Source organism: Cavia porcellus, unplaced genomic scaffold (genome assembly GCF_034190915.1).
Source record: "Cavia porcellus strain 051 isolate PalLab524CR breed Dunkin Hartley unplaced genomic scaffold, mCavPor4.1 scaffold_31, whole genome shotgun sequence".
Lineage (NCBI taxonomy): Eukaryota > Metazoa > Chordata > Mammalia > Rodentia > Caviidae > Cavia > Cavia porcellus.
In genome coordinates, this window is record NW_026947514.1 from 3893954 (window position 1) to 3965693 (window position 71740).

At 47.5% G+C, this 71740-nt stretch overlaps 1 long non-coding RNA gene across 2 annotated transcripts; it reads right to left on the reverse strand.

The window, feature by feature from the left end:
• Positions 1-5768: 5768 nt before the first annotated feature.
• LOC106026046 (uncharacterized) lies at positions 5769-47037 on the reverse strand. Of its 2 annotated transcripts, none has more exons than XR_001199666.2 (3): positions 46172-47037; positions 23683-23836; positions 5769-7494 (listed from the first exon to the last, which is right to left on the reverse strand). It is a non-coding gene; the product is annotated as an uncharacterized LOC106026046 (long non-coding RNA). The 2 variants fall into 2 exon arrangements; XR_010044791.1 differs by having other exon boundaries at positions 23683-23841.
• Positions 47038-71740: the final 24703 nt, after the last annotated feature.

A 71740-nucleotide genomic window follows, 5' to 3' on the forward strand; every position in this document is an offset into this window, starting at 1 on the left:
GGTAGGTGACCACTTCCAGCTCATGCGTGAGTTTCTACCTCAGGCTCTGCCCCGCACGCCCTCTGCAGCTCCACGGCTCTCCTCCTGTATGTTACCTCTGAAATCTCAGTTCATGTTTGCAGCTCAGCATGGAGACACTCCCGTGGGGCTGGCACCTGCGCAGTACATACCTCATGACTTTTCAGGTGCCCTCCCCTCTTCCATCTCTTCCCACTGGCCAAAGATCTATCTCCCTATTTCCTCCTTTTTAATTTTGCTCTTCAATTTGTTTATGCTTTGGGTTTTTTATGTAGCAGAAACCATATGATTTTTAAGCTTGTGTGTCTGAATTATTTCTCTTAACATTATGGTCTCAAGGTGCATCCATTTCCTATGATACGATTCAAATGTATCCTTCTTTATGGCAGAGTGTTATTCCAGTGTGTATAAATACATTTTCTTTCTCCATCAACCTTGGTGGAGAGATAGGCTGCTCCCAAGACTTGGCTACATTTTACAGATTGTGCTGCTATAAACTCGGTAGTGCGGGGATCATTGCAATACGGTGCCTCTAACTCTTTGGGGCGGATACCTAGGAGGGGAACAGCTAGGTTGGATGGAATTTTTATTTTAAATACTTCGGGGACTCTCCACACATTTCTACAGCGGTTGCACCAGGCTACAGTCCCATCAACAGTGCGGAAGGGTCCCTTCTCCCCACAGCCTCACCAGCTTTTGTTATTCTCTGACTGACTTCTTGATGACAGCCGTTCTTTCCGGAGTGAGATGGAATCTCAGTGCTGTTTTATCTGTATTTCTCTGATGACCAGTGATGCTGAATGTTTTTTGTTATTAACTGATCATCTGTACTACTTCTCCTGAGAAGTGTCTGTTCATTTCCATTGCCCATGTTTTGATTAGGTTTTTTATTTAGGGAATCTAATTTGTTTTATTTCTTTATATATTTCTAGATATTTGTCCTCTGTCCAAGCTATTGGTGGCCAATTTCTTTTCCCATTCTGCAGGTTTTCTCTTTACCCATGGTTTCTTCCTTTGCTGTACAGGAGCCTTTTAATTTTTTTTCCTTTTTTTTTTTTTTCTTCTCTTTTTTGCAAGGAGCCTTTTAATTTGATATGGCCCTATTTGTTGATTCTCAGTGTTATTTCTTCTGCCAGTGGGGTTCTGTTCAGAAAGTCCTTTCCTAGGCCTATGTCTTCGTTTTATATATATTTTTTTCTTCCAGCAGATTGTTTCTGTTTTAATATTTCACTCTCTGGTCTATTTTTATTTCAGCTTTGATTTTAGTATCTCATGAGAGATATGGGTGTAGACTCAGTCTCCCACATGTGAATGGCTAACTTTCCCTTTGTGCAATTTGTGAAGAGCTCATCTTTCATACAGTGCTTTATTTTGGCCCCTCTGTCAAAGACCAGGTGACTGAATATGTCTGGGATTTTTTCTGTGTCCTCTGTTCTATTCCTTTGGTCCACAGGTCTTTTTTTGTGTCAGTACCTTGCTGTTTTTATCACTGTAGCTTTGTAGTATACCTTAAATGCACTGGTAGGGATTGTGTTGAATCTGTGTATCAGCTTTAGAAGTATGAACACTTCGATGGTGTGTGCTCCGGCTCTCTCATTTTCTAATATTTTCTTCAGTCTCCTTCTTCAGAGCACTGTGGGTTTCAATGAAGGTATTTTTTACTTCCTTGGTGAGGTTAACTCCTAAGTATTTACTTATCTTGTTGTTTTAGTGAATGGTGTTGTTTGCTTAATTTCTTCCTTGGCGGGTTCTCATTGGTGTCCAGGAACACCACTGATTTTTGTGTGTTGATTCTGTGCCCTCTTACATTGCTGAATTTGGTTATGAAGCTTTCAATGGAATTTTTGGGGTCATCTACGTGTCTACGTAGAGGGTAGTGTCACCTGTGAGCAGTGATAATCTGACTTCTTCCTCTCCTATGCATATTGTTTTTATTTCTATCTCTTGCCTGATTGCTCTCGCAAATGTTTTGAGGACTATGTTGCACGGGAATGGTAGGAGTGTGCATCTTGGTCTTTTTGCTGATTTTACAGAGAAAGCTTTCAGTTTCTTTCCATTTCATGTGATATAGGCATAGATTTGTCAAAAATAACTTTTATCAGATTGAAAGAGTGTCCTATACTTTTTTTTGGAGTCATTTCTTATCATGAATTGACCTTGGATTCCGTCAGTGACTTTTTCTCCATCTGTTAATATAATCATGTGATTTTGCCCGTACTTTTGTTTATGTATGATATTCACCCACGGGTATATATCGAACCATCCTCCTATCCCTGGGATGACGCCTACTTGGTCAGGGTATACAATCTTTTTGATGATTTGCTGCATCTGCTTGCCTGTGTTTGTTAAGGATTTTTGCATCTGTGTTCATTAAAGAGATTGACCTGCGGTTATTTTTTTTTTTTTCCCCCTGTGGGGTCCTTGTCTGGCTTTAGAATCAGGATATAATGGCAGCTTCCATGAATGAGTTTAGAAGTACTCCTTCCCTTTCAATTTCATTGAAGAGTTTGAGAAGTATCGGCATCATAACCTCCCCGAAGGTCTGTAGAATTCAGCAGTGAATCCATCAGGTCTTGGGCTTTTCTTAGTTGGGAGGATTTTTATTACTCCTTCAATTTAATTTCCTGTTATTGGATTGTTCAGCATTTTATGTCTTTTTGATTCAAGTTCGGTAATTCATATGAGTCTAGGAATTTGCCCATTTCTTCGAGATTGTTCAATTTATTGGAGAACACTTTTTCATAGTAGTTTCTAATAATCTTCTGAACTTGGCAGTGTCTGTCGTGATTTTGCCTTTTTCATTTCTAATTGCATGGATGATGATATGTTATTCCTTGGGTAAATTTAATTTAGGATTTGTCTATTTTGTTTGTTCATTCAAAGAACTCTTCGATTCATTGATTCTTCTTCTAGTTGTTTTTGTTTAGTTTCAATTTCATTAATTTCTGCTCTTATCTTTTTGGACCAGGTTTGGGTTTGGACTGTTCTTGTTCCAGTTTCTCCAATTACATCATCCGTTTGTTTGTTTGGTCTCCTGTTTCCGTAATGTGAGATTCCACGGCAATCTGTCTCTGTCAGGACTGCCTCCACCGCGTCCCATAGGTTCTGGTGGGTTGACATTATCACCTGATTGTAGGAATTTTTTAATTTCTTCTTTGATTTCTCCCATGACCTGCTGCATGTTCAGGAGTCGGTTATTTAATGTTCACTTGTTAGTGGAATTTCTGTGGTTTCTTTTGTCGTTGATTTCTAGTTTCAGTGTGCTACATCTAATAGGATACATAAGATGATTTAGACGCTTTTCTATTCATTTAAGCAGGCTTTGTGGACCAATACTGTGCTTATCTTGGAGACAGCTCCACGCCACGTGCTGCTGAGAAGAGTGCATATTCTCTTGCAGCACAGCAGAATACTCTGTAGATCTCTGTTTATCCGTTTGTCGTAAGGTCTGGCTCCACTCTAGTATCTGTTAACTTTTTATGCAGTTGGTTTTTGGGGTATTGAGGCCTCCACTATGACTGCATTGGTGTTTATTTGATTTTGCACGCCCAGCAGTCTTTGTGCTAGGGAGGCAGGTGTGCTGATATTCTGTGCATATAGGTTTACAATTGTCAGTCATATGTAGTGACCTTTTATGCCTCTTCTGATCAGTTTTGATTTGAAATTTATCGTTTCTTAGAATGTCTAACCCTGCCTCTTTTAACAGTCCTGGTGCATGGGATATTGTTTTCGTTCTTTGACTTTTAGTCTATATACATCATTTAGGACTTTTTTTCTTTTTGGAATAGGGTTTCACTGGTAGTTCAATCTAGCCTGGAACTCACTTTGTAACCCAGGCTGGCCTCAGAATCATAGTGATCCTCCGGCTTTAGGCTTCTGAGTGCTGGGATTATAGATGTGTGCTACTATGCCCAACTTCCTTTAGGATTAGGTCAATTTCTTGAATGCCGCAGAATGCTGGATTCTGTATTTGTTTGTATTTTTGAGACAGGGTCTTGCTATGTAAATCAGGTTGTTCTTGAACTCACTATGTAGCTCAGGCTGGCATCAAACTCAAGACAACCTCCTGCCTCAGCCTCCTGAGTGCTGAAACTGCACGTATGTGTCGGCACACCAAATTCTGTTCTTATTATATAGTCTGCTAATCTGTGTCCTTTAATTTGGGGTTTGAGGCCAATTATGTTGTGAGTTCCTCCTGAAGGGCATCGACCTATTCCTGTCCTTGTATGATTTTTCTGTTGTTTGCATCTTAATTCTCCGCTTTTTGTTGAATTACTCTCCTTGTTTGATGTATGCCTTCCATGTGATTTTTGGTAAGAAGCGGCAGATCTGTTGTGGCATCTTTGTTGTCTAAAGATTTGCTCATATTTCAGAGTCATTCTTTGATACAGTTTCTCGAAGGCAAAATCTCCACATCCAAGATGAGAGTAATCATGTTTGTGTGCATGTGTGTGGGGGTACTTGTGTCGAGGGTGTGTTTTGCTGGGTAAGGGGCCCAGAGCCTCTTGCATGCTAGGTAAAACCCTTACCACCATTCCCAGGAATCTTTTTAAAGAAAAACAAAAGGCTGGGGAGGGGTTAATAAACTCCCATGTACTTATTTTAGAAAGCATAGAGACAGGCATACAGAGAACTACAAGGTCCAGTGAGTTAGAGGAGGCCATGCATTTGTGATCTGGTTGTGGGCAGGTGCGTGTGTACCTGTGCACACACTCCTGGAGAGGGGAGGCCGGCCCAGCCATGGCCAGTGATTTTCACCCACAGCCCTCAGTGGCCAGGGGACACCCAGGTGCCCTTGCAGGGACTTTCCCTACCCCAGCCTGATGCTGCTTCCTGATGTGGTGACAAGGAGGCTTGCTGACCACGGCCACGAGAGTTTCCATCACTCAGGCAGCCCAGGTCCCCACCTGCCACCGCTGTCACCTCCACAGGGCCTTGAGCCAAAAACCGGGCCCTGTGACCCCAGCCAAGGCACAGACCGGCCCTGCTCCTCACCCTGAGCTCACCCTGCCAACTCTCCTCCCCAGGAGCCATCGGCATCTGAGCCCCTGACACCTGAGGAATCGGGAGAAGACCAGACGCCACGAAAACCCGTTTGTGGCCTTGACTGTATTCCTGCCCTCACGTGGCTCCAAATGACCTTGAAGAAGCCCTCAAGGTGACACTGCCCTGCCGAGCCAAGACAGCCTCCTCTACCCCGGGAGATGGGTCCGTGGGAGAGGATGTCGGACAGAAACCTGCGCAGGCCTTGCAGGCCGAGGCCATGGCTAAGGGTTTGGACCTGGGCACTGGATTGCCGAGCTCCCCACGGTGGAGCCTGGCCTCAGTCTTTTTAGCCTGGAAATATTCGAGCGTGGAGTGCCGTACACCTGCATGAGCCCTGGGCTGGTCCTCTCGGATGGCCGCAGAGCCCCTTGTGGGAACACTGTGTCCCTGTTGGCCCTCTAAGAGCAGCACAGCCAGGCCATCGAGGCTGAAGGACGGCCACTGTGGGAACCAGGCAGGTGCCCAGGGCGCTTGCCGTATACCGGGGACAGCACCATGGTGACTTTAGCTGACCATCAGCCTTCTCCTCTGGGGATGGGCAGCTCCTGGGGTCTGGGAGGAGCTGATAAAGGCGTCTGTCCATCTGTCTGTCTGTCTGCTTGGCTCTCCCAACCTGCCTGGTTCCCTGCTCCCCCCGCTCAGTTTCTGAGCATCCCATCTCCACACTCCTGGTATGATCTCTTGCCTTTTTTTCAAATCTGTTTTATTCAAGGATAAAAATAAAAGAAGAAAAACTACAAGAAAATTTCAAAACACGTCAATTGGGGGGCAACGATGATACATATGCTGTGCACCGCCATCCCCAAATCATTCACCCAGAGCACAGGACACCTGCATTCAGCTGTCTGAACAATATTGGCACAAATCTTTCTCTTCAGTGAACTCAAAGAAATCATATATCTTAACTATTTTTATATACATATCTACACATATATGTATGTTTTTCTTTCAGCTTGTCACACTAATGAAAATCTCATGTTTCCACATGTGTCTTATTTATTTCACTAATAAGTATGTTCTCAATTTCCCCCATTTACCTATAAAAGTGTCTAGTTTAACCCTCTTTATGGCTGAGTAGTACTCCATTATATAAAAATACCACATCTTTTTTATTCATTTCTAAGTCAATGGGCATTTAGGTTGTTTCCAAGATCTGGCTATTATAAATTATGATGCTATAAACATAATTGCACATATATCACTGTGGGGTGTTTTTAATTCTTTTGGAATAGCTGGGTTTAATGGGACCTCTAGTCCTGGCTATTTGAAGAATCTCCACACTGATTTACACAGTGGCTGTACCAGTCTGCATTCTTACCAACAGTGGAGAAGGGCTCCTTTTTCTCCACAGCCCCTCCAGCATTTGTTATCTGTTGATTCTTGATGACAGCCATTCTTTCCTGGTGAGGTGGAATCTCAGTGTTGTTTTAATTTGCATCTCTCGAATGGCCAGCAATGCTGCACATTTCTAATGTATTTATTTGCTGTTTGTATTTCTTCATCTGAGAAGCTCTGATCTCTGCCACCATCGCTTGGCATGAAGAGGCCCATAACAACCAAGCAGGAGCCAAGGCTGAGAAGGGTGGGCAGCAGCCTCTGCAGACCCCAGGTGAGCCACTGACATCTCAGGCCAGTGTCCAGGGAGAGCCTGAGTCGCCTCCTGGCAGGTGACTTTGATGGAGCATGGTGAAGCAGGACCCACCCTGTCCATTGCTGCGGGTTCCCGCTGGGTGTCCTTGAGTCGGGCCCCTGGACGCTGAGCCTTTCGTGTGGGACTGCAGGGCCCAGACCTCTGCTCCAGGAAGGTCAGGCAGTTGCAGAGGGAACCAGGTGAGATAAACCAAGCACCACCACCCCCCGGACAGTGTTTTCATGGGAACATGGCAGCCGCTGCCATGAACCCAGGTTGGGGGACGGGGCAGGTGACAGGAGGCTGAGTGGCTGGGGAGCAGCACGAGGCACCAGGGTGTGCGAGCTCCGCTCAGAGAGCTCTGACATGGCCACCCCATCACCCTGGGCCTCTTGGTGGCCCCTTCTGATGTACCTGGGGACTCAGGCAGTGGCTACTCAGGGAACACCCCCACCCCCGTGTAGGCAGGAAGAGGAGGGTCAGGATGGGGCTCGGGGGTCCCGGCCAACACCCACTGTGGGGTGTCCCCGACGGAACCAGACTGGTAAGGAGGGCTGGACCTGGTTACTACAGCCAGGCTGGACGCTGGGTACTTCCTGTACTGTCCTGGCACCTCCCTAGTGGACGTATGGATGGGAGGAGGCTTCCAGATGATGCTTGCAGATGGCTGGGGCTGGAGTGTCCCAAAGTATGGGATTCAGCAACAAGATCTCTTTCCTTGAATGCAGAGTGGGGTGGAGTTGGAGTCAGATTCTCACCACACCCACTAATGGGTGAAAGCCCAGGCTCACGGTAAAGTGCTGCAAAAGCAAGTAAACAGTTTGATAAACTATAAGAAAAATGCAGTGTCGGGGGGGAGACAAAGACAGGAACAGAGAGGCTGGAGGAGCAGGCGGCTCAGTAGCAATCAGGGCAAAGGACACCAGGCTGTGCAAAGGCCCTGGGGCAGGAAGCTCCCTGGCATCTGAGCAGCAAGGACTTCCGACTCGGGACCAGCCTGCCCACCATGGTGTGTCCAGCTTTTGGTCTGTCTCCAGTGCCCCACTGCAGCCTGCATTGGGGATCACAGGACCTTCATGACTGTGGCTCTCTGTGAAGTCCACAAGGCCAAGCAAGCTCAGAGCCTGCAACCTCACCTCTTGAATTTGGGGAGGTTTATGTGTATTTCCATGCTGTCCCTTTGGGCTTGGGGCCACTCAGATAATCCATGCTGACCCCATCCTGAGGTTCCCTCCCCTCGAGTCATCTTAAGACTCTCTCCCTTCAGCAGCAGACACAGCCCTGCAGCCCGGGCTTCCTGGAATTCATATCACAGAGGACCAAGACGCCCTCCACCCCCAAACAGGGACCCCAACAGGGACAGGTGAGTGGCGAGGGTCCTCGGAAGCCTTGAAGCCAGGACTGGCGGGGCCAAAGCCCTCACGTAGAGTCTCAGAGTCCACAAAAGCTCAGAGTGAGGAGAGGCAATCCTGGCAGTGAGGACAGAAAGAGACAGAACAAAACCAGATTAGAAGGGCGCTGGGGTTCCTTTTGTCGATGGAAATGCTCTAAAATTAGATTCCGGCAATGGTCGCACCGTTGTGTAAATTTACTAAACACTATTGAATTACGCATTTAGAACGGATGATCTTTATGATCTACAAACTCCTCGTCAATAAAACTGTTGGAAAAACAAACCTGGCCTCCCAGGGCAGCCAGGGCTTCCCCGAGTCCCGAGTGCCCTGAGCTCCTGCCGCCTGGAGGAGGGTGAGAATGTAGCCCAGGGTCCTGGGCCGGGGTGGGAAGAGGCTGTGAGGAGCCCGGCGGGACTGGGGGGTCTGCACCCCATCTCTGCTGGGCTCCGTCTGCTCTCCAGCGCTGCCCAAGTGCTCTCGAGCAAACCTGGCTCGGTTCCATGGTTCTTTCTGTCCCATCCTGACTGGGGGGCCGAGAGGTGGAGAGAGCTCAGGGATGGGGCATGGTCATGGCTGCTTTGGGCAGGGCTGGGCTCGCCCAATTCGTCCTCCACCCTCAGGCTCAGAGGCCAAGTGGCTTGCACAGTTTGTGAAAAACAAGTTGGTCATCTTGCCAGCCGGTCTCTCTCAAGCTTGAGGTTCTGTCTGCATCCCAGAGTCCCACCACACCCTCCATTCCAGCCTCAGTTACCCCTCCTGGCCCAGGCCCTCCCTTCTGTGTGAGCAGCAAAACTTGTGCCTCAGTTTCCCCAAATGGGAATGGGGCCTCATGGGGCCCCTCCACCCCTCCTTGCCCTGCAGCACCTTCTTAGAAGCCTCTGAGTTGTCTCAGGGCTTCTGTCCACCCAGGAAGGGGAGAAGTCCTGGGAAGTCAGGTCCTTGACCTCCAACTCGCAGCTACACCTATATGGCTGTACCTGCACCCCAGGTGAATCTGGGGGACCCTTGTATCCACCTCACTCATGATTGGGGCCTGCTGTGGGAATTCAATGGGTTGCCTGCATTTAAACCGCTGTTTCAGGCCTGGACCTGTCACCTGCTGTGTGTGTCACCCTGAGCAGAGACACACAGGGGAGTGATGGCCAGGATGAGCTGCATGAACCCCTGCTTTACCTGTTAGGTGGTGAAGCATCTCCTGACGTCTTGCCTAGGAGCAGAGATCACAGGTTCCAAAGGAGTGTTGACCTGGAAATCCTGGGAATAGTCACGCCCAATGGCCCTGAGAGCTGACAGCAGAGACCCGAGCTCTCCAAAGGCCCTCTCAGGAGCTTTGTTTTCTCACGCAAGGAATAGAGTGATGAAGAGGAGCCCAACCTGGGGCCATCCACACAGCCTCACAGCCCATTGCCTCCGGAGCTGCCGGGCGGAGGAGGGGGAGCGCTGCGGCCCAGGAACACAGCGATGGCACCCAGACAGAGACAGGATGAGCCTCTGCTGGGCCTGTTGTCCTGGCACCCTGGGAGGCTGAGGCAAGAGGGTCACACGTTAGAGCCCAGGCTGGGCGACTCGGTGACTTAGTGAGACAGACCCTGTTTCAAAGTGAAAATGAGAAAAGTGCAGGGAATGCAGCTCGGTGACCCCAACTTCCGTCCTCAGTACCAGAGGGGAAAGAGTGGACTCTGATGAAGGGGCCCCCAGGGGCAAGTCGGACCTGATGTGAGCGACAGAAGCCAGGCTCCAAGGCCACTCGGGGTCCCTGCTTAGGGAAATGCGTGGGACCGGCGATGCTGGGGCCCAATGAGCCGGGCAGGGCTGCTCAGTGGGCTCAGGGTTCCTCTGCAGTGGGTGAGGGTATCCTGGAACCAGATGGAGCGTGAGATGCACGGCCTGCTGGGTGTAGTCCCCGCCTCCAAATTGTCCCTCTCAACGGGCTAGCTTGTGCCCTTTTTCTTTTTCTTTTTTTTTTTTTTTTTTTTTTTTGTTATTTTGAGACAAGGTCTCACTATGTGGTCTGGGCTGGCCTTGAACTCACTCAGCAGTGACGCAGGCTGGTCTGGAGCTCACAAAGATCCTCCTGTTTCTGTCTTCCAAGGGCTGGGACCTCACAGGAGTGGGCCCAGTTAAGCTGGTTCCTTTATATCCTGTGAATTTCACTGCCCCATGAAAGCAGTCTCTGCTGGGGCCCTCATGAGACTGAGTAACCAGCTTAGGCAGGAGCGCTGGCTCCCAGGTGCCCATGGTGGACATCGCTGCCCAGATGCCCCTATGCCCCGGACTCCGTGAAGCCTGCTTACCTAGTTGCTCAGGTAGGACTCTGAGCAGACACCGTGTGCTGCAGGCCTGTGGCAGCCACATCTGCACACCAGTCATGCCCGACCGGGAGCAGCGGTACCTGAGGGTTTTGCTTCTGAAGACAGTGCGTTAGCCCTGATCAGCCACCCAGAAGCATGGTCCCGGGTCATCATGCCCGGGCAGGATCAAAGACAGCCACCTGCAAGGCTGCCCGTGAGTCTCCAGGGGAGACTCTCGATATGGACTTGCCTGGAGCTGTGTACCACGCTGGTGTCCGGGACAGTGGCCTCAGTGACCTTGCCCCCTCCCCACTCAGCCCAGCAGTGACATCAGCTGCCCCTAAGCTGGATTAGAAGGGAGGTCAGTGACCGACCAGGGCCTGGGTGCGCTCCGTACCCGGGACACCATGTTTCTGAACATGTGCCGATTTGAGAGCGCCTGGTGGTGAGAGGCGAGGGCTTTCTTCAGAACAGAGCTTTTGAAGGAGGTGTGGAAGAGATGGACCATGAATTGCAGGACCCTCTGTCTGGACTGGTTCCCCTAAATCTACCCACAGTGCATGTAGCCCCCACGACTTCTCCATCCGTGGTGCTTGCCCCGTAGAGAGGGGTGAGAGGGTGATCTATGGGACTGAGAGTTGTGTTTGGGAAACCTGCCTTTAGAGCGACCCAGAAGGAACCCCGGGGAGTGAGGAGACACCAGGTGGGGAAGACCCCTGGCTTTCCAAGTCAAGGCCAAGAGACAGAAAAATGGCTGCCCAATACAGGACAAAAATATAGACAAGATGAGCGAATCCACTTTGCACCCGGATGGTGAGCGGTGACCTATGCAGCCGGCAGACTCAAAGGCTGGGGTTTCACAGCCAGATCTTGGGGTTCAGGGCTAGCTGCATGTGTGCTTTTCTGTTCTGGGTTAGAGGAGGGGCCCTGGGTGTGTAGACAAGGGGTCAGCCCTGGAAACCCCTGGCTATGATTAAAAATTCAACAATGCAGTCCCTGAGTTTTCCTGGCCACCCTTGCGTAGATGCACCTGGGCCGGGTGGCCCATCCGCCACCCTGGCGCGCCGAGGCTTACGGTATTTATTTATTTATCCCCACTCCATTCTGCAGAGGCTTTGCGGGGCTTAGGAAGCGACAAGGGAACCTTTAGATGAATAGAAGAGGGCGACAAAGACGAGAGGAGAGGACAGAAAGTACCAGGCCGGTGCCAGCTGCCCGAGGGTGGGGGTGAAAGGGTGTCTGGCCCGCCAAGCCTAGGGCCCAAGGAAGGAGCAGGGTCCTGATTACTGCCTGCAGGCCTGCCCCCCATCAGTGTCCTCTCCATGCCCAGCCACTGTCACGCCATGCCGCTGGCTTTCTGTAAAGCTGCTGGACATCTCCTGGCTTCTGGGTGACCACAGCCACGACGTGCACCAGAGCCGTGTCTAAGTTATCCCCGCGTGCCCAGGGTGGGGTGCCCAGTTAGTGCTGCACGGGTCAGTGGGTGAATGAGCAGTGAACACATGAATGGACACATTAGCTAGGAGAACTCATCCCTCTGAGCGTTGGGCTGAGGGTCCGCTGGGAAGAAGCTCCCCAGCGTCACCAACGTGGGTGGGCGCTTCTGCTCTGGCCTAGGGTCTCAGCCGGGCAGCTGAACAGAAGTTCACGCCTTCAGGAAGCTGACATGGTGCCGGCTGCAGGTTGCCTAGAGAGCAGGCAGATGGCAGACACAGGGGAAGCATCGCAGCGGGGCGCAGGTTCAAGAGTGAGGTTCCCCTGCACAAGTCAGTTCAAGCCTCGCCAGCCCCTGAGTATGATTTAGAGCCTCGAGTAGGGTGAGACCCCGAGAGGGACCCTGGAGCTCTCCTGGCACCTCCTCTACTCGCCACGCCTGACTGGGGTGCAGGACCCCTTCTGGGGTCACCCAGCAGGCATGGCACATTTCCCCTAGTCCTGCCTGTGTGGCGGATGACTCAATGCAGGCCATCAGGGCAACACTGCGCCCCGCGACCCCCGAAGCCCCTTTCCAGGCTGGGCTCAGTTCCCGCCGGACCCAGAGAGCCTTGCTGAGAGCGGCTAAGAGTCAGGAGACCTGTGTGCAGAGGGAGATCATCGCGCTCCGGACATTGACTGCTTCTTTCTGGCGGAACTGCCTGAGTTCATGAATTCTAAGCAGATCTCTTTTTGAAAGGGTGCCTCTAACTCCATCCCTATGGCGACCATATTTCCCAAACCCTGGACCAGAGACGCGGCCTGACACCCAAGGCTGACGGATGGCCCCGGGCCGCGGCGGCGGCACATTTGCAGCCTGGCTGTCTCGCTTTCCTCCCTCATTTATTCCTGGCGCACGCCGAGCAGGATATTAAGAACTCACAGGCTCCGTTACCTCCGCGCGTGTCCGCACTTGTAATGGGTTGACTTCGGTAAACCTATTTGGGAGGTTGTTATCTGTGGCACACGCTCTGCGGAGCGGGGAGGGCGCCTCTGGGAACTCGGTGCTATTTGCACTAAATTTTCCCATTTTCTGCCCCCATCAGCCGCTGGTGGAACCAGCTTTCCCGGGAAGGTGAGGCTGTTACAGATGAGGCCTGTGCTGAGCGGTGAGCGAGCCCACCGGGCCGGGTGCCAGCCCCCACATTACTTCATAATCATCGCCACGAGCGCTCATGTGGCACTGTAGAGGTGCCAGGCCCGCTGCCAAGTGCCTTCTATGAGCTGCCTCAGCACAGCTTCCCGAGGCCCCCAGGAGACTCGGATCGCAGTTATCACTGCCCTGCAGACGCCGCCGCAGGGTCTCAGAGAGGCTGAGCCAGTTTCACAGGGACACACAGCCAGCTGGGAGGGGGGACTGTCACCGAGCCCCTTCCCAGTGCCCCTCCCCAGTGCCCAGCTTGTGTTAGTCCATCCTGTATCGCATCCTGTCTGCCCTGGAAGAGCAGGCATATGCAAGGAAGGAAACTGAGGCACGACACATAGGCTGGCTTTCATGAAGGATCCGAAAGCTGCAGCCCTGCCCACCTCTGCACCTCCCCTCTCTGCAATCAGGGGAGCAAATCAAAGGCCACCACATCCAGCTGGACTCCCCCGCTCCACCTACGTCTCCAGCCCAGGGACACTGAGCCGGGCCGTGTGGCCTCCCAGGATCTCCTCACCCTTTCTGTGCCTCTGGCTGCCCATCTCGGAAGGAGGGGCCCCCGCCTGGTCAGCCCATGCCGTCCCTCTTTGCAGCCCACCTCCCCGGGCACAGTTGTGTAGGGCACAGTGGCAGCACCAGGCTCCCACCCTGGCCTTTCAGATGTGGGGCCTGGGCCTCTGCACGTGCCCACTGCGTGTGTGTTTTGCACGGCAGACAATTCTGGAGACCCCGTGCCATTAGGACGGTGACCTCACTGTGCCCAGGTCCCCGGCGATCAACTGCAGGTGAGCAGAGTACGTTGCCCATCACAAGCAAAGGCAGAGCCGCCTCCCTGCAGAGGAAAAGTCTAGAACGCAGTATAAAATCTCCCTCGCTTGGTTTTTAAGATTCACTGAACCTTCCTCCTCGCAGCACAAGCAGCTTACTTTCAAATTAGTCAGCCCAGAGTGAGTCACTGCCTGCCGGCCCCGTGCGGAGAATGCTGATGTGGCCCGCCCCGCTGAGCAGGCCCTGCTGGGTGTGCTGGAGGCTGTGCCCGCCGCAATTACGCCCCCCTCCCGGGGCACAGCCCGCAGCCGGCACCCACGCGGGGCGCGGGCCTCACGTCGTCGCCCCTGCCCGTGCCGCCTACCAGCCTCGGCCTCCCCCAAGTGGGCTAGAGTGACAGATCCCCCTGTGCAGAGAGAGGTCACATAAGTCACAGCTGACAGCAGGAAAGGGAGGGGCGGGAGCAGGTCAGCCTTCTGCTGGGCACGGCGGGGGCCCAGGAGGGTACTGTGCTGCATGGGGCTGGGGGCTGCACGATTCCGAGAGGGGACAGAGGCCCCCACTCGGGCTGTGCCCTCTTGTTCACTTGTCATTCATTCACAGCCCGTCGACCTCTGAGCTGGGGGCCAGGAGGTGGCCCTGGCATGCGTGAGCCATTCCGTGAGGGGCCCGGAGAGGCTTCCCGGAGGAGAGGGCAGGTCAGCCGAGCTGGGGTGGTGGTGGGAGGTGGCAGAGGCCGGGATCTGACTTGCTCTCATTTGTTGCAGATGCTGAGACAGAGACGGAGGACCTGAGCTGGGCAGCAGAGGGGCCAGGAGGCTGTGGGGGCCAAGTGGGAAGCAGGCTGTGGCCTCTCCCGGGACCATGGCCCCTGGGCAGTGAGAGGGGGACACACAGAGGCCAAAGAGGCTCTGGGCCTGGAGGGCCCCTCCAAGGGAATGGGAGGCCACCAGAAAATCTGTTCCCCATCTGGAGCTCAAGAAGGAGGGCAAGAGAGGAACCGGGGTGCCCTTCCCGCCCAAAGCCACGGGTGCTTGTCCAGCACTGCTGACCCTCGCCTGGAAGCCCCATCGTCCTCCCAGCCACATCTGGATCCTCCTTCTTCCCTCTCCAGCCCGGGTGAGGGATACATCACCGAGGCCATGCACAGTGAGCCCAGGCCAGACCCCGAACAGTCCCCAGAGGAGGCCGAGGCCGAGGGCGCCACTGGCAGGCGGGAAATGTGAGCCCAGCCACAAGACTGAGCGCAGGCCGGGCAGCTTTTCACCCTTAGAAAGGGCCGGGGATGGGACAGCCCGGAGCACCAAAGCCCACCCTGACGCCAGCTTAGGCCCAGCACAGCCTTAGCCTCCATCAGCCAGCTCTGGCCTTTGCTTACGCTCACACTCACACCCACACTCACACTCAGGCAGCTCTCACCCCCAAGCTCTCCACTGCCCACCAGTGACACCAACCTGAGTGTGATTCCCACGGGAAGAGCTCCCTGTGCTGGGGGTGTGGGTGCTGGACGGCCCCAGGCCCTCATTCCCCTCTTCGGTGGAAAGTTCAGGGCCAACCCCACCCCAGGGGGCTCCTCACTCGTGGGTGCAGGGAACCTGATGCTACAGGTGGGGGGAGCGTGGAGGGTCGCACTCACATCACCCTGGGGGCCTCACCCCGCTGTTAGCAGTGCCTGGCCCGGCAGCGGTGCCCAGTGAGCCTGCAGACCAGAAGGACTTCGGCCCTGGATGAAAAAGCAGGGTGTTCACATTGTCCCCAGTCAGCAGTGGTTCCCTGTAGCCATCAAACCAAACAGGAAACCTACTTCCCAGTTCCCTGATGTGCTAGTGACCATTGCATTGCAGCACAGGGGTATCACAATGATGTATTTTAAAGTGAATTGTGTTGGCCCACGCCTGTACTCCCAGCTCTTCAGGAGGCTGAGGCAGGAGGCTCGCAAGCTGGAGCCCAACCTAGGCAACTTAGTGCGTTAGGGAGACCCTGTCTCAGGATATCAACTCAAAAGGGGCTGGGGACTTGGGTCAGTGCGGAGGCGCTGAGCTCAATCCCTAGAACAAAAAAAAAAAAAAAAAAAAGAAAGAAAGAAAAAAAAGGGAAGAAAGAGCAGGAAAAGAAAGGAAGGGACAAAATTTGCTACTGCCTGGGATGCAAAGTGCCCCACGTGAGCCTCAGTGACGCCTTCCCCGTCCTTTCTCTGGTTTGCTGTCTTCATGCTTGTGTCTCTAGAGGGAACCCGATGCCAGATGCCAGTGGCCCTGGCTCCCGTTTCTGCCCCAGGAAAGTGGCGACCTCCAGTGGCCAGGCCCGGCGGGCAGCAGCAGGACATCAGGGACAGAGGCCAAGAGGCTGTTTCTCCTTCTCCTCCTGGCCAGAAAGCCAGAGACGACGCACCACACGATGTTCAGTACTAGAAAATTACTTCTTAGATATGTCTCATTAGTGCATTCTGATTTGACCAAGTTTGGGCTTCTGAGAGGTGTTTTCATACAGGGTAAAATATATTTTGAAATAATTGTGTCTTCCAACACTCGAGAGTGTCAGCTCACGGCAGGGCGCAGCGTCGGGAGGCCGTGCCTGGCTTCCAGCTGGGGCTGTGTCCCCCAGACCCTGTCTTCCCTTCTCCCCCACGCCTGGGGCTCGACCCCCGAGACGGCTCGTGAGACAGCGTTACAGCGGCCCCAGGAGTGAGTGACCACAATATCTTGACCACTAAGCACATTTTTGGATCCACACTGGCTTAATGAACACTTAATGAAATGCAAATCTTGATTTTTTTACGAGCCGTATTAAATTACTTGTACTATTTACCAGCTCAACTGTGTTTCTGGGCACAGCAGGGAAATAGGATGAGCATGTGCACAGAACAACACCCTCGCCACCCCACCTCCGAGACCGTGCATCCTCCCTGTGAGCTGGGCCCACAGCCGGCACCCAGCTCCTGTCTCAAAGAAGCTGACTCTGTAGGGACCTCAGATAAGTAGAATCCTACAGTTTCTGTCCTTTTGTGACAGCTTATTTCACTCAGCAGAATGTCCTTGCAGCATAGCTAGGTGGCTTGTGCTGGAATTCCCTTTTGAAGACTAAATACTATTCCACACCAAGCGCAGAGTGACCACATTTTGCCTCTCTGTCCGTTTATCACCTGGCCAGACTGCTTCAGTCTCTCGGCCGCTGTGAATGAGCCTGCCACTTGCATGAGAGTAAATACAAAACCTAGTTTTACAGTGCATGTGAGGTGGGAGCAGATGCATTTTCTCTTATCTACTACACCGTCTTCCAGCCCTGAGAGAAGTTTCCAGGGGAGGCACAAAGAGCTGGAGCGTGCCGAGGAGGGAGCAGGTGAGCTCCAGCACTTTGTGTCCCCTCTCAGGTCCTGGAAGAGGAGGCTGGCTGGGTGAGAGTCTTGCTACAAAGTCTGGGCAGCATCAACATGAAATAGATCCGTTCTTCACAGGCCCCGGCCTTCCAAGGCCCATCTAGAGGCTGAGGCAGGAGGATTGCAAGTTCAAGGCCAGCATGAGCCACCTAAAGAGAGCCCATCTCAAAAAGAAGGTTGGAGACACAGCATGGTACTCCCCCACACTCAATCCCCGGAACCACAAAAACAGAAGCCCTCTAACCAGGACAGGAAGCATGGCCTCTGGAGCCACCCCCGCTGACATATGGGGACACTGAGGCAGTGGTGGGGCTGCTCCATGGGTTAGAGAGGCAGGCTGGGAAGAAATGAGGAGAGGCAGGAAGCAGCCTCTGACCCAGGCCACCCCAGCCCGGCCTCAGGGCCTCCGCTTCCCACCAGGCTCCTGGCCAAGTTGCAAGGCCCCTGTGCAATCTTTGGAAGGCTGGAGGTTTGTAAAAATTACATGGTGGGGGTTTTGGGGCGGTGGGCCAACCCTCCGTGGTGGTGGTGAGTGGCTGCCTGCCCAAAGGACAGTACAGGGCTGCTGGCAACAGTAGGCCAGAGGGGACCTGCACGTAGCAGCAATCAGCTTTGGCTCGCACACGAGGGTCAGGGCCGCGTGCCCACTGAGGCCTTGGGGTGCTCGTGCTGAGCTTGACCTGTGACTTGGGGTCCAGGGGGAAACCAGCACAGGCAGAGCTGTACCCCATCAGCCACGTGGCAAGGGAATCCATGCTGGGGGAGTTGCTGGCTGCTGGCTCTGGGCAGAGCCCCGACGGGGACTGCGCCCCTGTCCACAGGCGAGGGCGGGTGTGGGCTGAGAGCCGGGGCCTGGGGCCTGGGGGCCTGGGGAAGGCGCAGGACGTGCAAGGCTGTTCAGTTCCCACCCCAAGCCCTCAGAGCTGCTCCTCCGCCCGCCCGCCCTCAGTTCCCTCAGCAGAATGGAATGTGCAGCCCTAGCCGCTTGATAGCAAGGTTGTGCGGGACCTCGGCCCCTGGAACAGGGAGAGGACATGGGGCCCAGGGCCCCTCGGCTTCAGCGTCCGCCCTCTCAGTAATCAAGACCATCTGCGGCCTGGCCCAGCACCTTCTGGGGCTTGGCGGGGAGAGGGCGTCAGGAAGTGCGGAGGGCGGAGGGGGTCTGTCTCCACGTCCAGCTGTCCCTGCAGGGGCCTCGTGGCAGAGGTCAGGAGGCCTGCTTCTTCCCCGGCTCCATTGCTGATGCATGGCGCAACTCCTAGCAGGGCCCCGCCCCTGAGCCTCAGTTTCCCCGAGTTGGGTGTGTCCTCTTCCTGCCTCATCCGTTATTACCAAGAGAAGGGCCAAGGCTGTGACTCCGTCCTGGCCCCATCAGAAAGTAAAAACCGCCTGGCTAGCACTCAGCTCACAAGAGTGCGGCGCCCACGGGAGGGAGGGGTTCTGCATAGAGCTGATGCTGGTGTCTGCTTAGAGCAGGGCACTAAGGTAGGTCTTTCAGGGAGCGTGTGAGAGGAGCAGGGCCAGAAGGGCAAGGTGCGCTGGGGCCAAGAGCAGCTCTGGAAAGCCCTTTGCTGGGAGGAAAAGGCTTCTCCAGAGAGGAACTGCTCCTGGGGAGGCGGTGGGCTCTGGTGCTTGAAGCAAGCAAGTCCTGCTGGGATGCCGGGGTCCATGCAGGCCCTGGCTGCCTCAGCTGAGTGCTGAGGCCTGAAGAAGAGACGGGCCTTGGTCAGGGACTCCCTCCGGGGCCCAGGGACCACCCCAGGAGAAGAGGCTCTCCTAGCCCTGATCTGGAAGCACCAGGCAGTCTTCAGAGGTTTCAGTGGGCCAGGTGGGTGCCTCCCGATGCCACTGCTCTGGTCCCCAGGTTGGGAACTAGGACAGGGGCATCACAGGCCCTCGGAACCTCAGATCCTCCCTACTTCCCTGGGGCAGCTCAGTGGCTGGGGAGACCCTGGGCTGCTGCCCTCCCCAGAGACCTCCCTGCCTCTGCATATGGCCCATTTCCCAAGCCCTCTCCACCCACGCCTGGGGGGCCTCCAGGGGGTCTTTCAGAAGGATCCCCTTCCTTGTGTAGGGAAAGGGTTCGCTTGGTCCTGCTCCCTCCAGCACCCCATGTTTGGGCAGAAGACCCCAGGCACCCCCACCCAGCTGCTGGCCTAATCCCGGCTGTGGGAAGCTGCTGGAGGAGGCGGACATGAGGGAAAGCCACCCACCCTTGGCCTCTGGGCGGCCCGCGCCCCGGATTTGAGAACATGTTAAATCGCAATTCTCTGTGGCTTGGGGAGCTGGGCCAGGCCCAAGGCTGCGTTATCCTCACAGCTGCAGCTGCAGGGAGCCAAGGACTGGCCCGGCCAGACAGGGGCTCCAGGGCCCCTGGAACCCACCCACCCTCTCCCTGTACTGGGGTCCCAGGGCGGAAAGGGCCTCAAGGTGCCACCGCCAGAGAGGCACAACCAAGGAAGGGACCTGGCAGAGGCTCTAGACCAAAGTGGGGATCCAAGGAGTGGGCCAGGGAGGATCCCACTCTCCTTGGGTGTGTCTTCCTTTAGGTTCCAGTTCTGGGGTCAAAAAGGGACCCCCAGCAGCAGGTGAGAGGGAGCAGGCACTCAGGAATCCCCCAGTTATATCCTGGCTGCCAGGTCTGCCCTCTACAGCGGCAGAGGCTGATGCCCGACCCAGGGCACGCACAGTAGGCCTGCAGGAGGGCGGTGTCGACTGGGTCTCTTGCCCCACCTCGAACTCGGTCTCGGATGCTGCTAATGCCCCTGGAGGCAGCAGACAAAGGCTTTCCGCGCACGTACACAGCGGCTGTGCTCCTCTCCGCTTCTGGCTGCCGCGTCTCCTGGAATAGCTGCCTTTTAATTACATGGAAAGGTCACCAGAAAAAAGACAGAAATGAGAAGCCAGAGTCACTGGAAACTTCTTCCCTGAGCTGTAACTCTGCAGCCCAGGAGCTGGCGAGGAAGGGGTGAGGGGCTGGGGTGACGCCCTGGATGGTGGGCGGCCCAGAACCCAGGCTGGTCGCTGTGATACCCTGGGCATGTGGGGCTGGACTCGCAGGGACGGAAGATCACATGGCTATGGGGTGAGGGTCCCAGGTGGCGGACTCCAGGAGAGTGGGCTCAGGGGCTTCTGGAAGGAAGAAGTGGAGCACTTGAGCCCAGAGAGGAAGTGGCCTTCAGAAGGCCATGCCCGGGAGACAGGCTGGCACACCCTAGCGCTGACCCCTGGTGGCAGCTCCCCTCCTCCTCTTGCTCCTTCCTCACCCCACTTCCTCCTCTCTCTCCTCAGTTGCAGGCCCCAGCACCCCACCTTTGCTCAAGCCTTTCCCCATCCAGAAAGCTTTTCCAGCCAAGGCAAATGGCAAATGCCTACAATCCCCATGCTCTTGGAGGCTGAGGCATTCAAGACTACCCTGAGCAATTTGACGACTTAGTGAGGCCCAGACTCGCTAAAATAAATTTAAAAAAAACAAAGACCTAGAGACATGGCTTGGTTCAAATCACTGAAAAGGCCTGCCTTTCCAGGACTCCCAGGGCTGAGCCTCCCGACGCCCCAGGTCTGCCCTGCCTTTCTCAGCTCATGGAACTTCAGCTGCAAGACAGAAAACCCTGGGCCTTGTGATTACTCACACCCCCAAGGCCCAGGACACCTGTAAGCCCCCACACAGAGCTACCTGGGGCCCTGCCTTTGTCTTTTTGAGTCAGGGTCTTGCTGTGCAGTCCAGGCTGGCCTTGAGCTCACTTTGTAGCCCAGGCTGCTCTCAGAATTGCAATGATCCTCCTGCCTCAGCCTCCAGAGTGCTGGGATTGCAGCTGTGAGCCACCACGCCCAGCTGCCTGTAGGGATTTTTAAGTGACTGAAAGATTTCCCTTCAACCCCTGAGCAAGGAGTTAGGAAAGTGGGTTTATAAATCAGAGTAACAAAATGTAAGACTTTGGGTGCAGCCCACCTCCAGGACTAGCTGCTTACTTAAAAATCTGTAATGAAAGCACCAAGCACCCCTCCGTTATGTACTAACAACTCGAGCACCAGACCGTGTGCAGGTACAGGCAGCTGGGGGGCCCAGCGCGCCCCTGCCTGCCCCAGGTCACCCGCCAGAGGGAGGGAATTTTCATTTTCTTCCTTGGGTTCAGAGCCCTCCCACCCACTCTTCCACATATGGATTCCTTTTATGATCAGCAGAAGAAGATAACAATTTTAATAAAAGAAAATACATCGACATTACTAATTACAGTTTTGAATTTCGAACAGCTCCCCACCCCACGCCTTCCCCTCTGCAGGTTTCCGGCCGCCCAGTTCCAGGCAGACAGAGCTGCGCGGGTGGGCGGCCGCGGGAACTCCCTGCCCGATTCACTTAACATTAACGATAAGCATCGCCTCTACCAAGACTTCATAATTACGCTGGTTAAGGGCTGCCGCATCTCCCGCCCGCCCGGTGGAGGAGGCCACCACAGAGCTGGGCAGCCGTGATGGATGGTTCTGTGGGAGCTGGTGCGGCCAGCAGCCGCCCCGCACCCGGGAGCCCGTGTGCCTGTCTGGCTTGGGAGTGGCCGTGTCCCTGCGTCCCTGGGCCAGGACAGGTGGCTTAGCTGGCCTTCCGGACATCACTGTAGCCACCCCCCCATCAGGCCCGACGGTGTCTCAGAGGTGGGGGGCTGTACCCAGCCAGCATGATGGGGTGACCCCCATCCACCCCAGGGTCAGGACCTGCAGAGCCCCCTTCTGACTCCCCATTGTGGCCAGGTCTATCTAATCAGCCCTGGCTTAGCAGACAGGCGCCTAGGCTGATGTACCCCGCCCCCAGCACCCCCACAGCAAGCCCTGCCAAGAAGCCCCTAGGGAAAACAGAGCCAGGGGGCAAGGCTTTCTCTCCCCCTCCCCAAAACCTCTAATTTCCATAGAGCCCAGAGCTCCTCCTGCATCCAGGCTGAGTCACCCCCTGTGAAAGCCCCTCCCACAGGCCAGCATGGAGGCCACAGGGCCATCCCCCAGCACTCCTCCCCCTGGGGACCCCTCCAGGAGGACCCTGAGGGGCTCCCAGACTGTGCCGGGCCTGCCAGCCCCAGAAGCCTGCTGAGATCCCTGCCTCTCCACACTTGGGGGAGAGTGTTAAAGTGCCAATTTGAGCACGCTTAAGAAAAGGGGCTTAACGCAGCCCGTGGACTAAGCCCAGCCCCGGTACCGTCCACGCAGGCCCCTGCTGGCCCACCCCCTCCACTCCACGCAGAGGTGCAGACAGGCAGTGTTCTGCAAGGAAGAGGGAAACAGGAAGGGAGGGGAGGAGGGAGGGAGGGCAGGAAGGCTGGAGATGGTTTGTTCTGGCTCACAAGAACCACTGTGAAGTTTTCAGGGCATTCCACACACTGGGCCTTGCACACTGGGCAGCCTGCCCTGCTCCAGCGGACATTTACACCAGGGAAATTGACCAACGCCATGAATCAAAACCAACTGACTAACTTCCCATCCACAGAATGTCCTGGTGGGCCTAATTACCTCAGACACAACTGAAACTTAGGAACCCACGAACTGGGAAGGACCTTGAGGTCCCGCTTATCAGATTCCTCTTCCTTTTATTCAGACTCCTCATTCAGTCGTTCAGCAAGTAGTATCTGACCAGCTCCCTGCATCGGGCTCTGTGCTGGGCCCAGGGCCTGGGTCTGGAAGCTCACCGTCTGAGGGTGCTGTCACACGAATTCAACAAGAAGCCTGGACCAGGGGGTGGCCAGGACTCTGGGGCCTACCCGTGGCTCTCCCCAGCACTGTGCCCAGCAGTGTCGGGTTGCATGGAGGCCCCTTGGAGCTGCTGGGCCTTCCACAGCCATGGCTAGGGGTCCCAGTCTGTCCTCCCAGAGCCCTGGGTCCAGCTGCCTGCGGTGGTTGGCAGGAGCGAGCAGAGAGCCCGCAGCTCCGGGCAGCAGGCTGTGGGCGAGATAACGCCTCAGCCTCATCCATCTGCGGCTTAATGAGCCGCGTCTGCCTCGCTGGCTCCAGGCTGCTACCTGACAGTTGGCCGGGAGCCTCCGGGAGCCCATTAACCTTTCCAGATCTTCTGGGAGCAGGCACAGGGACCGAAGGAGGGGCAATCTGGGCCTGCTGGCTGTGCAGCAGGCCGGGGCCCTAGGCTGTCATGTGCCCCGGGGCCCTGGCTGCTGTGGCCTCACCAGGAGAGGGGTCAGGGGGAGGACGGGGACAGCAAGAGGCTCTGGTAGGCTCAGAATGACTGCAAGGCCCCAACCTGCTGTCGCTAATTTCTTTACAAGTGCCCAGCGAGAGGACACTACAGCTGTGGGAATCCTGGGGAAGCTCAGGTGGGAGCAGTCAGCTCCGGGATGCTCCATGCCATCCCTTTGGGTTCCAGGGAAAAGGGTCAGGTTTATTAGGGAGGCTGAGGGAAGTCCCATGGGTGGGCAGGGAACAAGGCAAAAGAAGGAGCTGATGCAGCTCAGGCTGTCCTGGACCAGGTCCTGCAAATGTGGAGTGGACAGATCTGGACATCTGCCCCACCTGCCCCAGGACCTTTGCACATGCTTTTCTACTACCTGTAGGTCTTTGCCAATCCTCGGTGCCAGTGTAGCTGCTCTCCTCTGTGACTGGGCTTGCTTGGATGTTACCTCCTCAGAGAGGCTGCTGTCTTCCCCTCTGTCGCCTTCTCTGGAGCATCTTCTAGATGGCCCTGTTCACACAGGGCTCCACCTGTCCTAAAAAAGCAGCTATGAGGGAGTCAAGTCTTTGCATTCTGGGTCAGCGGGGCACACAGAGTCTGACCAGCTCTGTACCCAGTAAGGCCTCCGTAAATGCAGCACCTGCTAAATGGCTTGCTGAGGTGCTGCAGGATTTGAAGCAATGGAAATAAAAGTCATAGCTCTCTTCCCAAGACAAATTAATTCTACCTCCAGGCATTTGTCCCCAAGCTCCAGCATCTGGGTGTCAAATCATAGCCCTGTCTCCGGAGCTGTCTCCACGCTGTGTTTCAAGGCAGATTCCCATGTAAAATATTGCCGTCCCTGAGCCCCGGCACCCACAGTAACCTCGCCCAGCACAGTACAAATGGGATCTGTGTCGCCTGCCCTGCTTTTAAATGAGAAAGTTGGAAAAACAAAAGGCCGAGGTGGCAAGCTGCTCTGATTACCAGGAGCTGAAAGCGATTGCCTCGCAGAAGCGGGCCTGCGCGCCTGAGCCACCCTCTCCTCGCACCGACTTTGAATATCAAGTAAAGTTTTATTTATGGTTCCTCTCGTGGGCTTGTAGGCCACTCTTCAGCCAGGTAGGGATGATAACAAACCCTCTCCACGAAAGTGCAGTTGTCAAAAAATAATGAAGGGAAAATTTCTCCCAAAGCACAGGCTCCTGGGAGGCGAGGTCCTTCTGGCAGAGGCTCCTGCGGGCCAAGCACAGTGCAGGCAGGGAGCGGAGAGTTGCCTTTCTCTCTAGCCAGGATCCTTGGGCTCTAGGCAGAGCCGGTGACTGCCACGGGGCCATGTGCTGAGTGTCCAGGCTCTCCTCACAGGCACGGGGCACCCCCGACCCCATCCAGTCCTCCTCTTCCCTGGAGATGGTTCCGTCTTCTGGCACCAGCCAGCAACGCTACACAGGCATCGGAGGGACTTCATTTAGTAAGTGGTATGGGGCACCTGTGTCTGAATTCGGGGCACCAGGATCCAAGCAATAAATATTTATTGATGGGCTGTGGCACGCAGGCCAGGAGAACCCAACAGGGGTGACGCAGACATGGCGTGGGACAGGTGGTGGAGGAGATGGACAATTTTTAGCCTGGTTTAACATGATACAATGTATGCATGTGTCCAAGTGTTCCATGGTACACTGTTAATATGCATCATTGTTACGTTTTTATGTATCAGTTTAAAATTAATTTAAACAAAGGTAGACACAGCATTCTACAAAACAATGTCTTGAGCACGGAACAGTGTTGCAGGCAGCAGGAACAGCATGTGCAAAGGTCCTGGGCTGGAAGGACTACTTCCTGCCCACTGTCCAGATGGGTTCAACACTATTTTCACAAGCGTGGGAGGTGCGTGTGCAGGAAGTTCGCATGTTGACACAGTCAACTGTGCCACACTCTGGGCTAGGTAGAAGGTTGCTGCAGACAACGGTTCCCAGCCCTCATGAATCTGAGTTCTTTGTGGCCTTGAAGGTTCTGAACCGCCTTCTAAATAGAACCTTGATTGTCCACAGCTTCTAGGCTGCAGAACCAGCCTCCTCCTCACCCCGTGCGTCCCTGCCTCTGTCTGGACTGCTGTTTTCCCCTTTATCTGCAGGTTGAACTCTTCTCCACCCTTCAGAAGGCAGCTCCACAGACGCCTTCTCTGGGGACCTTCTGCCCAAGGCTGGTTCCTAAAGTGACAGCATGTGGCAGGGAGAGCAGCCCAAGGCTGCTGGCTGCCTGACTCAGTGCCCAGGCACACCGCACTGGAAGGCAGGGCTTGGGGTTTCCAGGAATTCTGGCCCCCGTGAGTTGTAGCCAGGAGGCTGCCCGCCCCCCTGATATCTGTGGCTGGACTGGACTGTCCTCCCTGCGGCTCCGGAAGCAGAGGCCTGGGCCAGGCCTGCCCTGGGCTGTGTGTCTGAGGCAGTAAGACGACTCTGAGGGCCTGGAGGCCATGTGGCTCCTTCTTCTGTCCCCCTCACCTCTCTCTCCTCAGCATGCTTCTCTGAGCTACCGCTGGGCACTCCTAGTGCCCACCAGGCTGGGTGCCCAACTGCCTGGCCCTGGCCCATGGGTTGAGTGGCATCTCAGGAGTGGAACCCACTGGCTGGGTGGTCGTGGCAGGCCATGGGCCATGAGGGGATCTGGCTGTGGCTTCTGGGGGTCCCATGGGCCAAGGGTCCCTTCCCTGAGAGCCCGGCTGCCTGGCATGGCCACTGAGTCTCCACAGAACAAGAACTGAGGAATGGGAGGAACTAATCCCCGTGACTGCCCTGCCAGTGGACACTTGATCTGCTGGAGGGGAGTGCAGGGACACTTCCTGCTCACCACCTGCACCCGTGGCTAATGGATGCAGCTCGGAGGCCTTGAGAATCCGGTCCTTGGGGCCGGCCACCTCCTGGAACATGAGTGGTGCCCACTGTGGGCTGGCACCCAGGCATGCCTTCCTAACCACCAAGTGATATCCGGGTCTGGCCTGGGCTCTCTGCTGCCCGGGGGTCTCCTGCCCCCATGTGTCTGCCCTCTGCCACTCGAGCCTTGGCCTTCTTCCAAACTTTAGCATAAAGCTTCAAATGTGAGCTCACACTCAGGCCCCAAATGCACCAAACACATCTGTGTCCCAGGGCTGTGAGCCTGGGGTGAGTCACCAAATATCTCTGAGCCACCCTCATTTCACCTGTCCCAGAGACGGGACATCTTCCACTGGTGAAGGGAGCCTAACCCAACCCCACCGACCCTTTGTTCCCCACCCCGATCACCTTCGTGCTGTCGAGGAACTGCAGTGTGGCTTCCTAGTGGGGCTGCCAGGGGCTGCCGTCACTACCCCTGCATATCACATCTGTACCAGATGTGTCAATTCCTTTGCTTCACACTCCTGCAAGTCAGACAGATGCCATCTGTCATGACACCCACTTTCCTGGTGGGTAAACTGAGCCTGGCCTCATGAACCAGCTGCCTGACTGGAAGCTGGCCTCCTTGAAGTCAAGATCTGGCAGGGAGGGGGCTGCCCACTCCTCCCACTCCACTTGCAGCTGTCCATGGCCCGCTGGATGCCAGGCATTGTCCTCAACGCCAGGATGCAGAGACAACTGGAGGGCGCATCCTGCCAGGGCACAGATGCTGCGCCTGACACTCGCAGAGAGGGTGGCAGAGGTCGGGGCAGCAGCGGGCGCCTAGTCTATTCAGACCGCACGGCTGTGAGGCGGAGAGGGCATTGCTCTGGGGAGGACCAGGACGAGAGGAGCCACAGAAAGGCAGAGAGCCTTTGTTTCCCGAGCCCCTCGCAGGCAGCAGGCGCTGCTCAAAGCCCAGAGGACCACGAGCAGCTCCCCTCCCATCCTTGGCTCATCTGTGTCTGTCGAAACCCTGTAACCTCGTGACTGTGCCGGCCCGCAGCTGTTTATGCGCTCATTGGAATCGCACTGACAATATATTTGTTTAATTTCCAGCAAGAGGGGAAAGATTTGTCAGGGTCAGGGATACGTCTTGCATAAAACATTTTGATTAAACTCTGTTGGCCAGAGAATGACTTTCCTCATTGTACTTAGAGAAATCAGTTGTTCCCTAATTGCAGCAGGGGCCTCGCTGGTGCGTTCCCCGTTCACTGTGCATTCTGGGCCAGATGTTGCTGGATGTGAATTCCTTTCCAGAAGAGGCCCGAGGTGTCTTGGGAGAGGTGTGAACTCGTGCAGGCCCCGGTGGGCCGCCACGGGCTCAGCTGGAGGGAAGCCAGCGTCCTACAGGGAGGCCGGGCGGAGGACCCCCTTGTCAGCAGTGGCCAGAGAGAGTTATTAAGAAATGGGGCTGGCAGGGCGGCTTGGCTCCCTCATAGGTGCAGGGCCCTGCTGGAGAAGCAGGGCGTCTGTGCGAGCTGCAGGGACCGCGGCCATCTCGGCCTTGCCGGAGGGGCCTCCGAGGGGCCTGGGGGCAGCTGGCTGGCTGGAGGCCTCGGCAGCCTTGACCAGAACTCAGAAATCTGGGCATGCGCTGTAAGGAGCTGCGTGCCTCCCTCCGGGGAGGGAGTTGGCTGGACGTCCTCTGCCTGTGTCCTTGGTGGAACTGGGAGTGGGGGAAAGGACAGGGATGGGGAGCCACAAGAAGGAGGACAGGAGCAGCCCCTCGCCCCACACCCACTGAGGCCAGCCCTTTGCACAGGCCTCTCCCCTCAGTAGGGGAGTCCACGCTGACAGCTCCCATGTGTGCAAACCCAGGCTTCAGACGTGGCTTATGTGGAGCACGTGGAACCCGGCCCACTGTGGACAGCAGAGACGGCAGGCAAGCCCAACAGATGACCTTGGTGTGCCCCTACCGGCCACCTGCAAAGATCCCCTCCCATGCCTAGGTGTGGCTGCCTGCCAGTCCACACTCAGGGCTCTCATCCCTGTTTGTGGTAGACATTACAACCAACCACAGCTCCCTTCCTTACAGAACCCAGACATGGCCTCAGAGTCCTCCCAGCCTGAGGCCCCCCTTCCCCACACAGCACTGACAGCCAGGGCGCCGGATCAGAGGAGCCAGTGTGCCACCGGGAGCGCGGTTTGGGTTTGAAGTTTCCAGATTCTGGAGCTGAGCAGTCCAGCACCAGAACGACAGCCACATGTGACCACCCAGGGCGACACATACCTGGTTGTAGAAAGGGGGCTGGATTTCAAAAGCATAACACTACCAAGAATGCAAATTCTCATTTATATATTTTATGTGTCCACGTCACAGTGGTAAGATCTTGGACAGATCAAGTTAAATAAAACCCAAAATGAATGTGCTTTTCAAACGTGGCTTGTGTTGTATTTTGGTTGGACAGGGCTGGCTAGGGTCGCAGGAGCTGTGAACAGTGCCCCTGGTGGCTGGGACGGGTAATTCACCCCACTAAGGGGCTGGCCCTGAAGCTGCGGCCCAGAGCAAATTCCAGGGAGGGCACCACACCTCCCATCTGGGAGGTGGGCACTCTGAAGGTTCCTATCCCATGAGATTAACTGAGAGTCCACGTGCAAATACATTCAAAGGGTGTGACACAGTGCCTGGCCCTGGAAGGAGTGTTGGCTAGATGGGAACCTTGCTGCCTGAGTGGTGAAGGCCCCCTTCTCCGAGGACCTCCCAGCATTCTTTCCATTCTCAGCTGGACCCAGAAGGAGAGAACAATTTCCTGCTGTGTACTCCTGAAAGCCTCCCCACTTGGGTGAGCCGCCCCTGAAACCAATTCCTGTGTCTCACGGATAAACTTCCCCACGACCCTTTATTTGGGTTCCTGCCTGCCTAGCCTCCGTCTCTAATTTGTGTTAGCCCCCACTCTCTTGCTGTTCCCTGAGCCCATTTCCACAGCGCAGTTGCTGACACTCACACTTCTAGGTGGCTGCTTAGTCCAGAGCTACCTCCCAGCTGAGCCTTTCCTGATACAAAGCAAGTAAAGCTAGTTTTGCACTTGCTGTAAAACTCAGAAGAGACAGAGCAATTATAAAAGGGGTTTTTCCTAATTTCACCGCCAAGAGACCGGTTCCCGGTGCCTTCTGGAGAGTGCCGCCTGACAGAGATGGAAAGGCAGCCACAGAAGCTATTATAGATTTTCTATGGGCTCTTCCTCTGTGTGTGTGTGTAGGTGCATTTTTCTTCTTAAAATGTTTTATTAGTGCACATGTGTAGTTCGAGATGCTTCCGTCTCTTGTGTGGAGCTGGCCCGAGTACACCTTAACTCCTTTATCCAACCCCGCCCCTCTCCATCTCTTGCTCCTCTTCTCCTTTGAGAATGATCTGCCCCCCTACTGCCTATCATCCATCTTTTGTCTTGCTTTTTATTTATACTTTGGGCTGCTCGTCTAGGAGAACCCACGAGATATTTAGGCTTGTCTTTCACTTGACATGATGGCCTCAAGGTGCAGCCATTTCTCCACACGTGTGTTAAAAGGTAAGCCAGCCAGGCGAGTTGGGTGTAACAGTGTATTTCACTGCATCCCAAGAATCACGTCTCAGATGTAATCAATTTTTTTCTTTTGGGGCTCAAACTCACAACTGCCTGCTTGCAAGGCAGGTGCTTATGCCGCTAAGCTAAATCCCCAGCCCCAGATGTAATCAATTTAAAAACACCAGTGAGGTGGTTGGTGGTCTTTGTGATGTCTTTGGAGCCCAGTGGGTTTTTGACACCTACAATACATCTCAGTATCACTGACCATATTTCAAGTGCCCAACATCCCCAACGGACAAGAACACCTTGTTGGACCTCACAGGTCTGGAGGACGCAAGCTCAGCAATGGGTGGCTGACACAGTCTGCAGGGTCTGGGCCCCACTGGCCCAGCCTTGACTCTGGGCCTTGCGGTCACAAAGTCCTGGACTTCTTTGGGACGAGCTGCTCTGTGTACCCTGAAAGGCAGTGGTCCTCTCTCTCAGGAGGTCCACATGTTGTCTCTTGAAGATAGCAAGGAAAGGAGACAGGGACTCTGTGGTGCCCTGGGACCACTGTGTGGACCAGGAGAGCCCCAGAGCCCCCAAGGCCTCCTCCTGAGAACTGCCGCTGCCCCGTTTTCCACGTTCACTCGAGTTCCCTCGAATTTTTCCTATGCAGAAGCTCCCAGACGCCCAGCACTCCAGGCTTGACACCCTGCCAACTCGGGCTGTGCACACTGGGCTCCCCGTACTTCCCGAACTGAGTGTCTCCCGAGATGAAAGACTGTAAAAGAAGATAAAAATAGTCCCAGCGAAAGGGATGCTCAGCTGGCCCAGTTTGCAGAGTCCCCGTTTCATCTCAGATGTGAATAATTCATCCCTTCTAAACTACTGCTGTTAAGTTAGGGGCATCATTATTACATTTTCTTTGATGACATCCTCGAAAAAAACCTCATAAACACCCTGCATATTACAAGGGAGCCCAGAGAGCGTCATTGAAAGCCATTTGCTCGGGCAGAAAGTAGCACCCATGATCCGTGTGATCCACTTGTCCCCAGGGTGACGAATCAAAGCTGCCTTTGGTTTCCTCGCAGGCACAGTCTGCGGGCTCTGACCTGGTTTCTTTTGAAGAGTTTTTGGAGAGGTCCTGGAGGAGGGAAGAGCCTGGGGTGCAAGCCGCCTCTGCACCAGCTCCCTCGGGGGCCTGTAGCCTCAGTTCCCTCCCGGAGACAAGCACAAGTTAATCACTGTGGAGTGAGGCCAGCTCGCTTTGTGTCCCTAGAGCAGCCGAAGGAAGTCTGGGAATCTCAACAAGGATGTGAATGACACGGATCACCACCATTATCCATCGGCCGCTTATGATAACCATTTTACAGTCAGCCACACCGAGGCACAGAGCACGGTGGAAGCTGTCTGCTCACCCTGCCCTGGTGCATCTCCCCAGAGACACCCCAACAGTTCCTACACCTCAGCTGAGTGTAGAGCTGGCAGCTTCAGGACTGGTTTCCAAGGACATGACTGAGCTAGGCGACAGCAAGTTCAAGGGCACCCAGCAAGTTTAAGGTCTCTTGCAAAGCCAGGCACCCTTCCCGGCAGGACACCTGGATGCTCAAGCAGCAGACTGCAGGCAGGAGGCCTGCAGGACCCCATCAGTGAGCATCTGATACAGGGCTCTGCAGACTTGCCTCTGTAGTGGTTGACTGATTGTGTCAACTTGAGACATTTAGAAGCTTAACTAAATGGGTTTAGCAACTCTACACCCAGGGTGTAGAAAACCCACCCTAGGTGGCTCCTTACCTGGAGGTCCAAAAGGAAAGGAGGAAGGACAAACGCATTCCATTCTTGGGGGAAGCTCCAGTCTTCGCTTTTGGTTTGGACCTGGTCTCCTGGCTTCCAGTGCAGGCTCGGCAGCTTTCTGGCATAGACTCTTCAGCCTTTCCTCGTACAGCCTTCAGCCTTCAGCCTTCTGTCTCATACCCATCAGCCTGCTGGTGTGGACTTGCACGAGACACTAGGGTGAACTCCAGACCTTGGACTGACTCCTTCGGCCTCCAGTTTGTAGACACCCTCTGCACGCTTCCTCATCGGACTCTGTGGCTGACCACCGTAAGCCAATCTTGTTGTTTCTTTTACATCTGTATATCTCGTGTTGTATCTGTTCTCTCTAGTAAAACCCTGTTCTCTCTAGTAATACACTCTGTCTTTTACTTATTAAAATTATAAGATCTTTAATTTCTGCACATTCTTATTTAGAAGGCTGAAACGCAGAACGGACTTTCAGGAGGTCTCCCTGGCTGAAGAAGGGGTTGGGAACATCTACAGCAGTCCCCTTGGGCACCCTGAGCTCATGAAAACCACTGCTCTGGGAAGCTTCAGGGTTTGACCAGATTGGTAAACTGAGTCCCTGAGAGGATTGCCCAGAACTGATGTCTGTGTGCAGCACTGTGCCCTCACCTGTCTCCAATGGCCCCGCAGTCCTCAGTCTCCCTGAGTTCACCAGCCTGGGTGTCTCGGACAGACCTGGTCCCATTCCAAGCCCCACACTTGGGTTACTTTGCCCCCTCTGGTCCAATGACTGCCGATAAAGTCCAGGTTTTCCGTTTCACTTTGCGTAGGAAATCAGAGCCCCGAGCCTCAGTTCAGCTTCCCCTGTGGAAAATCCACGGTGCCATTTGGTGTGGGCTCACCGGGTCCCTCTTGGCCTCTGGAGTCTTCTCCCGGGTACAGCAGAGCCAGGCAGGGGTCAAGCACACTGAGGGCCCGGCATGGCTCTGGGGGGCGAAGGGACCGGCATGGCAGCTTCCTCAGCGGGAGCTGCTGTGTCTGGGGATGGACACTGGAAGTGATTTTCCTTGCCCCCAGCAACTGCCCCTAGATGGGCTCACTGCCTTCCCCTTCTTGGAGAGGACAGAGGACTGGCCTGGTGCCCTTGCATGCCCGAAGGCCTCGGAATCCCTGTTTTGACTATGCACCTCCCTCCCTGCCCTCTGAGTCCTGTCCATTCTGAAGCTGGTGTCCTTTGCCAGAGTCCACGGATCACTAAGTGTTGGTTGTCATTTTGATGTCCTTGCTCCACTGGTGGGACCTGTCATGGGGTGAGCAGAGATTTCTAGGGGCACAGAATGCCCCCAAGAGGCTTCCCTTTCCCTGGCCTTGTGTCATCCTCGCAGGGAGCCTTGAGCTCCCCTGTGCTCCTGGGATTTCTAGTCCTCTGGGGACATCCCTTAAAAACCTGCTCCCTGTCACGGAGTGTCTGGCACCTGTCTATGTAACCTCCCCCCACCCCGACTGACTCCTGGGCATCCGGGCTCTGGGCTTCTCTGTCCTTCTGCTGGAATTACCTGTGGGGGCCCACGTTGAGCCTGCCTCCTGTCACCCTCCAGTGCGAACAGCCTGTCTGACCTACTGCCAGAGAGCCCAATGTACCCAACGTATTGGGGGAATCCAACTTCATCACTGGGCATCTCCCCAGACATGACAGAGGAGTTTGCATTTGTCCACGGGAAAACAAAACAAAACAAAACAGAACTCCCACTGTCTAGGGATCTCTTCTTCTCCTTGTCTCTGTGGCACCAGGCACACCTTTCTCATACAACCGTTCGGGTGCTTCCATCTTGCTGAGAATGGCCAGCCCCGTGCACCACGCACCACACACCAGGACTGCTGGAGAGGCTCAGGCCACCTGACGACTTTCATGGTGTGAAACTCCCCAAAGCTTCCACCTGACTGGGGGTGCAGAAAGGGACACGCCTGCCTCTTCCTCCCACCTCCACCCACCGTCTCTGTCAGAAGCAGCTCCAGGAGAGCCGCTGCAGAACCTGCAGCCACACCCTCAGCTCATTGCTTTGGTGCAAAGCTGTGTTGTCCCTGTGTCTTGCATGGTGGCCCTGTATTAGACACTCTGGCTCACCATGCTGCCTTGGTGACCCCCATCCAGCAAGGCAGAGCCCAGGGAGCAGCAGGACCCTCCAGAGCACTGGGCAGAGGGCAGAGTCCTTGCCCCAAAAAGGTCGCCCTCCAGCAAGGTCCTGGGGGTCCTTGGGGTCTGACGGAGGAGGCATTGTACAGGTATTTATATCTGGCCTGGGAAGCAGGCCGGATGGATGTGCGCCTTCCATGTGGGAGCTGGAGGCTGGCGACTCCCCTCCTTGGCCCGAAGGCAGGTATAGGGGCATTTCTGCCCGCTTAACACTTCAATCCCTGTTAAAAAGGAGGTAGTAAAATACAGATGGGCTGGCCACTGTCCTTGGTGGACCCAGAATTCCCAGCTGGGCCCTCTTGGTGGGAAGCCATAGAAACATGTCCCTCCCGGGGCCTCAGGGTTCCAGTGATAGAGAAGCCCAGAGGAACTGCACTCCACAGTCTTCAGTTTGGTCCTCTTGCTTTAGCATCCTAAGGCTGAGATCTGTAGAGCCTGCCCGAGAATTTGCATTCCCAGGCCCGGAGGGTGTGCCTGCTCTGAGCGGGGGCAGGAGGGCAGGGTGCACAGTGGCCCTGGGGGTCCCTTTCCCAGCCCTGTGGCCACGTTCCCCTCACCAAAGTCACCAAAGTTCCCAAGGAGCCCAAGGCCGCAGTGCCTGGGCTCACGGCCTGGGGCCAGAGGTTGCTGCAGTGCCCTCGGGCCACCAGGGGGCAGAGGCACCCAGGCGAGGCCGTCCCGTGCGCTCCAGTGAGCCGCCCAGCACAGAGCTGAAGTCCTGAGGACTAGTGGAGGGGATCAGCTCAGGCGGGGACCGCGGGCACCCTCCCTGCAGCCCGACAGCGTAGTGCGTGGATCCGGGCCCCCCTGCCTGGGGAAAGTTCCAGAGGTGCAGCTCAGGCCTCCTGCGCCTGATCCAGGCCGGGAACCTGGGATCTGAATTTCTCACCAGCCCTGCATCCTGATGTGCCTGAGGGTTGATCCTCTGGCTCCTGTGCTGTCCTCATTCACCCCTATTTACAAGAGGGGTAAACTGAGGCCCCGATAGGGCAGGACCTCCAGCCCAGGCCCACCCCCACCCCTCCCTGCCCTCTGCCAGCACCCTATGACTCTGCCTTTGTTGTGGTGGATGTGCTGCTGAGAATTTCTTAATTCCCCTTTGAAAAAAAGACAGGTTGTGCTTTGTGCAGAAATCGTTATTCAAAAATTACAGACTCTGGTTGTTTCTATGGAAACATTTTTCACCTTATGCAAATGAGAGGAGAGGCATGAAAACAACGCCTTCCCTCCCGCCCGCTTTTTGCTGTTTGGAACCTTGAAAAGCAGCAGCTGAAAGTTTCATCTTAGAGCAGGGCAGTGGCAGGAGGCCTCTGACCCGAGAGTGCACCTCCTGAGCTCCAGGCCTGCACCAGCCCCGCAGTCCTGGACTGCCCAGCTCCCAGCACCCCCACAATTAACAGGTGGTGGGGGTCATTCAGAGTGTCCTCCTGGCCCTTCCCCCCGGGCAGATCCTCAAAGCCCAGCCCAGTCCGGAGTGGGGAAAGGACCCCTGTCCTTAGGTCTGCACCACACCCCCATGGGGCACCTGTTGTCCACCCAGCCTGCAGGCTGCTTCTGCCTCCAAGGAGTGGTTGGGGCTCGGAGGCCTGGGGCAGAGGTGTCAGCTCAGGGTCATCTTCCCTCGGGCAGCTCAGGGCCCATGCGCAAGTGTCTCCCAGCTGTGTGGCCGAGGACCAGTTGTTCTGCCTCGCTGGACCTGGATACTTGGGCTCACAGCATGCACCTGGCAAAGGGTGATATCTTGAGCATTTAGCACACAGTAGAACTTGACCCCCAAGATGTCCCAGTGAAGGAGATAGGGTGAGGGCAGACCCATGGGGACCCAAAGTACCCTGGGGAAATGTTTCTTGAGCCCCTGTCCTGCTGACCGGGTCTCCCAGCAGCTAGGGTACTGGACTGGAAACGAGGAACCTGGGTTCGAGTTATGAAGCAGTGATGCCTCCTCTCCCTTATGTAATTCTGGAGATCTGCTCTTCTCCAGGCCCCCACCTGGTATAGAGTGATCCCCAATGGGGACGCTCTGTGCTCCTGTTCCTGTGGGACTCCTGGCTCCCGATTAGTGCCTGACAGTGATAAAGTTGACCCCAGCAGTTGTCCAGGGCCAGATGGGATTTGGGTTGCTGAAATGTATTACTGTGGTGTTCACAGCCTATGCTGTGTGGGGTGCTGATCAGTAAAGACTAACTTTATCGGTAAAGAGTAACTGTAACTTGGCATAGACCCCATGAAACGGTCAATCTTGTATGCCCCGATGCCACTGAGATTCCCTGAAAGGATCATCTCCTCCACTGGTGTTCCACATCAACCATGCCCGGGGCACCCACTGGGCTTGCTCCAGGAGGAGACATAGGCTATAACCACCCAAAGCTAACCACCAAAAAAACTGTAAGGCTTTGCACACACATACATACACACATGCACTCTGCGTGTGGGAGATGATTCTGAGGGTGTCAGGCTGAGAAAGGAAAAAAATATAACACCAGCTCAGGCCACGTATATTGGCTGAGCTGCTCTTACTAGAAAACCAATCGATTTCTAGCATGTGTTAATAGCTTAGTACCAGAGGACCGATCACTGCCAACTTAGGCTGAAATGGCACAGTGATCACCCCTGGGTTTATGGTTTAGGAACCTGAACTCAGTTTACCTGATCTTTGGGTCAAGCTTTCTAACAAAGCGGAAGCCAGGGCATGAGGCGGAGCCTTACTGGGGAAATCCAGCTCTAAGCTCACAGTGGGTAGAGTGCACTTCCCTGCGGGCTTTGGACAGAGGGCTGCATCTGGTAACACGTGGCTGGTAGCTGCAGGCTGCCCTCAGGGACCTCTTCAACACAGTCGCTTGCTTTAGCACAACCTGAAGGCTGCAAAGGACCCAGCTGGCCAGGGAGAAGCCGCTAAGCAGTGTAACCTAACCACAGAAGTGACCTTTTCCAGAGGGGAGAAGCTGTCTTCCTTCGTGTCTCCTATCAAGAGTCCTCGTAGGCGGTGCCTGCTGCAGGCTCAAAGTGCACATGACTGCTCGTGTAGCTGGTGGTCTAGATCCTGGGCTCACGGATGGCCCACAAGAGATGAGGCTGTGGGGCTGGAGGCTCCCTGGCACTCTGCAGAGGAGGAGCCCAGAGCTGTCTGGGAGGGAAGCCAGATTCATCATGCGAAACTGCACACTCAGCCTTCAATCGTGATCCACAAGGAAGCGGGAGCATATGCTGGACCTTCATCTCCATGTGGCAATGAGGCCTTGGGAGCATGCCCTGGTCATGGAGCGGCTGCCCTTGAAGTATTAATGTAGCTCTGCTGGGATCCAGTTAACGTCAGTGGCAGGGAGCTGTAATAAACAGAGCCCAGCCCCTGATTCTCTCTGGCTTCCTGTCTTGCCGTTCCCAAGTCTTCCACCAGAGCTGAGTGGGAGCAGGTGCTGTGCTCTGAGCAGAAACAAGCCTTTTCTCCTTACACTATGCCCACCTTTAGGTATTTTGTCATAGCAACAGAAAATGGACTAAGACAACCTTGAAGGCACTCCTTTCACTAAGGAATTGAGAAATACGAGGTACGATAAAAATATAGCATGTGTTTTAAAAATTACAGCAAGAGTTGGATTACCCTGAATCTCCCTCAGGTCCTCTCACTTCCAACACACTCATCCCATCATGCATGCTACTCTCTGAAGCAGCTGCAGAAGTTTGTTTCTGTGTCTCGAGTTGTCCTGAGTGAACTCAGAATGTTTACCTTTCTGAGCATCATGACTTGGGGGAAGAGCCAGAAGTCACACGATGCCAAGTCCCGTGAATAAGGTGAAGAGCTCGCGTGCCAATGCTTTTGTGAGCCTTCCTTGCCTTTGCGTGACACTCGGCAGCAGTGATCACCAAGACATTCACGAGAGAACACTTGAGAACTGCTTCAGAAGTGCAGGGATGATGGGATATGTGTGTTCAGCGTGTGTTTTACTGTAATAAAATTTTGAAATTTAAACTTCACCGTATTTCTGATCACCTGTTCTACACTAGCACATGGACAGCTTGCTTCCCTGCAACCCCTGTGGTTGCCCTCCTTAAAAGGCCAGCCATAACCACAGGACACATCACCCTTGTACTCGTTCATTTTCTCATGCTGGGACAAAGTGCCCAACACCCAAAGTTAAAGGCAGAAAGGTTTATTTGGCTCTCGGTTTGTAGAAGTTTCAGTCCATAATCAGCTGGCTTCAAGGCAGGGTGGTGGCAGACAGGCATCACAGAGGAGAAACAGTCCACGGTGGGCAGAGCAACAAGGATGACCCCAGCTCTTCCTGTCCCTTGTGTCTTAGCCAGGATGCTTAGAGCAGGCAGCATTCACACCCTTCATCCTAGTGCCCTTGATCCTGCCATTACACCATGAATAAATTCCAGATCACTCTCTCTAAAGCCAGACACCTCTGCCCACGATCCAGCTACCACTGCATGAGGCTTTGAGGGGGACATCTAGGCACAAACTGTAACAAGCCCCAATCTGGGGGGCCTGACTTTTGTGAGAATGAGAGTAGCTGAGGTCAAGTGGCCTCGTGTCATTGCCAAAGACCAAGCGGGGGTCTCCACCATAAAGGGCAGTAAGGGTGGACAGGTAACCTTTGGTGGCCGCTCACTTGTACACGAGTCTCTAGCAATGAAGGCCCTGCTACAGCCTTGATTTAAATGCATAGCAGGAGAAACTCAAGGTCTGGGAGCCACAAACGTGACTAGCTGTCACAAGGACACTCAGCCTCTTACCCAGTTTCCAGGTCTAAGTCAACTCATAGACCCAGAGCGACTGGACTAAAGGGAGGCCAGTGTTGTGATCACCTCAGAAACTTCCCTGCACACCTTCACTGAAGGGATCTGTGGTCACGTTCCAGAGTGAGTGTGTGCTGGGGACACATTGGCCCCAGAGTAAAGCTACTTCCCAAGGACCCAACCTGCCTTCCGGGCCATCAGTCAGAATGGCAGCCAACAATGGACAAGTGACTGATGGGTAGAGAGGTGGCTCAGGTCTGGGGAACTTGAGATGCACTACTCAAGAGGTGGTGGCACCCAAGCTGCTGCCACGAGCTCAGCAGCTTGTCCACAGGACGGATGCTCCTACCACAATGCTCCACCGAGTTGGAAGTTGAGATGCCAGAACACTCAATCCCCTTAAACTACTGAGTTGAAAATACAAAGAAGAAGAAATAGCAGGCGAAGGAGTCCTTGGTTAGCTGGCGTCATTGATCGTGACTATCCAGGGAATCGGGCTGGCGCTGTGCCATGCAGCAAGGAAGATGAACAGGAATCAAGGGGACTCTCCAAGGCCTTCCCTAGTGTCTCAGCCTCTTCAAGCTGTGGTAACAAAATACCATAAATGACATGGCTTATAAGAAACAGAAACTTATCCCATATATTCTGGAGGCCGTTGGAAGTCCATGACCAAGGTGGTCGGTGTGGGGAGGATCTGTCCCCCACCGATGGAACTTCTTGCTTTGTCCCTAGCTGGTGGGAGGGGAAAACCAGTTCTCTGATGCTGCTTTAATAAGGGTGTTAATCCCAGCCATGATCGGATCACTTCCCAGAGACCTCATCTCCCCATACCACCATTTGGGGAGCTCAGATGTTGATGTACAAATTTGAAGGGGACACAGGAATCCAGTTCTCAGCACTCCAACCCTAGCCCCTTAAAATCTATGTTCTTCCCGGATGCAAACTATATTCATCCTGTCCCAGTGGTCACAAAATATCTTCCCTTGTTCCAAGATCAAAAGTCTAAACTCTGACCTGAATCTCCTCCAACTCAGATGTGTGTGGGATGCAATTCCTCTCCAGCTGTGGACCTGGGGGATCAACCATGTTATGTGCATCCAAACTATGACAGCAAGGCAGGTGCAGGATGGACATTTGCAGTCCAGAAGAGACATGGACAAAAAGGAAGGAAGGTCAGATCTGCCCACTTCCAAAACCTTAAGAGAATGACCTCCGTCTGGACCCTGTGCCTGCCAGTTCCCCAGGACGGGGCCCCACCTGCAGGATACATGGTGATGTGGCCCTGTGCCATGGCTTTTTAGGGAAGCTCGTGCTATAGTCCTCTCAAATTGGCATCGCCCTCCAATGTCTCTGCCACTCTGGAGCTGCAGGGGTTGCCCCATTCATAATTTTGGGGGACACTGCTCTCTGTGAGCCCTGCCCCATAATGGTTCCCTCTGGGCTCTGAGGCTCTCTGAGGGAAGTCTTTCAAATCTGGTGGAGGTCGTCATGCTTAGATGGGGTGCAGTTGGGGTGCTAGGGGCCCAGAATTAGAGCCTGGGGGAAGAACTGGAGCCTGTGATGTAACAGTGGTGGTGGGGACCTCTCTGTTGGTAATGATCTGTCCCCAGCCTTGCACTTTGGGCTTGTGGAGGAAGGAGCAGCCCCTGTACCCCATCTCTAGATTTTCTCTGGGATCCACATCTTGGATAATAGGGTCTAGGCTCTGCTTTTAGCAGTTGCTAAAAGCATATCCTCCTGAGATGTGCAATCCGTACGATCTCCTTATCAAATAACCACTTGGCCGTACTCTGGTCTCTCAAATAGGCTTCTCATTTTTCCCAATATCAAGAGCCTGAGATTTTTGCAACTGCTTCTTTTTTAAAAATTCTGCCTTTGAATTATTTTTCTCTCCTCACGTCTACTATGAGCAATCAAGAGAAGTCAGGCTACTCCTTCAAAATTCTATTTGGGAATTTTCCTCATTTCGTTGCTTACAAGATCAGTGTTACAAAATACCAGGACATAAGCACAATCCAGAAGAATTCTTTCCACTCTATAACAGAGATGGCCTTTTCTCTGTTGTCCAATAGCATACTCCTCCTCTCTATCTGAGGCCTCAGTGGAATGGCCTGTGCTGACCCCATATCCACCAATGCTCTGTGCAGGCCCACTCAGGAGTTCTCTAAGAAGAGCCAGACACTCTCTGCAGCTCTTCTCCACTCCTTCTGACTCTCACAGAATTTCCCTTTACAGGCCATTCACAGCTGCAGACACTCTCTCCAAGCACTTCAAAACTCGTATCACCTCTACCAGCACCCAGCTTTAAAGCTGTCTTCATATATTTAGGCACTTCTCAGTACTGACTTTGTCTTAGTCTTTAGGCACCTCAAATAACATAAATTTCTTTCTTACAGATATGGGGGGAACAAAGCTCAAGACTTAGGCACTGGCAGACCCAGGGTCTGAGGAAGGCACCTGGGGGAGCAAGCTGGCTCTTTGGAATCTTCTGTATAAGGGCACAAATCCCTACCACAAGGGTCCTTTCTCTCTAGCCTTGTCACCTCCCAAAGCCCCCACTTCCCAACACTATCATGTCAGTAGGATTTCAACATATGAATTAGTGGGAGGGCCACACACACTCAGAAAATGGAAAATAGGTTGAGTTACTACAGGACTCATTTCTGAAATGTAATCATGAGGATATAATTGTTGTCTGTGGTTCCCATCATCCTTGACTTCATCCAGGACCTCAGCTGGCCTTTGGCTACACCTTCCTGAGGCTGTGAGTTCCAGTTACCCTGCATTTTGATGATGTGGGGATAGTTGGTATTGGAGATTGAAACCAGGGACTGGCACATGCTAAGTAGGTGCTAAAGCCCTGCATTTAAAAAGCTGCTATAGGTTTTCATTAACCATTTGATATATTCTCTCTCTCTCTCTCTCTCTCTCTCTCTCTGTGTGTGTGTGTGTGTGTGTCCACACAAGCTAACAGTTTATTTTCTCTCTTCCCCACTTTTAACGTATACACAAGCTGTTGGAAGTTAGCTTTCCACTTAGTATATAGGTAAATAACTATTCAGTGGGAATTCCAATGAATTTGAGGAGTAATTCATGCAATCAGTGATAGACTCAGTTACTTATGTCTTCTCATTGAGGGATAAAACAAAAATTTTCTCCCTTGTAAGATACATAATGAGATCTTCTTATGTGGAAATGTAGTTTTATTGCTATACAGGGATTCAACTGTATAGAAGGGTACATACGGAAGTCAAGCGGCCAAGGGGTGAGCTGTGCTGGGTAGCAATTTCTTGGCTCTCAGCTCTGAATGTGCCCAGCAGTATATGTTGTATAAGAAGTGAGCTGGGGCCTTTACATCCTTTTTTTGTTGTCTACTTAGGGTTTGTCTCCAAGAACTCAGGGTATTGCTCAGAACTATTCTAAAAGCAACAGAGGTTTCAGACAGATGTCAAACAGGCAGAGACCACACTGGAGATGTCAGACATCCTTAGGTGTACAAAGCAAAACTCAAAGTCAGTTGGGCCCATGCAGGCCACAGCTACGAGCAGGGAACAACCCTGGAGGACTGAGGGAAGGCCTCCGTGAGAAGTGAGGTTTGGGGAAGCCTAAGGGAAGTTGGAGGCAGGAGTCATTCCCGGTGCAGAAATGCTCACTGCAGAGGCCCCAAAGTGGGAATCCATGTGGCATTCTTGTGCAACAGAAGGATCAGATGTCACAGGAAAACAAGACGGGAAAGGCCTGAGCAGAGGCAGGGTGGAGGGGGCCGTACAAGGCTGCTCTATGTCACTGGAAGCCAGCCAGAACCCCTGGAGGGACTTCACCACCGAGGCATAAAAAGCCCTTCTGAAAACAGAGCTGTCTAGAGAGGATGGGAAGGGAGTTTGCTCCCCACTAACCTTTCTTTTATTTTGAAGGTAATAAAATACAGCAAAACAAGACAGAACAAAGCCAACTGAAACAATGCAGTGAAATTGGTACCGAACTTCAGGGCAGGATACCGGGATAACAGTAATAGGTAGTATGGTATATCGCGTTATCTTCACAATAGTTGTCCATTCAATCAGGTGTAGCAAAATCAAACCAAAAACAGAACACTATAAAACCTATCAGAACAGAATAGTAAATAAAGCAAAACAATCAGAACAAAGCAAAACAGTGAAAGAAATATTGGACTTCAAAGACAAGATAGAAGGACACCCCCCATATTTGCTGTATTGCATAGGGTCATCCTCCCAAGAGATGCTCAGACCTCTGGCCCAGGTCAGCGTAATCAACCCAAGAATACACCCATTTAGTTGCTTTATGTGCCTTAGTTGCTATCAACTCTGGCTGCCCTCAACATCTTTCAGCTGCTAAGCTGGGGAGGGAGGAGAGGGATGTGACATTTGATTCTCAGCCCACGCGCCTGTAGGCTCATGGGAGACCCGCTGCTCACTGGTGCCACCACCTCCCAGGGCGAAGGACTTGTTGCTTTCTTGTTCACCCCTCCAAGTCCCAACACGGCTGGATCTTGGGAGATGCCGACTTGCTGTCCTCCTGACATGCCCCCCTTACTCTTGTGCAGCTCTGTGCTAGCGCTGTTGAACATACAGCTCTTCCCAACTTCAGTCTCCGGTCTGTGTCCCTCCTCCAGAGTCTCTAGTGGGGTTACAGCAACACTGTATCGCCGCGCTGACCCCTCATGCCTGCTCACCCGCCCCCCCCACCCCAACCAAGCTCATCCCCCCTCCTGTGTCCACCCCGGGCCTCTTCAGCCATCTTCTGGGTGCTATCTCTCCACTCATGTAGAGATGGCAATCTCCTGCCCAGTCTCCACTGAGAGATGGCCACTCGGCGAGGGCAGGACCATCTGGCCCCACTGGGGATGAAAAGGTTTCATGAGGACACCTGACTGGTGCCTTGTGCCAGGAGGATGCAGAGATGTTTCAGATAGCACAAATAAACCTGCATTTAGCATCACAGGCACAGGAGGCTCCGGGCTGATACCCATCCTCTCTGCACTTCCTGTAGAGGGGTAAAAGGGTGGGGGAAATGTACACAACTCCTCTTCAAGAAGAAGCACATGCCTGGCACACTCAGGTCAATGTGACAACAATGAGGGGCATTGGGCTGGATCACTGGGGCAGTGGGAGTCAGGTTCTTTCTGGCTAAGAGGGCCACAAGGGCTAGACAATCATTACAGATGGATGAATTATTCACAGCCTGGTCGACCTCCTCGGGCTCCGACAGCCGGGAGCTCACTGATCAGACCAGCAGATCTTATTACCCGGGTGTAATGGCTTCTTTTCTTCGGTCTCGGAAGACAGCGATTCAACATCATCAATATTAATGTGGACTGGCTGATGCGGCAGCTCACACACCCAGAGCCTCCTGGCCTCCTGCAGTCACAGTGACATCAGCCCAGGACCTGAGGTCTGGGTGACTGGATACACCTGATCTTAGAGCCAGAATTGCAGGGCCCCAAGTGACCACTCCCAGGGGCAGGCAATCCCAGGAGCACCTGAAATAGGACATTTTGTTTCCCTAAAGTGGGGTTTAATATTGACCTTACAGCTCTTCCCAGCCTCAGTGGTGTCCCTACCCGGTGAGAAGTGGGGTTCTGTCCAGCACCTGTGCCCCCTCTGAGTCCTGTAGGCCAGAGGTACAAGATCAAGGTGTGGGCACAACCTGGAGGCTGGGGAGAGGGGATACCTCCTGGCCCATGCCAGCCTGTGATAGCTGCTGCCTTTACTTGGTCTGGGACCCAGCACTCCAATTTATTTATTCGTGTATTTAGTACCAGGAATAGAAGACATGACCTTGCACTTGCCAGGTAAGTGCAGTGCCACTGAGCTGCATCCGCAGCCCCAGCCCTCAGCTGCCCACCTCTGTCTTTTCATGGGCTTCCGGCCTGTGATACAGTGTCCTCCCCCATCCCCAGATTTTATGATGCGTGTGACTTTTGTTAGATTTTTAAATTTTTATATTTTAATTAACACTGTTGGATAATGTTAATGGACTGCAGTGTGACCTTTTAGCACATGTATACAATGCGTGATGATCAGATCCGGATAATTGGCGTGTCTTTTGCCTTAGACATTTATTATTTCTTTGTGCTGGAAACAGTCCAAATCCCCTCTACCAGCTACTTTGAAATATTCATTTGTCAACTTCAGCTATCCTAACATGCTGCTGAAGAGAGGAAGCGATCCTTGCTATCCAACATCCCCCCTGCACCCCGAATGGTCCTCTCTCCACCCTTTCCTCCCCCTCACTTTCCTTAGGCTCTGGAATCCACTGTCCTAGTCACTGCTGCTTGGGGTTGTGCACCTCAGTTTCCACATGTAAGTGAAGACATGAAATATTTGTATTTCTGTGCCAGATTTACATCACCTAACATAATGTCCTCAAGTTCCACCCACGCTGTAGTCAGGGGTTGTACAGAGAACACTTAGAATCAGGACGTGGAGTTTATAACATTATTTATGATGGTCACCCAGAGTTAACACAAAAAAGTGCAGGAAATCTGTCCACAACGCTAAACACAGAATATTCAGCCAAGGGCCTGGATCTCACAGCAATGTCTCACATGAGTCCAGATGAAGACCCAGAGCCCATGACAATGCCTCCCATGAGTCCAGCTGGAGGTCTAGAGCCCACGAGAAGGATTCACGTCAATGTGTTTCACAGATCCGTGCTGGAAAGGCCCAAAGGTCAGCGGTGGAGGCTAGAAAGTCCATGCCAGCAGCGTGAAGGAGCTGTGCTGGTGGGATGAGGGTTCTACTCTGGAGCCAAGAAGTCACACTCACAACAAAGACCAGGGCTGTCCTGCAAAGCACCACAGCCATCCTTGCAACACGGAGGCCCTGAGCTCCTCCGACAATTAGCACAGTCAAGTACATGCCAGGAAGCCAGAGTGATGAGGTCATCCTGGAGACCAAGCAGCACACATTTTCCTCTCCAGAGCCAGGAAGCAATGCTCAATGTGAGGACCAGAGCTTCTCCAGGAGAACCAGCGGCTCAGACAGCAACCCTTAGCCTAACTTCTCCTTCTCCACGTCTCTATTTATGCTGGCAACTTTCCTCAGGTGGAACATCTATACTCTGCACCATAGTGAGTTAACCCAGCTGGTGTTAAGTTGACCACCAGTTTTTAATCTATAACAATCCACCCCTGGTCAACTTAATAACCACACACATTTCTTTAAACTAGTCTTTAGTGGCAGATTTGTAAAAGTTAATATATCTTGTTCTATTTAGATTACAACAATTACATATATATATAATTCTTTTTTACACTTATTCCTGCACCAAAAGCAAATATTTAAAGGATGACCAAGGCTCAACATTAAAACACAGTACTTTGATTAATTCACCAGGTTACAAACATATAAAACATTAAAACCGAACTAAAACAACAATTACAATCACAGTCCTTGCTTCCCATTATCTTTTAACATGGCACAGCAAGACTGAAATATAAAGACCTCCTGCAATTCCAATGTACTCTTGATTTTCCCATTGTCCTTTTCTTCTAAACAACTATGTATCCTTTGTATCATCTTTGCAGCGCACAGTTCCAATGGAGCCTTCTTTCTAGCCAAATGTTTTTAAATTATTCTACTGGCGCTTTGCTCTAAATTTCTAACATAGATCTGGTCAAAAGCTCACAGAAGTAACTGTGCTACCATCCCAACAGGAGACTGCCCTGAAATTTTTCTGCCACCCAGGTAATATCTCTAAATACAAGCAAAATGAAGACCAGCTTTCAGCCAAAGCACCATATCCTACCTGGACTCCAGCAGGCACAGCAGTCCTCAACAGAAGCCTCCCAGACTTCCGAGCTCGTAACTGGCAGCATTTCCATCAGTACTCTGATTTTCCAGGTTCCGATAGAGTCTCCAAAATAGTACACAGCATACTGGCATAGTACACCATAGGGGCTGCCTTTTGGCCAGTCTCTCAAAAACTGTCCGAATTCCGTGACTTAAGTCACGTGGCCTGGCAACGTAACAGCAATGACACCCCTTCTCTTGGTACCATTTCTATTGTAGTCAGGGGTTGTGCACAGAAAAATTAGAATCAGGACATGAAGTTTATAACATTACTTATAATGGTCACCCGGAGTTAACACAAGAAAATGCAGGAAATCTGTCCACAACACTATGTCCCACCTGAGTCCAGACGAACCCAGAGCTCATGACAGTGCCTCCCATGAGTCATCTGGAGATTCAGAGCCCACAAGAAGGACTCACGTCAGTTTCTTTTACAGATCCGTGCTGGGAAGGGCCAAAGGTCAGCTGTGGAGGCTAGAAAGTCCATGCCAGCAGGGTGAAGGAGCTGTGCTGGTGGGATGAGGGTTCTACTCTGGAGCCAAGAAGTCACACTCACAACAAAGACCAGGGCTGTCCTGAAAAGCACCACAGCCATCCTTGCAACACGGAGGCCCTGAGCTCCTCCGACAATTAGCACAGTCAAGTACATGCCAGGAAGCCAGAGTGATGAGGTCATCCTGGAGACCAAGCAGCACACATCTTCCTCTCCAGAGCCAGGAAGCAATGCTCAATGTGAGGACCAGAGCTTCTCCAGGAGAACCAGCGGCTCAGACAGCAACATGTAGAGAGCCCACAATGCCTCAACACCTCAATGCACCTCCTTTCTCCTTCTCCACATCTCTATTTATGCTGGCAACCTTCCTCAGGTGGACCATCTATGCTCAGCACCATAGTGAGTTAATCCAGCTGGTGTTAAGTTGACCACCAGATTTAATCTGTAACAACCCAAGTTACTGCATTTGGAGGTTTCCTTGTTTTATGACTGAAGAATATTGCCCCATGTGTCCACATTTCATTTCCTTTATCCATTCCTCTGTTGACAGATGCCTAGAATGATGGCCTCTCTTGATTCCGGTGAGTCTTGCTGCAGTAAACATGTGAGGGAAATGTGTTTCATGCACTGACTTTAGTTCCTGTGGATCTGTGTCTGGCAGTGGACTGCTAGGTCACGAGACAGGTATTTGTAGTTTAGGGAAACTGACACCCTGTTTTACATAATCACTGAAATAATTTACATTTCCCCTATGGGGAGCCCCCATATTTATTATCTTTTGTGGTTTCTTTTTCAGTAGTCATTCGATTCTATGGAGTGAGGCGGTCTCTCATTGTGGGTTTGATCTGCATTTCCTTAGTGACTGATGATGTTGGACACTGAATCATATGCTTACCCATTTGTGTATCCTCTTTGAGAAATGGTTGTTTGGGCCATATGTTTATTTTAAAATCAAATTATTTGGGCTTTTTTTCTGGTGAGTTGGTTCATTTTCTTATATATATTGGAAATTAATCCCTTTTCAAATGAATAGCTTGCAAATATTTTCCTCCATTCTGTAGGTTGTATCTGCTCTCTGTTGATTTTTTTTTTCTGCAAAATTTCAAAAATGAAACTCTGCTTTTGTTACCTATCTTTCAGGGGTCATATACAAAACATCTTCACCCAGACCCACATCCTGAAGCATTTCCACTGTGTTTTCTTTTAGTACCTCACAGTGTTGGATCTTACATTTAAGTCTTTGATCTATTTCGCATTGATTTTTGTACATGGTAAGAGATATGGTTCTGTTTTCTTCCTTCTGATGTGGATGTGAGAAAATCCAGCAACGTTCCCTGAAAAGATTCTTCTTTATTCTGTGTGTGCTCTTGTTGGTTTTACTGAAAACCAGAGCTGGGATGGGGGCACACACCCGTAATTCCAGCAAGCCAGAGGCTGAGGTAGGAGGATTCCCATGAGTTTGAGGCCAGCTTGGGCTACATAAAGAGACCCTATCTCAAAGAAAGAAAATGCGGCTGCAAATACGTGGATTTGTTTCTGTGGTCTGCATTTTGTTCCGTGGGACAGTGTGTCTGTTTTTATGCCTCTGCAGGCTGTTTAGGTTGCTATCACACCGTAATATGTTTTGAATACAGAGAGAGTAATGCTTTAACCTTGGTTTCTTCCTCTCAAGATTGCTGTTTTTAGATGACCATATTAATATTTTTGATTGGATCACTGAACACAGCTATTTGCAGTCTCACTGTTTGAATGTTCACTTTGTATGCTTTGATCCTGTGACCTGAACCACTGTTTCTAAGATGATAGTGTGTAATCTATTAACTGGTGATACCTTACTGGTTTTTTGTAGTTCTGTATTGCTTATACCCTTACACTGTTTTGTTTTGTTCTGTTTTTTCTCTTTTTCCTTTTAAATAAAAAAAAGATTGCTGTTTTTATGGAGTCCAATACAAATTGCAGAATTTTTTTTTTCTTCTGTGAAGAATCATTGGTATTTTGATAGAAATTACATTAAATCTGTGGCTCACTTTGGGTTATATTGGTATTTTAACAATATTAATTGATTCTTCAAATTCATGAGCATGAGACTCTTCCCATATTTTCATGTCCTCTTCAGTTTCTTTCATAAATGTTTTATAATGTTTATTGTAGAAATCATTTATTATCTTGATTAAATTTATTCCTAGGTTCTGCTTTTTTTTAAGTTGTTGTGAATGGGATTGCTTCCTCATTTTTTCTTTGCAATTTTGTTATAGCAACATTAAAATATACTGATTTTTATAAATTGATTTTGTATCCTGTAACCTTGTTGAATTAACTTACCATGTCTAGTTTGTGTGTGTGTGTGTGTGTGTGTGAATTCTAGGTTTTTCTATATATAAAATCATGTTGTCTATGAACTGGAATTATTAAATCGCCTCCCTTGCTACTGAGACACTCTTTATTTTTTTCTCTTGCCTTATTGCTCTGGCTAAATTGTCCAACAATGTGCTGAATAAATGTTGTGAGGTTAAATGCACTTTTTCCTCATCTTAGAAGAAACACTTTAGCTTTCCCCATTCAGTGTGACATAAACTGTTGGTTTGCATACGTTGCCTTTTGTGTTGAAGCACAGCCTTCCTATAACTTTTTTTAGAGCTTTCATCATAAAGTGAGAATGTTGCCGAATGCTTTTTATGTATCTGCTGAGATGATCATATGGTTTCTATCCATCATTGTGTTGACGTGCAGTATTATTGATTTGCATATGTTTAAACATCTTGCATTTCTGGGATAAATCCCACTTGATCATAGTGCATGATCTTTTTATGTGCTATTAGATTAAGTTTACAAGTATTTTTTGAGACTTTTGCACTCATATCCATCAGAGATGTTGGTCTGTAGTGTGTGTGTGTGTGTGTGTGTGTGTGTGTGTGTGTGTGTTTGTATGTGTGTGCTCCTGTCTGGTTTTAAGCTCATCATAATTCTGGCCCCGCAAAATGAGTTTAGAAAGGTATCTTCACTTGCAGTGCTTTCAAATACTCTGAGATGTATTGATGTTAATTCTTCTCTCCAGAGCTTGTAAATATAGCAGTGAAGCCACCTGAGCTTTTCTTTGTTGGGAGACTTTCCATTCCTCACTGGATCTCAGCACCTGTTTTTAGCTGGTCAAGTTTTCTGTGGCCTCAGAGTCCACTCTTGGTGGTGTATGTGTCCCGAAAGCCACCTGCTCCTTGTGTTTCCTGATCCGCTGGCGTACAGTTCTCCACGAGGGTTCCTCGCAGTCCTTTGTGGTTCAGTGGTGTTAGTGTCCTGTCTCCATTTTCATTTATGACTCTCTTCAGGTCAGCTCTTTTTTTTCTTGGTGAGTCCTGCTAAAGGTTTGTTAGTTTTGTTTGCTGGATTTTTATTTCAGTCTCTTTCATTCATTTCTGCGTAGATCTTTGTCGTTTCTTTCCTGTTACTAATTTGGGGTTAGTTTGTTCTTGCTTTTCTAGTTCCCTGAGTTGTACTATTAAGTTCTTTATTTGAAATCTTTTATTTCCTTTTTTGATGTATGCATTTATTGCTGTAAACTTACATCCTGGCACTGTTTTTGCTGTATAACATAGATTTAACTCCTCTGTGTTTGCGTTTTCACTTTTTAAAGGAAATGTTTAACAACCTTTAACTTTTTCACTGACTCATTAGCGATTCAAGGACATGTTGGTTATCTTCGATATATCCACGCAGCTTCTAAAATCCCTCTGGTTGTTGATTTCTGATGTATTCTTGTGATTAGAGAAGATCCGTGATCGAATTTCCATTGTTTTGAATTTCCTGATTTTTTTTGTGGCCTAACTTATGAAGTGTGATTTAAAAAATATAGCGTGTGTTAAAATGAAACAACTAGTTACAGTGAAAGACTCGTTGGCAGTAATCTTCATCCAGATATTTCTCTTAACTTGGCACATGCTCATCCCATCATTCTTTCCACTTTCTGAAGCAGTTCTGAAAGTTGATTTTCCTGAGTGTCGTTAGTTGCTGAGTAGTAGCTACCTTAATGTCCTGAATTGATAAAAAATATTTACCTTTCTTTGTGATTACATTGTTTGATCATTTTTTCATGCCTATATCTTGTAATCTGAGCAACTACCGAGAAGATAACAATATGCAATATGTTAACCATTATTAAGCTCCTATTATTTTGTTTTGAAATTTTGTATCATTTTTACTTTTATTTTAAATTTTTCTAAAAAAATGTCTACCTTTCATGCCCGTTTTGACTTAGGGCAAGAGCCAGAAGTGTCATGGCACACTTGGTAAAGAAGGTAGATAAGGACACTGTAATTTTTCTTTTAGTCCTTTTTTATTAGCACATCTCTGAACTGGTAGCATACATAACACATCATAATTTTTTATGTCTATCTCTCCTCCCTCCTCTCTTCCCTGTACCTTTTGATCCCCTTACAATTTGGAAAATATACATCTCTCTGTTTGCTATTTCCTCTCTTTTATTTTGCTTTTTATTTATACATTAGTTTCAATATAAGAGAAATGATATTATTTAACCTCTGTATCTGATTTATTTCACTTAACACTAATGATTAAAGGTGGATACATTTTCTTACAAATAAATGTATCTTTATAGCAGAATGGTACTCTACTGTGTATAAATATCATATTTGCTTTAGGCATTCATCTATTGATGGTCATGTAGGCTGCTTCAAAGATTTAGTTATTATAAATTGTGTGCGATAAACATGCGTGTGCATATATCACTGTGACATGATGCCTTTAACTTTTGAGAAGACATCCTAGAGGGAAATAGTTGGGTCAAATGGAATTCCTACTTTTAGTTTTGAGAGGATTATCCATACTGATTTTCATACTGACTGTCCTAGTTTATATTCTCACCAACAAGGTGGAACAGTTCCTTTTTTCCTAAAGCCTCACCACTATTTGTTATTATTTGATTTCAGTGTTGTTTGAATTTGCATTTCCCTAATAACCAGGAACATTTCTTCACGTATTTATTGGCCATTTGTACTTCTCTTGAGAAATGTCTGTTCCTTTCAGTTGCTTGTTTTTTTTTATTGTGCCTTTTATTCTGAGGATATTTTACTTGAGATCTTTTGTATATTTCAGATATTTGTCCTCTATTTGAGGAATAGCTCACAAAATATTTTCTTAATCTGTAGGTTTGATTTTCACTCTAATAGTTTAATTTGTTTAATGTGATATAATCCCATTTGTTGATTCTTGCTACTGTTTCTTGTGCAACTGAAGTTCTATTCAAAACTTTCCTATGCCTGTGATGGAGAGTTTTATCTAACTTATCTCCAGCAGGTTAAGTGTTTCTGCTTTAATTTTATACAGTTGAACCATTTTTAGTTTCGTTTGGTATATAATGAGATATATGGGACTAGCTTCAGTCTTCTTCATGTGGATAACTAGTTTCTCAGAACCATTCGCTAAAGAGACTGTCTTTCCTCCAGTATGTATTTCAGGTCCTTTTGTCAAATACCAGGTGGCTGGCTGTATCTAGGGTGGTTTCTGAACCCTGCATTCTGTTCCATTATGCAAACTAGTTCACAAGATTGTTTTGTGCCACTACTATGCTGTTTTATCATGTAGCTTTGTAATGTAATTTGAAATCCAATATCACAATGCTTCCTGCTTTGCTTGTGTTATCAGGATTGCTTTTGCTATTGTGTGCCTCTCTGGTTCAATCTATGGATTTCTGTCTTTTTATCGGTACCGGGGATCGAACTCACGACTGCCTGCTTCCAAGGCAGGTGCTTATGCCGCTGAGCTAAATCCCCAGCCCCCAATCTATGAATTTCAATTGACCATTTTTTAGTGGACAGTTTTCTCTGGCCCTGCAAGGAATGCTGCTTGTATTTTGATTTGGTTTGCATTCAGCTGGATGCATCAATTTTAGGAATATGGCCATTTTGATAAAGTTGATTCTGCCTATCCAGGAACAGGAGATATCCTTCAATTTCTGATGTCTTCTTTGATCTCTTTTTATAGATTACATAATTTTCATTCTGTAAGTCTTTCACTTCTGTTTTAGTTAATTCTTTTTCTTGATTCTGTTGTGACCAGAGTTATTGTCCTACTTTCTTTCTCAATAAGTTCATGTTGATGTACAGGAAAGTTACTCATTTTTGTCTGCTGAATTTGCTTTTTACCACACTGCTGAATTTGTTTATTAGTTTTAAAAGTCTTTTGGTGGAATTTTTTGGGTCTTCTATGTGAAGGGTAATATCTTCTGCAAATAGTGGCAGTTTGGCTTCTTACTTTCTTATGTAGATGTCCGCTTTTTGTATTTCTCTTAACTGATTGCACTGGCTAATGTTTCAAGTACTATATTGACCAGGAACGGTCATAGTGGGGATCCTTGTCTTGTTCCTGATTTGAGAGGGAAAGCTTTTAGTGTTTCCCACTTAATATGATGTTGGCTGTAGGTTTGTCATAAATGTCTTTTATCAGACCCTGTTTTCCTTTATTTTTTCAATTTTTATTTTAAAGAGAATAAAACCAAGCAAAATAAAACAGAATAAAGCAAAACAAAACAGTGTGATACAGAATTTCAAAAAAAATAGGAAATTAATAATGGTTACCATAATGCCACTTGTCTTCAAAATACTTGCCCATACTTTGTGACATAATAAAATCAAATGAACCAGAACAGGCTAGAACCAATAAAAACAAAGTAATAAGCACAATAAAGGACTTTGAAACAAGATAATAGTAAAGTGGCTACTATAATATATCTTGTTATCTTTGAAATACTTGCCCATGCCATTGGATATAATAACATCAAATGAAACAAAACAGAATAAAACTCAACCCAACAAAATGATGAAAATGATACAGGACTCAAAATAAGATAATAGGGAGTTAATAATGACTACCACATTCAGAAGAAGATCCCCCCAAAATGCTACATTGCATATTGTTATCCACTGAATAGATGATCAGACTACTGGCATTTAGGCCTACAAATTCAGTGAAATACTAAACACTATAAAAATTAAATTGTATTTTACTTCAATAGCTATCATCACGGGTCTGTGTTTCTCTAGATCAGCTGGTCACTTACGGTGGGGGGAAAAGGGACCTGGCTCTTCTTGTTTGCCAGCCTGTGTGCCAGAAGGGGCTGGCATTTGGGTCTACCCCCACTGGCCCACCATGGTGCTAACTCACAGGGAGGGCTTGCTTCTTGGTGACTTCTTGTTCTCTTCCCCCAAAGTCCACTCATGGTGCTGACTCACAAGAAAAGGCTGGTGTCTGGTTCTCTCCACAGCAGCCTACACATGGTGCCACCTTGCAGGGAGGGTTATAACTGTTTTCTTCAGGGCTTTGGTCACGAATAGTTGTTGGATATTCATTTATTTATTTTTGAGATAGGGTCCTGATGTATATTTTAAGTGGCTTTGAACTCATTTTGTAGTCCAGGTTAGCCTAGAACTTGCAGTGGTCCTTCTGCCTCAGCCTCTCAAGTGCTGGGATGACAGGCCTGTATCCCAATGCCTGGCTAGTTGTTGGAGTTTATCATAAGCTTTTCTGCATCTTTTGCTATGATCATTTGATTTCTTTCCTTGCTTCTGTTTAATGTGGTATTTTGTACTTATTGATTTCTGTGTGTTGAATCATCCTTGAATTCCTGAGGTGAAATCTACTTGGTCATACTGTATGATCTTTTGGGTGATACATTCTATTTGCCCGGGATCTGTTGAGGACTTTTGCTTGCATCCATGTTCATTAAAGGGATTGTTTTGTAGTTGTTGTTACTGTTTGTTTTATTTTTAGTTTGGTCCATGTCTGGTTTCAGAATAAGGATAATGCTAGCCTGCATGAATGATTTGGGAAGTCCTTTTTACCTTTCAGTTTCATAGAAGATTTTCAGGAGTATCAGCATGATGTCTTCCCTGTAGATCTCGTAGCATTCAACAGTGAGTCCATCAGTTCCTGGGATTTTCTTTTTTGGCAGGGCTTTCTTATTATTATTACTATCCCAATTTTATTGTCAGTTATTATGCCAATTTTTTATATCTTCTTGACTTGGTTTTGATAATTCATGTGGCTAGGAATTGTTGTTTTTTTAAGCTTGCCCACTTAGTTGGAATATAACTTTTCATAGCAGCCAAACCTTTCATTTCTAATTGCATTAATATGGGTCTTTTCTTTATGTTGGTAAGTTTGGTAAAGAGCTTATCTATTTCATTTATTCTTTCAATAAAATAGCTCTTTATTGGTTGTTTGTAGTTTTTAAAGTCTCAATTTTATTATTTCCACTCCAATCTTTATGATTTCCCTCCTCATACAAGGTTTGGATTTTGATTGTTCTTGGTCTGCTAATTTCTTGAAGTTCATCTTTATGTCATTTAGTTGAGTTTAGTTTTCTAATACATTAGAAAATAATACATTTCCCACTCAGGATTGCTTCAACTGTGTCCCCTAGGTTCTGGTATATTGAACTGGCATCATCATTTGGTTTCAGAAATCCTTTGAATTTATACCATGATTTCTTTTGTGACCCACTGAGTATTCAAGAGTGTGTTATTTAATATCTGAGTGTTTGTAAAATTTTGCGGAGCTTTTGGTAACTGATTTATAGTTTCCATACTTTGTATTTATTTTACCAGGTTTTATGGACTAGAATGTGGTATATTCCAAAGTTACCTATGCTCCTGAGAAGAATGCTTTTTATGCTGTAGTAAGGTAGAAATTTCTGTGGATATTTAAGTCTATTTGAGTTTCAGCTCATATTTCTTAGTACCTTTTGTTTAGTTAATCCGTATCATTGTGACAGAGTTGTGTTGAGGTCACTCACAATGATCGTATTGCTGTGTCCAGCAATTTGTTTTAAAAAGTTAGCTGGACCTATATTTGGTGTATACTTTTTACACTTGTTATGTTCCTGTTGAATTGATACCCTAATTAATATTTAGTTGCCTTATTTTTCTCTTCTGATCAGCTTTCACTTGAAGTTTACTTTGAGAATACAATTGCTATCTCTTCTTGCTTTGAAGGCTGATGTATGGAGTGTTTGATTTTCCAGTGTTTGATTTTTAGCCTATGAATTTCTTTTTGGATTAATTTGTATCTTGAATGCAACAGAACATTCCATCTTGTTTTTTATTCAGTCTTCCAACCTGTTTTAATTGGTAAACTGAGGCCATTTACATTGAGAGTTACTACTGAAAACTGTACTGGTTTATTACCATCATTGAATTTTTGTTACTGACTCCATCATTTCCTTTCTGCTTAACATATTCGCTACAGGATTATAATTCATATAACTCACTTTTGAGTGGCTCTAATTTGAATTAAATCTTCCTGCCAGTTTGAACCACTCGTGGTAAATGTATGAGTTTCTGAAAAAATGGAAGCCACTGTGGCCACAGAAAAAGTCCAGTGTGACATGATGCTTTTCACACTCTGCACAGATCAGCCACCTTTATGTATAAAATTAAGTAAATTCACAAACATAAATTAATTTATTTTATTTATTTTTTATTTTTTGTCTTTTTGAGACAGGTTTTCACTATGTAGTTCAGGCAGGCCTTGAGCTTACTTTGTAGCCCAGGCTGGTCTCAAACTTGCAACAATCCACCTACCCCAGCCTACCAAGTGCTGGGATTACGGAAGTGCACCACTATCCCTGGCTTAAGTTTTCTCAATTTAATGAAATAAATGTGTTGATTATTGTAACAATTTTGCTTTTTGTGAAAAGAATTAATACGTATATTTGAGCAAATAATTTAAATTCTAGCAACCAACTAGATTGGGACCACTTATAATCTTTTTATTAATTTTATTATTAAAAAGACCAGTAGAAGTGATTAGATCCATTTGTTCCACCAGTAGTACAAGCTGCTCAGTGGAATAGTCATGCATTTACCCCCGGTGGCCAGGCTAAAGGGAATGTGTTAACTACTTATCTTTCTCGTTACATTGATTTCATCTGTCTTAGGTACTTTTTTCTCACTGCTGGGACAGGATACCTGACACCCAAAATGAAAGAAGAAAAGGTTTATTCCACATAATAACTTGTGGAAGTTTCAGTGCACTCTCAACTTCAAGGTAGATTGGCAGATAGCAGAGGGGCAGCCGTGCATGGCAGCTGTAAGCAGCAAAGGCATCAAGGGTGAAAGGAAAGAGCATGCCCCTTTCCCTCCCTTACATTGTAAGTAGGCTGTCTGTCCCAGGGTGGGTGCAACACTCATTGCCAATCCCCATGCTAGACAATGAACCAATCACAAGCTAGATTCAGCCATTTTTGAAATCCTGCCCCACCATGACCACATGAGGCTTTGAGAGGACATCCAGACACAAACCATAACATCGTCTAACTTTTTGACTTCATTGTTTCTGTCTATAAAACCTTTCAGTGTGAAGGTTTGGTGTTTATATATGTCTTAAGATGTTTTTGTCAGAGAATGTTCTTATTTCTCAATCAATTTTGAAAGATAGTTTTGACAGCTATATTAATGGGTTGGAAGATGTTTTCTTTTATGGCTTGAAACAATGCCCCCCAAGATCTCTGGTCTTTAAAATTTGTGTTGAAAAGTTTGTTGAGGTCCTAATAGATTTACCTTTATAAGTGACATATTTTTTGTTTTTCTCTGAAAGCTTCTTTCTTTCCTGTGTGGCTCAAACAATTTTGTTAATAGTTTATTAAAATTGCAAGTAATGTGACAGTGTAAACCCACTTTTTATTCTTCATGGTGCAAACATTGGTATAATGCATTCTAGATTGTAACTCACATGTGTGAACATGTGAATTTAATATTAAAATATGAAAAATATTTTCATTCTTAAAAAATGATGAAGAAGAATTCCAAAACAAAATAATAGGAGATTAACACCATTACATATTGTTATCTTCAAAGTAGTTGTTCAGATTACAAGATGTAGGCATGAAAAAGATGATCAATCGAACAATGAAAATACAAACTGTTCTTTTTGATGAACTAATAGAGATTAGTAATATCTTTTCCTTTCACTTTCACAATATCTATGGTACATCTTGGATCTTATTTACCCTTTCAGTTTTTTACAATAGGGAAACAATATGATATTTACACATGGGAGTCTGATTTATTTCATTTATGAATATGGACTCTAGTTGCTTCCATTTACCTCTAAAAACCTCAAGTTTATCAATTCTTTATAGCTGAGTAATGCTGCACTGTATAGAAATATCACATCTTTCTTATCTCTTTAATGGTTGATAAGCATTTGGGTTGTTTCCAAGATTTAGCTATTAAAAATTATGCTTCTATAAACATGGATGCATATATATTTCTGTGGCATGTTGTCAGTTCTTCTGGGAAAATATCCAGAAGAGGAATAGCTGAGTACAATGGAACCTCCAATCCTAGTTTTTGAGGAATCTCCACACTGATTTCCACAGTGGTTACACCAGTCCACATTCACACCAACAGGGAGGAAGGGTTCCTTTTTCCCCACAGCCCCACCAGCATTTGTTATTGTTTGATTTCTTGATGACATCCATTCATTCTGGAGTGAGATGGAATTTCAGTGTTGTTTTAATTTGCATTTCTTGAATGACCAGCGATGTTGAACATTTCTTCATATATTTATTTGCCATTTGTATTTCTTCATCTGAGAAGTGCTTATTCACCTCAAATGCCAATTTTTGGATTGGGTCTTTGAATTTGGGAGGCCTGACACATTTCAATTCTTCAATGTTCTAGATATATATCTTTTGATTGAGGGACAGTTGACTAAAATTTTTTCTCATTCTGCGGGCTTTCTTTTTACTCTGTTGGTGATTTCTTTTGATGCAAAATATTTATAATAACACAAGATTCCAGTTGATTATTTGAAGTACTTCTTATGTAGTTTGCATAGTGTCCATGAACTCTTTGCCTACCCATAGGTCCTCAAAATTTCTTTCTTTAAAAATTTTTAAAGAGAATAAAATCCAACAAAACAAAACAGAATAAAGCCAATGAGAACAGAACAATGAATGTGATACAGGACTTTAAAACAAAATAATAGGAAATCAACAAAGGTCACTATTATGTCTCTTCTTTCTTCAAAATAGCAGTCCAAGCCATGAGATAGAATAAAATGAAACAAAACTAAAAAAATAAAACCAATCAAAACAAAATAATGAAAGTGTATTTTATTTTTCTTAAATTTTATTTTGAAAAGAATAAAACCAAATAAGAAAGAAAAGGAAGTGGGGTCACTCAAAACAAAAGGATGGGCATAGCACAAGATTAAAACCACAAGGTGTTCTACAATGGTTACTATGATGTCTCTTGTTATCTTCGATAGACTTGTCTATATGATCAGGCACAGTATAATTGAGCATAGCACTACATAACAATATGAATAAAAACAAAACATTAGAGACATTATAGGACTTCAAAAGCAGTTAATAGTCAAACCAGAATGGGTACCCTAGTGAATCTTGTCATCTTCAGTGTAGTTGCCTATACCCTCAGACTTGATACTATCAAGCATAACAGATTAGAATAAAATCAGTCAAGACAAAACAGTGATCTAACAAACCAGATTCAAATAAGATCAGTCATAATAAGACAGTGTAAGTAATACAAGGCTTCATATTAAGTTAATAGGAAATTAAGGATGGTTACCATAGTATATCCTGTTATTTTTGGAATAGCTGTCGGTGCCCTCAAATCTAGTACAAGTAGACAGACTGGAACAGAATATAATCCAGCTAAACAGTGTGATGATAATAATGTGAATTTTAAATTCTGATACATTGTCCAATGTCGTCTGCTTTCCTTAGACAATTCCTCCCCGTTCACAGAGTGCATTGTACATTTTGGGTCCCACTAACTCCTTTAGTTTTTAGATTAGGGAGGCAAGCCACTATTTACCTAAGTAGTTCTGAATCTTTTTACCCCTGAGCTTGATCTTTAGTTGTATTTCTTTACCTACAAAAGCTTCAAGGTTTTCCTTCCTTATAGCTGAGTAGTTCTCCACTGCACACAAGTGTCATGTCTTTCCAACCTATCTTCAGCTGCTGGATGAGCTTGTCCCTGCTTCTCTCTGGTTCCCTGTCACATAGAGCATTATTTTCTCATCTTTAACTTTCTGTGCATAAATCCTTTTTCAGATTGATTATATTTCTTATACAGAGCATCTCAATGGACCCTGTCTCCTGATCTACTCTAACTCTATTTCTTTTCGTTAGTGTATCAAGGGCATCTATGTTAGATATTATAGCCAACCTTCTCTGTCTCATCTCTGCTATGCTATTTTTCTGCCTTTGGTTGTCTACTTTTCTCCTTCATTCCATTATCTGCCCCATTCATTGAGGCCTCTCTGCCACTGTCCCTAAAATCCTGGTGATTTTCTTTTCTCTAGAATGTCTTTCAGTATTTATTTGGATAAGTGGTCACGAATTCCCCCAGTTCCTCTTTGTCATGGAAGCATCTTGTTTCTCCATTAATTTTGAGAGACAGTTTTACAGGGTACATCAATCTGGGTTGGAGATTATTTTCTTTCAGGGCTTGGAATGCTTTGCTCCAAGCTCTTCATGGTTTGATGGTTGTGTTTAGAAGTCTATCATGATTTTGATGGGTTTTCCTTTATAGGTGATCTGTTTCTTTTCTCTGACAGCTTTTTAATATTCTGTTCTTGTGATGAATTTCTGGGATCTTGATTATTATATGTCTCGTTGTAGATCTGCTTTGGTTGTAGCTGGCTGGAGTTCTGTATGCCTCATATATCTGAATATCATTTCCTTTTCCTATTGCTTGGGAAGTTTTCCTTAATTATTTCTGTAAGTAGGCTTTGTATTTCCTTTGTGTTTACCCCTGTTTCTTCACTTACATTTTCTTATTCTTAACTTATAGATTTCCTTGTCATCTTCTGGCCTTTGTATTCTTATTTCTTGGTTTCTCATTATTTTTAAGAGATCATTCCTTTCATGATCACACATTGCAAGCCTATCTTCAAGTTTTGATCATCTATCTTTAGTTTCTTTCAAGCTACTTTTCCAGCTTTCAATGGAGTTTTTATTTCCTGGTAATCTCTTTGAATCTGTTTCATGTATTCTACATTTTTTATATTCTTCATCAAAGATTTCTCTACTTTTTCTGTGTTCCTCCATTCTTACATCTGAGTCTTCTTGAGAGATGCTTAGCATTTCTTTTAATAATCTTCTTACTTGTATTAGTATTTCAGTTTTGAATTCTTCTATAATATCATGAAGGTATTTCTTTATGTCAGCTGATGCCATTTCCAATATTGCATGTTTTGTGCCCTCTGTTTCTTCTGTGTTTATCTCTCCTGGACCCATATTCCTTGGATTGGTGGCTGGAGACTTTTTCTTATTTCTTTCTCTTGTCATGTTTCTGGTTTCTTCCAGACAGGTATTATAGTGGAGTTCCCAGACCCCTTCTGTATTGGTTATGGTTACTCTAAAGCATGCTGGCTTGGGATTGCTGCCCTCTTCAGTTTGCTGTTGATCTCTGAGGTGGCAGCAGGGTGGTGTAGACTGGTCCTCCCCTCTGAGCCAGTCAACCAGTGGGGGCCTTTACCATGTCAGTGTTTGCCACATGGACGGAACTGGTTAGGGACAGTTTTGGGGGCAATTTCCTCCGTGGCTATTGGGTGCTATCCAGGGGCATGACCCAGCACAAACAGACCCCACCAATCTGTTTTGCACCAGGGGCAGCCAACCTAAGCCACTGTGGTTCCAGGTTCAGGTCCATCCTGCCCAATTCCAATATGTTGTCCAGCTGGTCACCCCCTCCCACAGGAGGATCAAATTCCAAGCACTCATGGTGGGCTAGTGCAGATCTCCATGCCGGTTCCATTCTCCATTGCAGCACGTCCTCCTGACGAGGGCCTCAGGCTCACCAACCCTTGACTTCAGTGCAACCACAAGTTGTCTGACTCCAGGGCGCCTAGCACAGTTTGGGACCAACTCCAGTGAGAGCATACCTGGCTCCAGCTTTTCATCCACACTTTTCTTTTTTTGGTGTTTGTTTTTCTTTTTCTTTAGTTTTTTTCTAGGTCATGAGAATTCCTGTCCTTTTGTCTGGTCTTCTCCATGGTGTTAAATTCTAGTATATGAGCTGTTTCTCTCCGAGAGGCTCTTTACCTTGCTACTTATCAATCTGCCGTCTTCTAGGAATCTCCAAAAGTGTATTTTAAAGGGAATAAAACTAAACAAAATAATGTAGAATAAAATCAATCAAAACAAAACACTGAAAGTGATACAAGACCTCAAAATAAGACAACAATGATGACTATAATGTGTCTTGTTTTCTGCAAAATTATGGCCCATAGCATTGGACATAACAAAATAAGACAAAACAAAACAAATGAAACCAATCAAAGCAGAACACTGAATAAAATAAAACAGAACACAACAAAACAATGAGAACAATATTAATGTCAAAAACAAAACACAATGAAATTTCCCGTATTTGTTACACTGCACAGTTATCTTCTCAAGAGATACCCACAACCTCAGGCCTGCAAAGTCAACCAAACAGCAGAAGTATTAAGTTCTTTTGGTGCCTCAGATGCTATTAACTGCCTGTCTTCCAAATCAGCCAGTTGTTTATTCGGGGAGGGATGTTCTTGTCTCCCAGTCAGCATGGCAATTGGCCCATAGAAAGGGTAAATTGGCTTCTCGTTCTTTTTTCTTACTCCTTCCAGGCTATGTCTTCAAGATTTCTACCTATTTTGTGCAGATTTAGTGTTTCTGTTTTAATATTTAGATCTTTGACCAATTTTGAATTTAGTTTAGCACATGAAGATACATATATGGAAGTTTTAGTCTTCAGCGTATGGAAAGCCAGTTTTTCTCGCACCACTTATTGAAGAAGCTATCTTTCTTCCAGTGAATGTGTGGGGCCCCTTTGTCAAAAATAAGGTGGCTGAGGGATGGGGATGTAGCTCAGCAGCATAACCACCTGCCTGGCCAGCACAAGGCCCTGAGTTCAATTCCCAGTACCAAAAAGATTTTTTTTAAAAAAAAGATAAGGTGATTGAGTGTGTTTGTAGTTGTGATTGTATCTTTTAATCTACTCCACTGATCTTCAGGTCTTTTTTTTCCCAACATCTTGCTGACTTTATTATAATAGCTTTGTAGTATAATTTCAAGTCAGGGATTGTGATGCCTCCTGCCTTGCCTTTGTTGCTTAGAATTGCTTTCACTATTCTTGATATCTTCTGTTTCCAAATGAATTTTAGGAATGATTTCTCTAGTTTTATGAAGCATGTGAATGGTATTTTGACCAGAATTGCATTTAATCTATATAATAGTCTTGGTAGTATGACCATTTTCATAATGTTAATTTTTCCTACCCTTGAGCAAGAGATATCTTTCCATTTTCAGATATCCTTTTCCATTTCCCTTTTCAGAGTACTATAATTCTCAGTATATAGATATTTTCTTCCTTTGTTAAACCAATTCTTAGGTATTTTAAATTTTAATTGTATTTTTAAAGATGTCGTTTCCCTAGTTCCTCTATGGGTTTATTGTTTGTGTACAGGAAGGCTACTGATTTTTGAATGTTGACTTTGGATCCAGACACACAACTGAACTTGGTTATTAGATCTAAAAATAATTCAGTAGGGTTTTAGGGTTTTTTAAGTTATAGTATCATATAATCTGCAAATAATGATAATATAACTTTTCCCTTTCCTATCCTTATTCCTTTTATCTCTCCCTCTTGTCTAATTTTTTGGGCTGACATTTCAAGAACTATATTGAACAAGAGTGGTGACACAGGATGTATATCCTTGTCCTGTTTCTGATTTAAGAATGAAAGCTTTGAGGTTTCTCTCCATTTTATTACCTTTTCCCTCTAATTTTGCCTTTTAATTTCATGATCTAATTTTATTTTTTAACATCCATTTTATTTCAAGGAAAAGAAAAGAAGAAGAAAAAGAACTAAAACAATTACAAAACACATCAGGCATGGAGCAAAAATGGTAAATACGTTATAGACTGTGATTCCCAAATCAATCACCCAGACAACAAGACCACCACAAGTCTTTCCCTTTAGTGAACTCAGAAATCAATAGTATAAATGTATTATTTTTATATGTACATATATATACATGCACGTACACCTATGTTGTTAATTTCAGCTTCTCACATTAGTGAAACAATACTATGTTTATAAATTTGTCTTATTTATTTCATTAATAAGTATAGTTCCAAGTTGCATACATTTAGCTATAAAAGTCTCCATTTTATTCTTCTCTGTAGCTGAGTAGTACTCCATTGTGTAAAAAGACCACACCTTTTTTATCCTTATCTCAGTCAGTGGACATTAAGATTGTTTCCAAGATCTGACTATTACAAATCATACATGGTATGATTTTTTAATTCTTTTGGGAAGATACCCAGAAGGGGAGTAGCTGGGTAAAATGAGACCTCTAGTCTTAGGGTTTTTTTTAAAGGAATCTCCACACTGATTTCCACAGTGGTTGCACCAGTCTGCATTTCCACAAAGAATGAAGAAATATCCTTTTCCCCCATACTGTCTCCAGCAGAGTCATTGCTTGATTTCTTGATGATAGCCATGTTTCTGGAGTGAGGTAGAATCTTAGTGTTGTTTTAATCTCTCAAGTGACCAGAGATACTAAGTATTTTTCACATATTTATTTGCTGTTTGTATTTCTTCATCTGAAAAGTGTGTACTCATCTCAGAGGCCCATTTCTGGATTGGCTCTTTAAATCTGGGAGAGCTCATTTTTAAAAATTCCTTATATGTTCTCAATAATAAACCATTTGTCTGAAGAACATCTGGCAAACATTTTCTCACAGGTTTTAAGTTGTCTTTTCAGTCTGTTGGTGGTTTCTCTTGCTGTGCCAAAGCTTAGCAGTAGGATGAGATCCCAGTTGTTGATTCTTTGTGATAGTTCCTGTGAAATTCAGATTTTGTTCATGTCAAGGTTTATGTAGGTGGACCCCAGGCCTCATGCCTTTGCATTGTGCATTTGTGATTGGTTCATCGTCTAGCACTTGACTTAATGGTGTCACTGCTACACCCACATAGGGGTGGAGCCAGGATGTGACGTAATGGCAGGAAGAAGGTGTGTCACGCTCTCTTGCCAGTTTCTGCCTTGCTGTTTGCAACTGCCATGAACTGTGGCCCTGCCATGCCACCCTGCCAGGGAGCCAACTGAGTATGGATGAAACCTCCAAAAACTGTAAGAAATAAGCCTTTCCTTTCCCAACTTGGTGCATCAGGTATTTTGTCTCACTGACAAGTAAAAAGGAACTAAGACAGTTCATAAAGTCCTTGCCTACATTAATGTCAAGAGTTTTACTTACTACATATTCCAGTATGTTTCTGTCTTAATATTAAGATCTTTAGTCCATTCTGATTTTAGCTTGGTACATGGTCAATTCTAATCTTTGTCATGTGTAGAGCCAGTTTTTCCAGCACCATTTATTAAAGAGGCAATTTTTTTGCAGTGAATGTGTTTGGCACCTTAGTCAAAGATAAGATGGCTTAGCGTGTCTACAGTTGTTTCTGTGTCTTCTATTCTGTTCCACTGATGTTGGGTCTGTATTTTTGCCAACACCACACTGTTTTTATGATAGTCGCTTCATAGTATAATTTCAAGTCAGAGACTATGATGCCCCTGCCGTCTTTGTTGCCCAGGACTGCCTTTGCTATTCTAGGTCTCTTCTGGTTCCAGGTGAATTTTAGAATTGTTTTCTTTAATTCTGTGAAATATGCTATGGGAATTTTGATTGGGATTGCATTGAATCTGCATAATACTTTGGGAAGTATGATCATCTGTATGGTTTGCAATGTAGAGATTTTTACATCCTTTGTTAGATTGAGTCCTAGGTATTTCACTTTTTTGGATGCTATTGTAAAAGCTATTGTTTCCCTGATTTCTCCTCAGTGTGCAGGAATGCTATTGATTTTTGAGTGTTGACTTTGTAACCAGGTACATTACTGAATTTGCTTAGTAAATCTAGAAGTCTTTCAGAGAAATTTTTGGAATCTTTTCAGTGGAGTATTATTTCATGTACAAGTAACCATAGTTTAAATTCTTTGTTTCCTCTCTTTATTCCTTTGATTTCTTTCCCTTGTCTAAGTGTGCCAGCTAATGTTTCCAGGGCTATGTTGAATAAAAATGGAGACAGTGGACATCCTTGTCTTGTTCCTTATTTTAGAGTGAAAGCTTTAAGTTTTTTCCCATTTAGTATGATGTTAGCTGTTGGTGTGTCATAGATGGCTTTTATCAGAATCAGTTAAAGATAATTTATTCCAATTTTCTGTAGTTTGTTTTATAATGAATGGGTTCTGGACTTCGTCAAAAGCTTTTTCTGCATCTATTGAGATGATCATATGATTTTTTATCCTTAGCTCTCTTAATATAGTGGATTACATGTCTATATTTACATATGTTGCACCATCCCTGCATCCCTAGGATAAATCCCATTTGATAATGTTGTACAATTTTCTTAATGATTTGCTGCAGTCTGTTTGCCGGTATCTTAAAATTTTTGCATCAGTGTTAATTAAGGAAACTGGCCTATAATTCTATTTCTTAGTTGGGTTCTTCTCTGGTTTTGGTATCAGAGTAATGCTTGCTTCCAGGGATGAATCTGGAAGTGTTGCTTCCCTTTCCATTTCATTAAAGAATTTGAGAAATGGAGGTGTTAAGTCTTCACTAAATTTCTTGTAGAATTCAGCAGTGAATTTGTCAGGGTCTGGGCTTTTCTTTGTTGATAGATTTTAAATATGCCTTCCATTTCAATTATTGATATTGGGTTATTCACAATTTTTATATCATCTTGATTCAGCTTTGGTAATTCATATGCATCTACGAATCTGCCCATTTCTTCTGTATTTTTCATCTTAGTAGAATACAAATTCTCAAAGTAATTATAGATGATTTTCTGGGTTTCCATGGAGTGTATTGTGATTTTACCCTTTTAATTCTTAATTGCATGCATTTGAGTCTTTTCTTTCCTTTTTTTGGATAAGGTTCATTAAAAGTTTGTCAATTTTATTTAATCTTTCAAAGAACCAACTCTTTGATTAATTCTTTTTTTTTAGTGTCTAATGTGTTAATTTTTGCTCTGGTCTTTATAATTTCCTTCCTTGTATGAGTTTTGGCTTAGCATGCACTTCTTTTTTAGAAGTTTGAGGTTCAAAGTTTGAGGTTCAAGTTGCTTATATGTGTTTGATATGGGTATTAACTGCTATGAGTTTCCCTTTTAGGACTATTTTTGTTGTGTCCCACAAATTCCAGTATGTTATATTGTTGTTATCACCCAACTGTAAAAATTATCTAATTTCTTCTTTAATTTCATCTGTGACCCATTGGTTGGTCAGTAGAGTGTTATTTAATTTCTGTGTGTCTATGAAGCTTTTACAGTTTCCTTTGGTATGGATTTGAATTTCATCACACTGTGAGCTAATAGTATGCATGGGATAATTTCAGTTCCTTTGCATTTACTTAAGTATTTTCTATAGTCAGAAGATGGTCTGTTGTGGAGAACATCTCATGGGCAGCTGAGATGTGGGCCAGAACACTATGGATGCATCTAGTAGGTCGATTTGTTCAGAAGTTTAATTCAGTCTAATATGTCATTATTGATATTTTGTCTAGTCAATCTATCTTTTTGTGACAGAGGGATATTGAAGACTCACAACATAATTGTATTAGGGCTTATTTGACTTTTCAAGTCCATTAGTAATTATTTTGTATAGTTGGATGCACTGGTATTTGTCACATATATATTTATGATTGTTATTTCTTCCTCTTGGATTGTTCCCTTTATGATGATGTGGTGACTTTCTTTATTTCTCTTACCAGTCTTGGCTTGAAATTCACATTATCTGTAAATAAAATAGATACCCCTGCTTTTTTCTGAATTCCTGTCACATATAGTATTACTTTCTATCCTTTGACTTTCAATCTATGAATTTATTTTTTAATTAAATGTGTTCCTTGTATGCAACATATTGTTGTATCTTACTTTTTGATCCATTCTGCCAGTCTGTGTCTTTTGATTGGTGGATGGAGACCATTAATATTGATGTTATAGTGGATATGTAAATGAGGAACCAACAGAAGAAAAATAACATGACAAGGATCATGTTATTTTTCTTCTGTTGGTTCCTCATTTTTCCCCACCCTCTAGTTGCTTGCCTTCCTTGCAGGATTCTTTCTGTTGGGGTTCTTGGAACTATCATCCTTATTAGCTCTTTATATAATGTCCTGCAGAACATTTTGGAGTGCTGGTTTGGTGGTCATAAATTTCCTCAGATTTTCTTTGTCATGAAAGTATCCTATTTCTCCATCAATTTTGAAAGATAGTTTCTTGGGGTACATCAATCTGGGTTAAAAATTGTATTCCTTAGAACTTGGAGTACTTCACTCCAGCTCTTCTTGACTTGAGAGTTTGTGCCGAGAAGTCAGCTGTAATTCTGATGGCCTTCATTTATAGGTGATTTGTTTGTTTTCTCTAACAGTTTTTAGGCTTCTATTCTTGTGTTGAATTTCTGCAATCTTGACTATGATATGTCTGGCTGTAGATTTTTTTGATCATTGTCAGTTGGAGCTCTAGGTGCCTCACTTATGTGTATGTCAAATACTTTTTCTCTAGTAGGAAAGTTTTGTGACATGATGTCTATCAACTGTCTTTAGTGTTATTTACAGTAACATTAAAACTTCCTTGTTAATTCACTCCAATTAACCTTAAGTTATTCTTCTATGTCTCATCCAACATCTGCTGGATGAATTCTCAAGATCCCTTGCTAGCTTTGAGAAAGTCTTCTTTTTCTGGTTGCTAACTTCAAGCTTGTCTTCTATATCTGAGATCCTGTCCTCACATTGGCTTAATTTGCTTTGAATACTTGCAGTGGATCTTTTATTCTCCTGGATATCTGCTTGAATCTGCTTTATGGATTCCACTTCTTCCCCATCCTGAGATTTCATAATGTCCTTCAGCTCATCTATTTTCTTATCTGTGTCTGCTCTCGTGTAGCTAAGCATGCTGTGTATTTTGGTCACCTCTGCAGTTACTTGAGATATTATTTCTGATTTCAGTTTTTCTGGAGCCTCACTCAATTTCTTTGTTGTTTCCACCTCAGGGAGACCTGATAAAGTGTGTTCAGATTGTCCCATCTCATCATCTCCTGATTTGCCATAGGTGAACTAGAAGTTTGAGTTTGTATTTTTCTTAAATGTTTTCTCATTGTATTTTCTTTCTTTTTTAAAGTTTAATTCTTGGGTGATGCTTGTCAGTTTCCTGTGGTGGGTTGCTTCATTGGTAGTAGTAAGGACCTTTAGGTGATGACCACTTCTCTGAGGTATCTTCCAGGTGTAGCTGGTTTTTTTTTTTTTTTTTTTTTTTTGGTTTTGAATCTGTTGAAAGATCTTACCTCTTCAGTTTGTTAGAGATGGAAAGTTGTTGCTTGCTTGACTTTGACCCTCGTTCTTTGGAACCATGCCACCATATTTTCTGTGATCCTTACTCTCAGTCACAAATTATCAGAACCAACAGCTGTTTAGTACAATTATGTGAATTTTGGCCACAATGGTATCAATAGCATCAAACACAGCCTAGAAAACAACAAACCAAGTTAGTGATAATTTGAAACTTTTAACTATATGAACTAGATTTGTGATTATGTAACAAAATGTAAAGCAAACCACATAATTATATGCAATATGTAAGTCTTTAATGTGTCAATTTTGCCCTCAGTGTTAAAATTTAAAACGGATAAAGGAGAAAAGAGAGAAGTGGAAGAAGAGAAAGAGATTAGAAGTAAGGTTAGAGGACCGAGGGCTATCATGTCAGCTCAGGGAAACTGAGGCAGGAGACTGAAGGAAAAAAGAGATGGAAGAGATGTAGGAAGAACAGAACAGAACCACACCCACAAAGAGGTTAGGGACCACTTTCACACTCTTATAAAACAATGAAAGAGAAAGACAAAAGAAAATACAACCAAAGACAAACTGAGAACAACAAAAAGAAATGAAAGAAAGAAAGAAAAAGAAAGAAAACAAATTGTCCACTTCCAAGATTCTCCTGGTGTCACTCCTGGACAGCCTGTGGAGACAGAGCCCCAGACCATGCTGATCTGTCCCAGCAAGCCAACAGTTGCTCTATGGCAGAGTGGCAGATAACCTCAGCAGGCTGCCCTGACACCAGACTCCTTGGGCTTGCCACAGTCCAAGCAGTTTCCACAGGCCTGTGCCCAGTCAGGGGCTTCGAGAGGAACTGGCAGCAGTTCTGAGTTCTGGGCTTACCTGGCCCCACTCCAACATGGCTCCTGCGTAATCACTGTCTCCTGATTGAGGCTCTGCGCTCACTGCCAGCCATGTCTGCTGCTCCCCTCCACTGCTCTGTCTCTGTAGAGGCTTTTGGGGTTGCCGGCCAGCACTGTCACCATGTCCATGTGTCCTCAGGTTCAAACAGCTCCTCTAGTGCAGTGACTACTCAGGGTGAGGATGCTGCCAGCTGCCACCTTCTTTTTCATTAATTTCTCTTTTTACTCTCTGTGGGCTTCAATTCACACTTCAGATTCTTCCTGAGTCCAGAGGACCCACTTCCTTCCTCGTTGTCTTCCTCATGATGTTGTATTTCAGTGTCTGGATGGAGACTGTCCGAGAGGCTGTTTTCTCTGCAGCTCTCCACTCTTCCATCTTCCGGGAGGTCTCTCATCCAGTCTTTCTAATGCACATGACAATGCATAGTGCAGAGAGTATGCATCAATGTAGATACCTGGAAACACTCTGAAAAAAAGAGGAGAAGCATTACTGGATTTCAAAGCATGATGATACAGTGTCAGCAATGGATACCATAATGTGTCTTTTTCTTCAAAGTAGCTATTCACTTCATCAGGCATAATATAATCCATTCTTATAAACTGTTTAGGAGAAGTTCTAGGCATGTATAAGCCTCTACATGTACACCTATCCTTTCTATATTAAAGGGAATAACAAAACAAAACAAACAAACCAAAACAGATTAATAGAAAAACAATAAAACAATAATGACAAATAAATAACAATAGCAGAGAGTATGAAACAATGACAATATAGGCCTTCAAAACAAGGTGGTAGGAACAGAACTAAGGTTGCTATTTTATGTAGTGATCTTCAAGAGTTCCTCAGATCACCAGACACAAACATGCAAAATTGTTCTAATCCTATGAATGTTAACTGTTTTTTCCAAGAATTTATAGAATTTGTAGCATAATCCTCATAGCTATTCTAAGTGTGTTTATACAAACTTAGATAATTTTTTCTTTTCACTTCCTTTTTCTTTTCCTCCTTTTCCCTGAGAAATTACTTTTCCCCTTTGAGTAGATTTTTACCTTTTCACTGTATTTACTGGGGAGTTTGTGTCTTATGTACTCTTACTGTTTTTTACACTAGGGAAACAATATGGTATTTACATATGTGAGTTTGATTATTTAACTTATGAGTATGGTCTGAAGTTATAAATATCTCAATGTGATCATTCTTTATCTCTGAGTAGTACTCCATTGTATAAAAATACCACATTTTTATCCATCCCTCAGTTGATAGACACGTTGTTTCCAAGATCTGGCTATTTACGAATTGTGTGGCTATGAACATGGTGCACATATATCACTGTGATATGATGTTTTTAGTTCTTCTGGGAATATGCCCAGAAGTGGAATAGCTGGGTCAAATGGAACTTCCAATCCCAGCTTTTTGAGAAGCCTTCAGACTGACCTCCACAGTGGTTGCACCAGTCTACACTCCCACCAACAGTGCAGAATAGTTCCTTTTTCCCGACAGCCTCTCCAGCATTTGTTGTTTGTAGTTTTCACGATCCTGGCCATTTTTTCTGGAGTGAGATAGAATCTCAGTGTGGTTTTAATTTGCATTTCTCTAATGGCTAACGATGCTGAACATTTTTTCATGTATTTATTTGCCATTTGTATTTCTTTATCTGAGAACCATGTATTCATCTCAGATGCCTATTTTTGGATTAGGTCCTTAAATTTTGGTGGTCTGATTTTTTAAAATTTTTTTTTTAAATTTTATTTTATTTTATTTTATTTTTTATTTAAG